The following is a 72,089-nucleotide window of genomic DNA, read 5'->3' on the forward strand; positions in this document are numbered from 1 at the left end:
TGTGACAAGTGTATCATCAATAAAAAAGCATAAACTAGTGAAATACACCTATTGATACACACAAAAGCTTAGCAGTGAATTAAAGAAGCCACACAGTGCATCATATTTACTAGAAAATTTCCTTCATATTTGTTTCTGTAGGTCTAACTAATTAATTAATTTTCATGTTATTTGAAAGAGAAACAGAGAAAGAAAGGAGAGACATCTTTCATCAGTTGATTCTCCCTAAATGCCTGCAACAGTCAGAGACGTGTCCCATGGAATCTGGGAGCCTGGAACTCAGTCCGGGTCTCCGACATGGGTAGCAGGGCCCCATCATCATTTGCTCCCTCGCAGGGTGTGCATGAGCAGGAAGCTGGCTTCAATCTGCTCTTCCTTCCTGCAGGTTGACAAGAACGAAGCACACGACATTGCCTTTCAACTTTCCCTTCTTACAACTCTCAATTTCATTCTAAGAACTATGTTGACCATGTTCTCAAAGTTTCATTCTGCTGTGTCATTCACTTCAAAAGGAAAATGGTACTAGATTGATAGAAGATAGTAACTGAGGTCTACATGAAAGAATACAATGGAAAAATAGAAAATGCAAGTATATATGTTAAAGAATTTTTCCTCATCTCAAGGATTTTAAAAGATAATTGGCTGTTTAAAAAGAAGCATGAAGAATGTATTATGGGTTTCTTAGCACATGAGTAAAGAAAATGTATGATAATAGCGCAAAAGATGGGGTTGAAATGGAGGTTTAGTGCTGCAAGGTTTTATTTGATGTGAAATGATATATATATTACTTGAAGGTTGACAGTGATTAAAGATGTTGTTCAGACCCTAGTTGAATATAATTGATGATAAACAACAGAAACAGTAACCAATGCAGTAAACATCACTCTTGGATCAGCTTACACACTCTTGCCTTAAAAACTAAAATTGAAACACTTCCTGTTAAATGGGTGCAAAAACTGTGGCACCCAGATCAGTTGCAGAGAAGAAAAAAGCTTTAATGGAAAGTTCTACTGTTGTTATTTCAGAGGCAGAGAAAGAGAGAGAAACAAACAGAGAAATTTTCTAGTTCCTTCCTCAAATGCATGCAACATCCGGGGAGCCAGGAACTCAGTTGAGGCCTCCCACATGTCCTGAACTTGAGGCATCTCCCCTGCCTCCCAGGGTGTACAATACCTGGAAGCCAGACTTGGGAGATGGAGCTAGGGCTTGAACCCAGGCACTTTAATATGGGGCACAGGCATCTTTTGGAATATCATGACTAAGCAAGGGACACTTTGGGCTAATACTTTAGATTCTCTGGCTTTGCTCTGTAGTGCATTTGGTGCAATCATTGAGAAAACATGAGGGGCGGAAGAAGGGCTTGACACAGTAGCAGTTGCAACCATGGTGGGCGTGATGTATAAATGTGCAGGTGGTGTTTGAGGGATGGCACAGGTGGTCTGGCAGGACTAGCATGTCCCATCCTCTAAGTACTGCATAACTGGGAGCACATGAAAGACTTCTTGTCCCAGCAGTCACTCTGAAGATTTACCAACTCATGGGGGGAGGGCCCTTGAGAAGTCATCAGGTTAGTTTATAAGTCAGTCTGGAATTATTCTCTCTCTCCTATCTACAATTAGCTAGAAAACTTCTGGTTTGCTGTGGTGATGACCATGGATGGTTGACCAGGGCTGGCAAACCTTCCTGCCCTCAGTGAGTTGAAACCATAATCCTTTGGAGGGGCTTGCTGAATAAAGTGGGTCTCTTCTCCTTTCGAGTTCTTCCACCTATCCTCTCTTCTATCCCTGGAACTGAAAAATCACTTACTCCCAGAATTCAGGTCCTGCTTGCTGTCAATATTCATCAAATTGGTTCATTTACTGATCTGAAACTAACAATGCCCTGTATTCCAAATAAAGAGTGAAAACAAAACCAAAGGCATAACTCCAACATAACCATATTAGGTGTTTTAAAATTTGAAAGCATATACCTGAGTGCAAAGTATAAGTTACTCTTAGCCTTTTTTTCTGTCTCCCCAAGTGGGCAAAACAAAACCTGTGTTCCTGTTCGTGTTGAAATGAAGGGCTATTGTTTGTATTAACAATTAGAGTAAGATTTTTCTCCAATGCAGGTGATACTAAACCTCAGAGTATTTCAGGTTAACAATTACACCATTAGAGTTGTAGACCAGAACAATCTGCCCAACAGCCATCATTCAACCTTTATATATTTACTCACTGCATATTGAGCATGATGATAAATTAGACATTTTTCAAGGAAGCTTTGGGAAATTAAAGGAAATAAGAGTGAGTTTTAAAATTTAAGGTTCATAAAATACACTGAAATTAGTAAACAATTTATATGTTCAAGTTGTTAGCCATACTCCTAATCAGATTATTTGCATGTATATAATGTCATAGCATTTTGCAAAAAACAGTTTTACAAATACTCACAACAAGGATGAAGACAAACATCAAATCTTTACTGCTAAGTTGAATGCCCACCTCTCAATAAAAATTTTAAACTAATTGGGTCAAGGTTTTGAAGGATTTCTTGGAAGAATTATAACAGGAGCTGAGACAAGGCTTTTTCAGTGTGACCCTGAAGTCGAAGCACAACCAAACAGCAGCTACTAATAGGTCAAAGAGGACAAATCAAGAGCAAAGATCATGGTGTCAGTTCTTCGGGGTGCTTACTGAATTTTGAGAGGGCCAGAGAATGATAATGATAATGATAATATGAGAGCATTTTGAGAAAGTTAGCCACAGCTTCAGCCAAAAAAACACCTGGGAAAATGTTCCTGCCCAGTCTTCTTATAACACAAGGGCTGTTTGTAAGCATTTTGATGAGAACTCATTGTACATCTACCTTACAGTCCCTATTTTGCTCCTTATGATTTTTTTTCATTTCTTGGCCTTAAAAAAGAAATCTTTAAAAGGTACTCATCTTTATTCAGTGAATAAATTTTAAAAAGATTGGATTGACGTAGCTAAATTTCCACAAACTTCAATTCTTTAGGGAAGGACAAAATGGCTTGTATCAATACTTACAAATGTGTCTTGATGGAATTTATGTTGAGAAATAAAACTTATCTTTCTGTTTTTATAATTTAATTTTCCACAAACATCTTAAAGTATCCTGATACAATCTCTATTACTTTCTTTCCAAATTCTTTCATCTTTCTTACACATTATCTAATCTGCTGTTAAATTCATTCCATGATTTTTCTCATTATAAATGTTGCACTTTTCAATTCTAAAATTTTCATTTTATTCTGCTACATTTTCCTTTCTTAATTAAGATTTCCTATTAGTTCACCCATTATGCTGATGATATCAATGTTCCTTTAAGTTCTTGAATATAATTATAACAATTGTTTACTAACTTCATCTTTTTTCTCATTTCTTTGTTCTATTTTTTATGATTTTTCTTTTGGCTATGGACCACATATTTATGTCCATTTATAGAATTAGTACACTTTGTTGTGTAACTGACATTACAAAACTACATTATTGAAGGATTTTTGCTTTATTTCATAATAGTTTAGCCTCCTATTCTATCAGACATTGATTTGCTCATGCATCAATCTTTTCGAAGTCTGTCGATAAATTTTTAAAGGATAGTCTGGCACTACCGTTACCTTAGTGTTAAGCTCATTTTATTCCTAAAGTGTTGCTTTGCTGTAAGTTTTATAAATGTCTGGGATGTTCAGCAAAGGCTCTCCCCTCTGGCTACTGATAATGCAGACATCTCCCAGTCCTGTGCAAATTCTGATTATTGTTTAGCTCACGTCTTCCCAGGAGCTATTTTCCTCTGATCTTTTTAGCTTCACTGAATGCAATTTTTCTCTGCACATGTGCAGGTTGGTATTTAGCCAAAGAATCAAAGGGTTCCCTTAACAGATTTCTGGAGCTCCTCCTCTTCACAGCTTCCTTCTCTCTCTTAGCCTGCTGCGGAAATTTCAGCTGCCTGAAAAGCTCTGAATGTTGAGCTACTTCTTTTTAGCTCAGTGAAGCAGTCGTACTCTATTTTGGCTCCCTTTTTTCACACAGTCTGCAAAATGCCTCCACACCCAAAGCCATGATTATTATGGGGATTATCCTGTTTGTTTCTCCTATCTCAGAGATCAAAGTCCTCCACTACCTTTGGTTAAAACTCAGAAAACAGCTGTTTTATAAAATTTTCCTTATTTGCATTTATATGCTAAAAGAAGGCTAGTGTGGTGTTGGTTGTTCTGTGATGGCAAGAAGCTGAAATCCCAAAGGATTTAGCATTTAACTATGTGATACCTAGTGCTGTGTTGGTGTTTGAGCCTTTACTGATAAATAGTGCATCTCAGTCCTCAGGGAACACATGACCTGGTGGAAAAGAGTCACAAAAATAAGGCCAGGGGTGCCAGAAAATCTTTGGTAGGATAATGTATTGAAGATCATAGAAATGAAGGAGACGTTGAACTTTCTGAGGAAGTCAGCAATGTTTCCTAGAGGACGTAGCCTTTAGCAGGGAATCTCTATGTTGGCAGTTGGGGAACCTAAAGACACCTTAGGCATATGTACAAAAGAATGAGAGTGGATGCATGTCTCTGGAGGGAGGGGGTAGAGTAAGAAGCACTGGAGGCCAGCGCCGCGGCTCAATAGGCTAATCCTCTGCCTGCGGCGCCGATATCCGGGGTTCTAGTCCCGGTGGGGCGCCGGATTCTGTCCCCGTTGCTCCTCTTCCAGTCCAGCTCTCTGCTATGGTCCAGGAGTGCAGTGGAGGATGCCCAAGTGCTTGGGCCCTGCACATGCATAGGAGACCAGAAGAAGCACCTGGCTCCTGGCTTTGGACCAGTGCGGTGCACCGGCCACAGCGGCCATTGGAGAGTGAACCAACGGAAGGAAGACCTTTCTCCCTGTCTCTTTCTCTCTCTCACTGTCCACTCTGCCGGTCCAAAAAAATAAAAAGAAGCACTGGATGACTATTGTCTGGTTGCATGAGAGTAGAGCAAAAGCGTTACCATGTGAAACCTGTAAAATAATGTTCAAGTCAAACAAGGACATTAAGTAGATGCCCTTATCTTCGAGAGGAGAGTAGCTTCAGAACGATCAAAAAGCAAAGTCTCTGTGAATTCTAGTCCATGACTTGCTGATAGAGGTTTTGGGTAAATTTATTATAAACTTCAAGGGTTTTTTTTTCCCTCTTGTTTATACTAGGGTAAGGCTAGGTTCTATCTGAGAATCCTAGTGATAACTAATTTCATTAATGCATATGTAGTGCTCAGCCCAGTGTTTGGCACTGAAGTGCTGAAAATGCTAGCTACTGATATTGTTATGCAGGTAGGCAAATATACCCAGAGGATGTTTGTTCTGTGCCTAGGAATGTGTATTTAGAAATAAAATGCTACTGTCTAAATGGGGGATAAACTGCAGGTAGGAGAAGGATTGGAAGAAGACCAGTAGAAGTAGAATACGGAGTGTGCTAGAAGGTAGACTCAGTGGAGGCCAAGAAGGGCCACTTTCAATGAGTGGAAATGTGGCATGATCAGGGTCTCAGACAGTGCCTGATTGCTTTGATCCTGTTGCAGTGTATTTTACCTGCATCTTTCCAGAGCAGAGGTGCCCAGTGTGACAAGTACTGGAGTGTTTACGGTCAGGTGTTATAGGGTCATACATCCATTTGAAAGCATTACACAAACCAGGACAGAATCTGTATCAATGTAGAGGATTGCATTTTTCACAAATGGCTGCAGTAATATCTCTGGTCCCACAGGGATTGTTGACCTGCACCCCAAAGGTCTGGGTGGGAGTGTTACTGAGCAGATACAAGTTACATGACCTGAGTTTAGGCAACCTAATACAGAGGACACATGACCTTCTTGGGACATTACCTCTTAGAACTCAACCACTGTGAGCACCTGAGACTTCAAACAATTCCAAACCGTAGTCTTCAAGTTGCCCAGCTCTCCTGTGCTAACCAGAGATGAACTGTCCCTGACAACTCCTTCCCAAATGTGATTTTATCAAACGAACAAGCCAAAGTCCCTGCAAACCTCTGAAGAGATTGGGTTGTAGAGCAGCAATAAGTAACTAGGACACATCTTTGTATTTTCTTCCTGTACTTTTTACTAACAGCACACTTAGTAGCATTTCTTTCTTTTTATTTTATTTTATTTTTTATTTTTTTATTTTTGACAGGCAGAGTGGACAGTGAGAGAGAGAGAGACAGAGAAAGGTCTTCCTTTCTGTTGGTTCACCCCCAAAATGGCTGCTGTGGCCAGTGCACCACGCTGATCCAAAGCCAGGAACCAGGTGCTTCTCCTGGTCTCCCATGCAGGTGCAGGGCCCAAGCACTTGGGTCATCCTCCATTGCACTCCTGGGCCACAGCAGAGAGCTGGACTGGAAGAGGAGCAACCGGGACAGAATCCAATGCCCCGACCGGGACCCACCCGGTGTGCAGGCACCAGCCTAGTAGCATTTCTAAACTTTCTCAATTTTAAAAAATGCATTATAAAGGTTTCACATATACATAAAAATGTGAAGACCTTCTGAGCTAGGAATTTGTACTGATAAAGAAGCATAGGAGAGGCGATTCTACCCATGATATCGGTTAGCTTGCTCCAGAAAAGACTGTTCCCTGCCATTAAGAAACAGAAAAAGACTTTGCTGAAACCAGATTCTATCTCCCATGGCAATTATTTTGACAATATATTTTCCTTTCACCCATGATAATGTGTTTATTTTCTAGTGAGACATAATTTCTTTTGTAAAAACAAGAAAATTATGCCTCTCTTGATGTAGACAAAACCAGGTGAGTTCAGGTAATTGGAAAAATAAGCATTAAAAAAAATTCTGCCAATTTGTCTCCTTTCTCTCCTGCCTCCCCATACTTTCTCCACACAGCTACTTGCACACACTTTAAATGTGGCCACAACAGTTGTCAATGACGACCAAAGATTAAGCTTTGTGGAGAAAGAGTGAAAACATTGGAGCCAGAAACACCTCCAGTGATTTGTCCCATTCTCCTTGAATAGGACTCATGTGGAGAGAGTGCCCCTGCTCCTGGTTTGAATAACAGCAGCCCTCCCAACAGCCTGGAAAAAGACAGAAAATCCTTACAAATGGAAAGGACTATGCAAACCATTGACGTTCCTGAGACAGACACACAGGGAAGCTCATGTCCAAATGGGTTGACAGTGGGGCAAAGAATTTGGTCTGTTGTTGCAAAAGAGAAGGGTTTAGAGCACACCCCCACCCCATTCTACCACATAGCATAGTCCCATCAAACTGGCCAAATGGTAAAATTTTATTTTTAGGGGCCAGGGCTGTGGTGTAGCTGGGCAAGCCACCGGCTCAGCCGGTGTGGTCTTTTAGGAAGTGAACCAGTGGATAGAAGGTCTCTCTCTCTCTCTCTCTCTCTCTCTCTAATTCTGCCTTTCAAATAAATAAATAGACATTTAAAAATTTTTATTTTTATTTCTACCCCAATGCCAATAACTTTTCCTGTGAAACCTAGGGGTTTTGGAATCTACTAATTTTTTCTTATATCGACTGAATTCCTGCTATTGCATGTCAATTTGCATTTTGCATTCCCATTCCAGAAATTTAATAAATTCCACCAACAGTTCCCTGCAAGGAAAAAAACAACAACAACAACAACAACAATGAAAACTGGGGCTGCATTGTAGTGCAGCAAGTTGTGATGCCAGCATCCCATATGAGCACTGGTTTGAGTCCTGGTTACTCCAATTCCTATCCAGTTCCCTGCTAACTGCAGCTGGAAAAGCAGTAGAAGATGGCCCAAGTGCTTGGCCCCTGCCACCCAAATGGGAGACCCAGATGAAGTTCCACCTGGCTTTGGCCTGGCCCAGCCCAGGCCATCGAGGCCATTTGGAAAGTGAATCAGCAGATGGAAAATCTCTCTCTCTCTCTCTCTCTCTCTCTCTGTCTTTCTCTCTCTCTCTCTCTTTCTCTGTAACTGCCTACCAAATAAATAAATACATGTGTTCTAAAAAGCTAGAGAGTGTTCCCTCAAAGTAAGATAAGATATTTAAGAAGTGTTTGTTGATAGATATTTGAAACTTGGAAGCAATCTTTGCCTTTATGTCTTAAAACAACTAGTAGGAACAAAAATCTTCAGATGTGGTTCATGTTTTAGGAAGTCTAGGAACCTAATTAGACCTAAGGGAGCTACCCCCCAAAAAAGGCACAGAGTACGCAATTTTTATTACACCTCCAGGGAGTTCATGAGTGTGATTATGAGCCGCAGTCCAGCAATGACTCTTCCATGAACAGAGGGAGCTAACTGGCTTGGGTTCAGAATCCACAACCATTGTCTGTGAGCCTGCTGCATGTCACACACTGAGCTCAGTACCCCCGCTTCTACCTCATCAGAGACCTGAGGAATTTAGAGACCATTCTGTTTATGTCTAGGAATATTCTGTCTTCTCGTCCCTCTTCCCATGGTAATAAATATGGTAATAAAATGGTAATAAATAACATACAAAATTTGAGTGTTCTAATGATGTATTTTTATAAATGCTAATCCAATTCTTTTGTGTTAAAGGACAGAAAACTAAATCAGAGAGAGAGAGAGAATGAAGTAGTCTGCCTAAAGTCAGATGTCAGACTGTTGCCAGGCCTGCCTTTCAAACCTGTGCTGTTCAACTTCACACCTTTTTAGGGAGAAGACACCATCCAGCCCAAGGGACTCAATGAACCCCAGAATCTGACCTTGAGATGAGGATAACATACCAAAGTAGTTCATTAGCGAGTGGAAAGAAGCACTGGTGGAAGAATGAGGAAACGAGACAGGGAATACAATTAATATAGGATTTGTTATCAAATGAGCTATTATAGGGGTAGCTAGAGTTTAATCCTATTGGAAAAACTCAGGGGAACAGTGTGGACACACGCCTTAAGAGTTATCCCAGGGGCTGGCTCTGGCGTAGCAGGTAAAGCAGCCACCTGCAGTGCCAGCATCTCATATGGGCGCCAGTTCTAGTCCTGGCTGCTCCACTTCCCATCCAGCTCTCTGCTATGGCCTGGGAAAGCAATGGAAGATGGCCCAAATCCTTGGGCTCCTGCACCTGCATGGGAGACTCAGAAGAAGCTCCTGGCTCCTGGCTCAGATCAGCACAGCTATGGCCATTGGGGCCATTTGGGGAGTGAACCAGCAGACGGAAGAGTCTCTCCTTCTCTCTCTCTCTCTCTCCCTCTGCCTCTCTTTAACTCTGCCTTTCAAATAAATAAATAAATCTTTAAAAAAAAAGAGACATCCGATGAGTGGGCATTTGGTGCAGCGGTTAAGATACTGCTTTGACGACTGCATCCCATATTGGAGTGCTTGGGTTTGAGTCCCAGCTCTGCTTCCAACTCCAGCTTCCTGCTACTGCTCTGGGAGGCAGCAGTGATAGCTCAGGCGCTTGGGTTCCTGCCACCCATGTGGCAGATACGAATTGAGTTTCAAGCTCTTAGCTTCAGCCTGGCCCAGCCTTGGCTATTGTATTTGGGAAGTGAACCAGTGAATGGAAGCTCTCTTTGTCTGTCTCTCTGACTTTCAAATAAATAAAAATAAACAAAAATGTTTTTTAAAAAGGGTTATTCCACACAAGGGATGTAGAAACTGGGGCATTTATATATCAACTCCAGTCAGTTATTATTGGTAGAGGGGTATTTGAGGAGATATATTGATTTCATCACTTCCAGACTTTTCATCATAGACTTCAGTGGCCAAAGACGATTCATAAAGAAATGCAGGTGCTAGCAATTGCAAATCCCTTGACACATACAGCAGATGAGGAGATAGGCTCAGGCCACTAACGGTGTCTCTTGTGTATGTATACCCATGTACACAGCCAGATCTGTTGGCCAGCGAATGGTGCATTTGTGTGGAAACTGGGTGAATTGGCTCTTCATTTAGCATGCTTCAAGTCCGTTGGGAAATCCACAACTGAATACTGCTTGGAAGCCCAGGGAAGCACTTCCGGAGGCAGCAGCCAAGATAATGAAAGTTTGTGAAACAAACTAAGTAGGATGATGCCTCTGGGCTTATTTAGGCTGCAGAAGGGAAAGTCGAAATGGAGCTTAATTATAACTCTCTGGATCTAAACACTTCCAAACTCTGTTACTTCTATATACACAATGACTTTCTTCTCCACTCTTCAAGACTCTGTCTAGGCTCTCAATATTTATCACCTAATCCGTTCATTTTCAACAGTATTGGCTCTAATGCTCCTTTCTCTAAAAGAAAGAGAAAAGCCAGGCAAAAACTCATATATTGTAATGCTTCATTTAATATCTGGAATTGAAAATCATAGATAATATAACTTATCCATGTACAACAGTTCACAAAGAGCAATATAATGCCTTGAATTTAATGCATGAAGAAAGAAAAGAAAATGATTCACAACAAAGTAATTACATATTTCAGCAATGTAATTGCTAGAGCACATTTACACTAGAGTTCTTGAGCAGGTAGTCAAGTGCTTACCCTTCTTCATAGAATCACTCCGAGTGCCATAGTTACAAATGCAGAGTGCACAGTTGTATTGGGATTCAACACCAACAGCAGTGTGTGTGTGTGTGTGTGTGTGTGTGTGTATACACATATGTAAAAGACGCAGCTACTGGGCCAAGACTACCACACAAAGAAATATTAAGCTTTAATGTGGAATGTAGGACAATTGTTGGTGGTTTGGAGCTGTCTTGTGCCATAGAAAATGTCTATCCTCCTTGACTTCTATTGATACCAATAGCAAATGAAACAATCGCACAAGAAGTAAAAGCATGCCCTATGAGCAGTATTATCAGCAGTGAGGAACACTGACTCATCAGAACAAATTCCAGCCTCTGGTGATATACCACTTTTATCTGCTCTCCTCATGGCCAACAGGGTCAAGCTTCTAGAATACAGGGGGGACCCTTCTCCCAAACTTCCCATGATTCTGGACAAATTCCTTTCATCTGCTAGGGAACCTGTGGGTTGGTGCAGCTGGCAACAGTTTCAAAAAGCTGATGCCAGGGCTACTACACGTAGTTGTGCAGATTTTGCATTGCTCGCTTCCAGGGGACATTACTTACCTCTTCTGATGGAAATAACCTGTGATATTGAAAACAAAGAACTGTCCATACACTCTGAAGACTATGTGTAAAGGCTACAGCATAAAGTCCAGGATGACGTCCCACTAACTTCTCTGAGAACTCCTGAATTGCTCTGGGTTGCACAGAATGATGGGATGACTACTGAGACCTGTCCCGTATCCACTGCTTTCCAGCTGACTAAGTCACTGAAGCTGGTACTGATGTCAGAAAGAACTTGGAAGTTCCTCATCCACATGCTTGTATGCCTTCTCTGTGGTCTCTCAGTCTTTATTCTTCACTATACAGTGGCCCACGGGCTGTCTGTGGCCTGCTACAGTCCGAGCTGGTAGAATAGGGATGCATATGAAGGATGATAAATGGAATTGTCACACCACAGAGTTGACAACTTCAACCTCTAAGAAGGGTCCTAAGCAACATTCTTCTAGGTTCCTCAGGAGTGGGGTGGTATCAAGAAAAGACAAAGAGGATCTGGCATCTGACATCACTTCCTGTTTATTGACACCCATCAGCACATGCCTTCCATCAGTCTTTGTCAAACATATCCCATACCAGCCACCGGGTAGCCAAGCAGAACAAGAACAGATACCCCACACAAGCATGGGAAAATTCTGGAGTGCAGGGAAAGAGGTGAGGGAGGTCTAGAAGCTCACATTAAACTAGCATGCCGTAAACATAACAATTCTTTGAAATCTCATTCTTTATCTTTTAGATTTTATCCTTTTTATATTCCACAGTATATCAATTTTTAAAATATATTTGGGATTTTATACATGTGTTTCTGAGTGTGTGTGTACTCATGTGTATGTAGATGTAAACCAGGATTTCAGAGAGCAATGTCCTATGGTTTTGAGACACCACCAGTGGTGTTCAATTTGAAAGGTGTTGAGTTCAGTTTGAAAAGTGTTGAAATGTGTTGAGGCTAAAATTATTTAGAGAGCTGTAGGGTAACCTAGGTTCTTTCCAGGTACCTGGAGCTTCATAAGGCAATGTGGTAACGATGGTGCTTAGGGAGTACCGATTTAGCAGAAGGATCCACACTTGATGGTGATGGGGACAGAGGATGTTCAAAGTAGAGGAGCATAACGTGGTTCAGCAGGGCTAATCTGCAGTGGCACTTGGAGAATAGCTCTTCACTTTTAGGTTCTAGTTGATTCTGTCCATGTGGAAGAATATATGGAATTGGAAGGTGACTAATGCATCCAATAACTGTTTACTAAATCCCCATTTATAAATTTTAGGGGATGATGAGAACTAAAGTGGATCAGAACATGGAAAAATTTGAAACAAAACTCTGAAAAAGAGCTGCATGAACTCCTGGATTAGCCTGGCTCAGCCCTGACCCTTAGGGGGTGAACCAGAAGATGGAAGATCTCTCTCTCTCCCCTCTCTGTAACTCTGACCTTCAAATAAATAAATAAATCTTTTTTATTTTAAAATGGTATTTCAAAGTATGGTGTTTCAGATGTCTTTCTGCTTCTAATTTCTAATTTAATTGTTAGAGTATATACTCTTTATTTCAATCTTTTGAAAATCATTGATTTTAATAAATTGGAGGATTTACCTTGTTTATTTTCCTACTCAGTGCTTATGATCTTGTGATGCTGAATGTCCCATGTCTGGAAGTTATTTTCTTTCTCATATGTTTTACTCAATTTTCCATTTCTTTACACTGGGAGTGCAAATGTTGTACCCATAACTTCATCAAGATCCAAAGTCTCTCTGATTTATTAAATGTGGCTCACAGAGATGAGTATCTTTTATCTCCAGCGTCTCTCATTGCTGAGAGGTGAAGAAGGTTTGATCTCCTACACAATCACTAAACCTTTTAGTGTTGTTTTGCTTTGTTTTATTAACTCTGCAGTGATATTCAGCTTTCTTAGCCAAAGTTTCTAGACTGAGCTCTGGATGTGAGTGTCCTAGAAAAGTTGTGTTGCTGATAGGCAGAGCCACTATCCCAGGGATCTGGTGTTTCTCCACCGGCAGAAACATGTCTGAAGCTCCCACAGCCTGAACTTGGACATGCTATCACCGCTCTGTGCCAACCCCCGGTTTCACCGCTGTGGAGAAGGCGCTGATCTGAATCTTGAAAATCTCTGTCTTGCATAACCGCTTGCTCAGCAGCTTGACCAAGTCCCATTTCCCCTTTAGTCCCCATTTGCTCCTCTCCCTGAGGTTCTTCTAGTTCTCAGGTTCTATGACATGTTTGGCTTCTTTTGAAAGAGATTTCAAGGACTGCTGTACACAGGAATACTTTATTCCTTCACTACTTTTCTCCCCCACCACCTAAGCGAGTAATTTATCAGCTGAAACATTTTATCCCTTTTGTGGAAGCCTCATTTCTCCTATCTGGGAAGGAGCCTTGTGCCCTCAAAGACAGGGAATGAACCTGGATTCCAGATGAGCCCACCTTCGTAGTTTCCCTCAGTCATGTCAGCTTCCATGGTGAGGACACTGCTTTTCAATCCTAACATCAGGGTTAAGGTTTCTTGGCCACCTACCTGCTTTAGAGTGTTGTCACTCTACAATACTTAAAAGGCACTCTAAAATAGTGCTTCTCCTGGGAGACCTAACTGAGCAGAAAATGGCAGTAATCACAGGTGTATATACCTCTGCGGGCTCCATTAGCCATGGTCCTGTAGAGGCAGTGGGGGCTGCTGAGTTGATAGGGAAATTGTAGGCATGTGGGCTCGGATTCTTTGAGGAGCAATTACAGTGCAGAATACAGAGCAATTGTGGGAGGAGGTTGACAGGTGTAACTGAAGAGTGTAATACGTTAAGTCAGCGGAGTGAAAAGGAGAAGAAGGAGTGAAACCCACAAAAGCAGAATGGCAATGAAACACCTTGTGTTTGATCATTTCTGTGTCCTGTTTCTCTGTCAGGAGAAAAGGACTCCATAGAAATCAGGCCCCAGATTGAATCCTGACCTTGTCTTTTCCTAATGGTACCGTTTTGGGCAAATCACTTTTCCTCACTTAGCTTTGTTCCTTCCTCTGTAGAAACTAGGATAGTAACACTTTGCAAAATCGTTGCAAGGAGTAAATGAATTGGCATATGTAAGAGCAGCTGGTGATGACACTTCAAATCAGCAAAAATATTTTCTGAGTTATTGTGTGCCAGGCACTCTATGAAAGTACATCAAAAGGTCCATGGAAAAATGGAATTAAAGGATAGGTTTATTTTGGTGGAAAAAGATTTTGAAATCCATGCATATTTTTTTCAGGATATGCATTTCATGAATTTTCAAAGATCCTTCATATATACATATATATAGGTTTCAAAATTTTTTCCATCAAAATAAACTTATATTTAATTTCATTTTCCATGAAATTTTGAATTACAATCACGCTAGTCAGAGACAGGATGCAGATAAAAATGAGACAATCCCATCTTTCAGAATAGAGGTTGCTGGATAAGATAGATACAACTATTAAAAATATAAAGATAAGCCATTTGTTTACTGTAAGGAAATACAAATCCTTCCAACACATTTTAATTTTTTTAAGATTTATTTATTTTAAAAGGCAGACTTACAGAGGGGGGGGGGGGAGTCTTCCCATCCACTGCTTCATTCCTCAAATGGCCACAACAGCCAGAGCTGGCCCAATCTGAAGCCAGGAGCCAGTAGCTTCTTCCAGCACCCTTAAATGGGTGCAGAAGCCCAAGGATTTGGGCTACCCTCTACTGGTTTCCCAGGCCATAGCAGAGAGCTGGATTGGAAACGGAACAAGCCAGAATTGAACCGGTGCCCACATGGGACGCCATTGCTGCAGGCAGTGGCTTCACCCGCTATGCCACAGCGCCAGCCCCTCCAACACATTTTAAAGATTTGTCTGGTCTTATTTTATTGTGCTTTTAAAAAGGATCATTTCAATAATCAAGTAGATTTATTTGTCTACTTTGTTCAAGAGCATTATCATGAGTTATGACAATCTGTAAGGCCACCACCAAACACACCAAACACCCAAGTTAGAGGAAAGGTTTCTTGTTGGGTGGGGGAAGCCTGATGGGCCAGGGGGAGAGGAAGAGAGAGTAAGAAAGAGGAGGAGAGAGTGAGAGAGAGAGATCCAGAGAGAGAGCAAGTGTTCAAGAACAGGTCCTGTTAAACCTTTGCCAGGGGCAGGGAAGTAGGAGCTGCGGATCCCATTACGGTGGGAGTGGAGCTGACACCTGTGGTAGGGCCATGGGGTCACCTGGCCTCCAGCAATGGCGGGGGGGGGGGGGGTTGGGGGGACTAGAGCCTAGGATGGTGTCCAGGGCGTAGATCACTCCACAGATAAGACTGCACCATTTTACTAACACAATCAGGAACATCTATATTTGTAACGTCTTTCATGATTCTAAGGGCTTCAGGAAGTCTCTTTTTTAAACATTCAGTAATTAAAGTAAGTTGTCAAGGAAAGCCAACATTCTAAATTGTATCATTCACAGCTACTAGCCATCTGAAATGAGAACTGAGTCCAAGAAAATCCAAGATCTGATTTGAGAGCCTAAGAGACATGAGGACGACGGAAATTCTCTGGTCCCAAAATAATGACTGTAGATCCACCCAACTCTTCTCAAAGTGTGGGCAACATTTTTTAACATTAAGGAAAATGGTAGAAAGTGCTTGAGGTTCTTTAATAACATTGCTATACTCTATCTTTTTCTGCAATAAGCTACAGATTTATAAGGATTGTCACTTGGGGTCCGGTTAGTCTTAGGCAATCAAACACTGACTAAATGGAGTTTTAGTGAAGCTCAAAATTGGAGCCAACCCATACATCTACCAACTGGGGAACCTGTAAACAAATGTGGGGTACCCAGTCAGAGGAATAATCTGGGCAACTTGAAAGGAGCCAAGTATTGAAAACTTCTCAATGAAGGCAGACTCAACAAACACATAGTAGATGCTTCATTTGGGCAACATTTTTGGAAAAGATGAACCTAAAAGACAAGAAGTAGATCAGCGATTGCTGATTTGGGGCTGGGATTGGCCACACTGAGGCACAAGGCCACTTTCTGGAGCAGGGGAATGGTCGGAAATAGGTTGCAGTAGTGGCTGCACAGCGGTGAGCTTACAGGAAATCACAGGACGGTGCACACAGAGTGGGTGAATGTTCGGGTATATGCTTCACACCTCGATAAAGCTGCTTCTGAAAGAAAGCATTTTAAGAGCAATTGTGCCTTGGAAGAAAACAAAGACTCAGTATGAATGACAAAGAAATGTTGTATTAACTGCCCAGGGACTGATGTTTGGTATATTGTTACCTGGCCTGCTCAGCATTCCCTCTGTGGACCCAAGGTGTCCTCAAGTAGGAATACGACCTTCTCGGAGCTTCCGGCCAAGCTGTTCTTTAGCTTTACCAGCCTTCAGCACGCGGAGTCAGCACTGGAAGCCACCTAGGCACCTGAGCGTTGCAGACTAAATGCCCTGAGTTTGAAATCTGGCTCTCTCATTGACCAGTTATGCGACATGGAACATGTAAAGTCTTCTCCAGCCTTTGGCTCTGTCACATGTAAAATGAGACTAGTAATTCGTATCTCACAGGGCACTTATGAACATCGTGTAAGATTATTCTGGTGAGCTACTGCTGTTTTAAATTAACTCCAACTCAGTGAGTAAAAATAACCATTTCACTACCTCTAAACATTCTGCGGCGAGGAATTCCAGACCTGGTTGGGCTATCCGTGTGCCATCTTGTGGTCAGCCCGGGGAAGCTGCAGCTGCAGGGTCTGTATCCAAGATGGTTGCTTTGCTTGTTTGCGTCTTGTGCCCCTCTGATCCTTGTCCTCTCTCTCCACAATGGCATGTCATTTACCAGGGCCTTACTGTGAGCTTTGAGCTTCTCACAGCATGGTGGTCTCAGACAGTTGTACTTCTCCCCTGGTGGCTGAAGCCCCACAGATAGGAAGAAATGGCAGCTGAGTTATGGAAAGGCTAAACCTGGAGCGGCACAGCTTCACTTAACATATGTTGTTGGTCAGAGCGATAACAGGGCCTACCCCCACATAAGTAGACTCTACTTCTTGATGGGACAAGGCCACATTTTCCCACGAGCATGTGGGTCTGTAGATAACATGTGGGCATATCTATGAAATACAATCTGCCACAGAGGTAATGGACATGAAGCACAGGGACCAGCACACTTTCCTAGAAGGGCCAAGCACAATTGTTAGGCTTTACAAAACACATGGTCTCTGCACTGATGACTCATTGCTGCCAGTATAGGACACACCTAAATGAATAGTTACAGATGTGTCCCAAGAAAACCTCATTTGCAACCACGGGAGCGGGACAGATTTGGTCTTTGGACTATAGTTTGCTGACCCCTGGCATAGTGCGTGACACGCAGCAAGGGCTCAGTAATGGTAGAAATTCTTATTGTTACTAAGGGTGCTGGGAAACCACTCCACCTACTCTTCATCCTCCCCTTCTCTTTACATACGTAACTGAGCTAACCCAGAAATCAGTTTGGTGCCGTTGGCCACCAACATGCTCCCACTTTCCACTTCACCCTACAACTTGGTTCTAGACTTTGGGCCCCAGTTACCACCACACCTTCGCACTCCAACTTCACACCAGTCTTTTGCTCATCTCCTCTCTGTTGGAGGGTAGCAGGTTTGGTGGGCGACTGGGCCTGTAGTGATTGGGCCCTCCTTAAGAATGCAAGAATAGGCCGGCGCCGCGGCTCACTAGGCTAATCCTCTGCCTAGCGGCGCCGGCACACCGGGTTCTAGTCCCGGTCGGGGCACCGGATTCTGTCCCGGTTGCCCCTCTTCCAGGCCAGCCCTCTGCTGTGGCCAGGGAGTGCAGTGGAGGATGGCCCAGGTGCTTGGGCCCTGCACCCCATGGGAGACCAGGAAAAGCACCTGGCTCCTGGCTCCTGCCATCGGATCAGCGCGGTGTGCCGGCCGCAGCGCGCCAGCCGCGGCGGCCATTGGAGGGTGAACCAACGGCAAAGGAAGACCTTTCTCTCTGTCTCTCTCTCTCACTGTCCACTCTGCCTGTCAAAAAAAAAAAAAAAATGCAAGAATAGCCGGCGCCGCGGCTCATTAGGCTAATCCTCCGCCTTGCGGTGCCGGCACACCGGGTTCTAGTCCCGGTCAGGGTGCTGGATTCTGTCCCGGTTGCCCCTCTTCCAGGCCAGCTCTCTGCTGTGGCCAGGGAGTGCAGTGGAGGATGGCCCAAGGCCTTGGGCCCTGCACCCCATGGAGACCAGGATAAGTACCTGGCTCCTGCCATCGGATCAGCGCAGTGCGCCGGCCGCAGCGCGCCAGCCGCGGCGGCCATTGGAGGGTGAACCAACGGCAAAGGAAGACCTTTCTCTCTGTCTCTCTCTCTCACTGTCCACTCTGCCTGTCAAAAAAGAAAAAAAGAAAAAGAAAAAAAAAAGAATGCAAGAATAGAAGCTCAGAAGTGAAAGTGAATGTGTTTAGAATGAGGGAGAAATCTAACAATAAATTGCAAATTTTAAAACGCTGACAGATACCACAATTGTCACAAAATCCAAAAATACGACATGGCCTGACATCTGGTGCCTCCATAACACACTGCCCCATAATTGCATCATTTTAGAAGTTTCTGTTATGTTATTTTTGCGGAGAGCATAGAAAGATCATATTGTTTCCTTCTAGAAGAATCAGTGTTATTGAAAAAGTATTGATAATTTAGATAAACTCCTTTCTGCCTTACAGCTCCTTATTAACAATCTCATGCAAAATTTTAGGATTATTTTGCTAATAGAGAAAATCTTCACCAAGCCATTCAGGACATGTGAGATTTCCTTGTATAATGATTCACTTTAAATGCTCATTGATTCAATGAGAAACGATGTATCATTTTTTGCCAACAAGTTTGCTGTTGCTATCCTTCTTGTAGAGGTAGAGTATCAATTTTATGTTATCTTCAGCAATATCAACATTCCATGTCAAAGCTTCAGAAAACCTCCAAATTTTCCAATTTGTTTATATGATTCACTTCACTCACTAACTCGGCTATCAAACATTCCAAGGGGCAATTCATTATTTTTATGAGAAATTATAACTTCCTCTTAATGGATTGCTTCCTTTGATAATTTCTGTTTTTGTTGTAATTTGCATCCCAGTCTCAGAATTGTGTCAATTTCTTTACTTGTCTTGAAAATTCAAACATTACAGAGTAAGTATCTATTAGTATTTATCTGAATTTTCCTTCAATCTTTAATAAATAATTTTTAAATTTATTCCTATCATTAATTTAATTTTTTGAAGATTTATTTATTTTACTTAAAAAGTTACACAATGAGAGAAGCAGAGGCAGGGGGAGAGAGAGAAAGATCTTCCATCCGCTGGTTCACTCCCCAATTGGCTTCAACTGCCGGGGCTGCACCCATCCAAAGCCAGGAGCCAGGAGCTTCTTCTGGGTCTCCCACAAGGGTTCAGGGGTCCAAGGAATTGGGCCATCTTCTACTGCTTTCCCAGGCCATAGCAGAGAGCTGGATCAGAAGAGGAGTAGCCGGGTCTTGAACCAGCGCCCATATGGAATGTTGGCATTGCAAGCAGTGGCTTTACCCACTACACCACAGCGCTGGCCCCTCCTATCATTAATTTTAAAGACAGAGACACAGACAGGCAGATAGAAATCTCCTATCCACTGATCCAAGCCTCAAATGCCTATAACAGCCAGGGCTGGACCAGGCCAAACCCAGGAGCCACGAACTCAATATGGGTCTCCGAAAAGGGAGGCAGGGCCCTAAGTACTTGAACCATCCCTTGCTGCTTCCTAGGGTGTGCATTAGCAGGAAGCTAGAATCAGGACCAGAGCCAAGACTTAGAAGGCACTCACTCTATCTTGTATCAGATGGGGAATCTCAAGTGGCATCTTAACTGCTGTGTGAAATGCTCATTCCAATACTTTTTTTTTAGGCAGCATTAGACAGTGAGAGAGAGAGACAGAGAGAAAGGTCTTCCTTTCCGTTGGTTCACCCCCCAAATGGCCACTACAGCTGGCGCACTGTGGCTGGCCGATCCGAAGTCAAGAGCCAGGAGCTTCTCCTGGTCTCCCATGCGGGTGCAGGGCCTAAGGACCTGGGCCATCCTCCACTGCACTCCTGGGCCACAGCAGAGAGCTGGACTGGAAGAGGAGCAGCCAGGACAGAATCCGGTGCCCCAACCGGGACTAGAACCCAGGGTGCCGGCGCCGCAGGTGGAGGATTAGCCAAGTGAGCTGAGGCGCCGGCCTCCAACACTTGTTTTAAAGACACAAGAAGGTGTTATGGCATAGCAGGTAAAATCACCTCCTGTGACACCAGCATTCCAAGTGGGTACCAGTTTGTGTCCCAGCTGTTCCACTTTCAATCAGCTCCCTGGTGATGGCCTGGACAAAGCAACAAAATATGGTCCCAGTGTTTGGGCCTCTACCACCCACATGGGATACCCAGAAGAAGCTCCTGGCTCCTGGCTCCTGGCTCCAGCTTTATTCAGCTCTGGTCCTTGCAGACATCTGGGGAGTGAACCAGTGGGTAGAAGATCTCTCTCTTTCTCTCTCTCTCTCTCTAACTCTTTCAAACAAACAAATCTTTTTTAAAAAGTGGGGAAAAATCAGTATATTCTCATGTAACTTACTGAGATGTTCCAATGTCTTTTCAGTTAATACGGTGTATTGAAATATTAAGTTTCTGCATAAAATAGGGAATCTTACTCATGTTCATGTATGTGATATATATAAATGCATCCCACCAAATACACACTAACTGTATCCCCAAGTAAATTACCTCAGAACTGGACCCAAGAAATGCCTTTAGTCTACCTTATACCATCTGACTGTACTGTATGTGAGATCAAGGCAGATTCAGAGGGGGAAAAGATTTCAGTCCTAATGGAATTAAAACACTTTAATTTTGAAAACTTAGAAGAAAAAATGAATGCACTGCTAACATCTATCTCCAAGTCCAAGTTTGATGTTTTTGGATTTTTTTTTAAGATGGTAGAAAAGTCAAGCATTAATAACAGTGAGAATCAGGAACCGGGAATTGGCAACCCGTTCCAGTAACTGGACTGTGAGATCCACAGTAACTCTCTTCCCTCTCCCGAGTGTGGCTCTGTGTTGCCAGTTCAGGAAGAATCCACCGTCGCCTAGCTACAAGGAAGCTACAAGGGCTGAAGAGGAATCTAGACACTCAGGAAAAAGTCATGAGAAACATTTGATTGACATGATTCCTTTGAGTTTTTTTTCTTTGGGATTATTTTTCTCCAAATTTCGTTCTTCAACAAATCACAGAGCCAGAAGATTTTTACCAAGTCCCCATTTTTTTTTGTTTCATAAGTATAATCAAAACATGCCCTTTAGCTAGAAATATATTATCCCAGATGCAAAAAAAAGTCCACCTAATTTCCTACACGATGACTCCAGAGACCCTTCTGCATTAGACAATTGATTTCCACCAGCACACTCATTAATTTTCATGACACCCTCCCGAAGTTTTGGAAACAAATGGAGTTATTAATATTTGAAGACACTGGGCGGTATTTGCAGGGCCGCCTCATTTAAGAGGCTCCACTGTCAAGTAAAGACAAAGAGGGGGTGTCTAAACCCAAAGTCTAGACTCGGAGCTGGGCTGATGACAAACCAGGGTCCCTGGTCATGGGAAGGGGAGCTGGGGCTTGGAAACACTGAAACGGCCCCCTGGGCTTCAGAGCCTGGTGATTCCACCCCGACCAGAGAGGGAGCAGGAGCTAGGAACCCCACGCCGGAACTTCCAGTGCTTCCTAGGCAGCAGCTGAGGCTGGCTTCCAGCTTTCTAAAGTAGAACAAGAATCCCTACCTTCAGAAAGCAACTGACAGAAGACCAGGCTAGTAAAACATTTTTTTTTTCAACTACAGAACTATGTAGAAATATGCTGGGCCGCCACCATGGCTCACTAGGCTAATCCTCCCCCTGCAGCGCCGGCACACCAGGTTCTAGTCCCGGTCGGGGCGCCGGATTCTGTCCCGGTTGCCCCTCTTCCAGGCCAGCTCTCTGCTGTGGCCCGGGAAGGCAGTGGAGGATGGCCCAAGTGCTTGGGACCTGCATCTCATGGGAGACCAGGAGAAGCACCTGGCTCCTGCCTTCGGATCAGCGCGGTGAGCCGGGCGCAGCGCGCCAGCCGTGGCGGCCATTGGAGGGTGAACCAATGGCAAAGGAGGACCTTTCTCTCTCTCTCACTGTCCACTCTGCCTGTTAAAAAAAAAAAAGAAAGAAAGGAAAAGAAATATGTGTAGCTGTTACTTTTTAATGGCCACTTATGTAGAAATCATTTTGGTCACCATCAAATCACCCTGTTTTTTTTAAGCGATAAAAGAATCCTAAAAAGTAACTCCAGAGTTGTGTTTAAGGAAACAATGGGCCAGTTTGCCCAGGCTTTTCCATCCGTCCGTTCAGTGGTGATTTGTAAAGGTCACTTCACTGTTCTGAAAGGGTAAAGCCTCAGACAAGTTCCTTCATTTCTCTTTCGCAGATGAAAAGCACGTGACTCTATAACTTTTAAAATCCCTTTCAAATCAGAGATTTCCTGACTCCAAGTACCTAACACAGCCACAGTGGTTTCTGTGGCCCTTCACCCCTTCCACCACTTCTGGAAATTTCTCTGTGAGCCAGGACTACAGATGTTCCTCCTAAAACTCTAAAAACTGTCCCCACCCCTACCAGGCACCCAAAGAGGGACAGCACTGATGGACCCTGCTTACAGGGGATTTCCTTGTGGACACTAGAATGCCCACACAAATGAACTTTCGCAATCACGTACAAACACACCACTTTCCCTTGATTTCAGTGAATAACTTTGAGTACTTATTTAGAAGAAGAAATGAATTTACTTCTGTGGCCTTAAAATATGAGCTTCTCACCCAAAGACCCATGAAGATTCTGCATAACAGACGTTTTGTAGAGAAGAGTGATCCCAAGGAGGTCTCCCCAGAAGGAAGCAGACAAGGCCCAGTGCAGATGGAAGGGACTCCCTAGAGAGGTAAACTTTGTGCTTGGACTTGAAGAGGGCTGGGATTTGGACAGAGACAAGAATAAAGCCAATTCCAGGAGCCACAGAAGTCCATGGCCTCAACTGCTCAAGAAATAGCCTGAGACACAATGCCAGACGTAATTCCCAGATCTCAGGGATCGCCTTAGGTTTTCCACCACCATCCGTGCTCAGCATCCTCTCTTGAGCCGGCATCTCCAGTTCCTCTCATTATTTCACAGCTTGCTTTTTTCCCTAGCCAGCTCTTTCAAATTAATGTCTCCATTGGATTCTGTGGGGCTTAAACAGGAAACTTACCAGAGCTGGTAACAAAGTCCCGCATCAGGACAAAGCTCAGGGACCACATAGAGCTGTGGCCCTGCTTCTGACATAAATAAATGGGAGCAGGACAATAAGATGTATTTAAAGACAAAGGGAAAGGACACATTCAGACAGGAGTGTCGGCAGCCTCTGGAGAAAAAGAATATTGTAATTTATAGGATTCAGAGTTGTCCTTTTATGATGAGGTGGTTCCCCAGGGCGGGCCTAATTGACTATTCAAAGGAGGCAGAGTTTGGACAGAGCCGCAGAGCATGTGTTGGAACTTTGGAAGTGTCGTAACGTCTGGTACATGATGGGTAGGCCAAGCCGGCTGCCATGTTGGATCAGCATGGAGGGGAGTGGGGTTTGGGCTGTACAGTCCTCAGATCCTCATCACTGCTCCCTGCCTGCATCACACTGGGTCTGATTTTTATAGGCTCTGAAATTAACTGCTCCATCCACGTGCCTATCCAAGATTTCCTGAACCCACCAAGGGCCCAAATCAAAGTGGTCCCCAGTCATCTAGAGGTAGAATTTGGTGGGTAGATAAGGACAGGCATGCAGATGGCATTGAGTGTGGGAAACCAAAAGGCACAGAATTTAACAGTAGGGTTTGGAAATCAGATTCCAAGTTCTGTAGCCACCAGCTTAGAGTTCTTCTTGGGTAAGATAATCGGTCTCAGCCTCAATTTCCCCAATTATCAGACAAGGAAAACTTTCCAGGCCTTAGTATTGCTATGAATGTTAACTGAGATGCTAGAAGCAGAGTGTACAGAACTTCGGCACTTCCAATAGATGTTCAATAAGGGTTGCTTATTTTATTATTTTGGAAGTAGAAGAGAACAGACAATCCCTGGGGAGAATGCTAGAGAGTGGTGGCAACAGGAGACAACAGCAGGTCCTGGATGTCAATAAAATGGCGCAGTCCTGACACCATCCTAGGCTCTAGCCCCTGCTGCCATTGCTAGAAGCCAGGTAGCCACATGGCCCAACCACTGGTGTCAGCCCTACCCCCATACTAACAGGATTTGCTGCTTCTCCTTTCTGCCCCCCCCCCACAAAGTTTTAAAAGGACCTGTTCCTACTTAATACTTTATCTCTTTTAGTATTTTTTTTGTTCTACTTAATACTATTGGTTGAACTCTTTAATTAACACACAATTATTCTTAGGTGTTTAAATTTAACTGAAAAGTGATCCCTGTTAAATATAAGAGTGGGAATAAGAGAGGGAGGAGATGTACAGTTTGGCACATGCTCAATCAGAGTTGCCCCAAACAGTAGAGTTAGAAATGTGCCAGGGGATTCCAGTTTAATCCTATCAAGGTGGCATGTACCAATGCCATCTCACTAGTCAAAGTCATCGGTTTCAGTTCATAATTGATCATAATGAAAGGATTAAGAGTCAAAGGGATCACACAAACAAGACTAGTGTCTGCTAATACTAACTGATAGAATGAAAAAGGAGAGAATGATCCAACATGGGAAGTGGGATACACAGCAGTCTGATAGAATGGCAGATGTCCTAAACAGCACTCTGGCCTCAGAATCAGCCCTTAAGGCATTCGGATCTGGCTAAAAAGCCCATGAGAGTATTTCAGGCATGGAAAGCCAAGACACTCTGGGGAAAAAAAAAAACTAAATGAAAGATCTCTGTGAGTGAGATCCCAATGGAAAGAATGGGGCCATCAAAGAAGGAGGTACCTTTCTCTGAAGGGAGGAGAGAACTTCCCCTTTGACTATGACATTGTCTAAATAAGATCAGAGTCGGTGAACTCAAAAGGCTTCCATAGCCTTGGCAACTCATGACAAGAGCCTAGGGTGATTACTGACGTCATAAATAAGAGTGTCAATTGTTAAGTCAACAACAGGAGTCACTGTGCACTTACTCCCCATGTAGGATCTCTGTCCTTATTGTGTTGTACTATGTGAATTAATGCTATAACAAGTACTCAAACAGTACTTTATACTTTGTATTTCTGTGTGGGTGCAAACCTTTGAAATCTTTATTTGGTATATACTAAATTGATCTTCTGAATATAAAGATAATTGAAAATGAATCTTGCTGTGAATGGAATGGGAGATGGGATGGTTGCAGGTGGGAGGGAGGTTATGGAGGGAAAGCTGCTATAATCCAAAAGTTGTACTTTGGAAATTTATATTTATTAAATAAAAGTTAAAAAATAAATTAAAAAAATTTAAAAAAGGACCTGTTCCTGAACACTTGGCTCTCTTTCTCTCCATCTCCTGATCTCTCTGTTTCTTTCTTTCTTCTTTTTTTTTGGACAGGCAGAGTTAGTGAGAAAGAGAGACAGAGAGAAAGGTCTTCCTTCTGTTGGTTCACCCCCCAAATGGCCTCTACGGCCGGAGCGCTGCGCCGATCTGAAGCCAGGAGCCAGGTGCTTCCTCCTGGTCTCCCATGCGGGTGCAGGGCCCAAGCACTTGGGCCATCCTCCACTGCACTCCCGGGCCACAGTAGAGAGCTGGACAGGAAGAGGAGTAACCAGGACAGAATCCGGAGCCCCAACTGTGACTAGAACCCTGGGATGCCGGCGCCACAGGTGGAGGATTAGCCTAGTGAGTCTTCGCGCCGGCCCTCTCTGTTTCTTGATTTCTCTCTTGCTCTCTCTCTCTTACACTCTCCTTCTCTCTCTCTTTCCTTCTTTGCCCCTTTCCTCCAGTCTGTCGGATTTCCCCAATAAACCCTTTCCCTTACCCGGTGTTTGGTGTGTTTTGTGGCAGCCTGCTGCTGGAAGCCTGGAGACAGAAACTCAGGACAAAGAAGGAAAGGTGTGATTTGTGGTGCATGAAAATGACCCGAAGTCACTCCCTGTTTTACAGCTCGAACTAGAGAAATTTTCCTGACTCCTTGGACAGTTTAGTAAGCAGTACCTTCTCCATTTTAGAGCTCTGTTTTTCTTGCCTTACTCCCCTATAAATCACAAAATGTGTGCCTCAGGATGGCTGTGTGAATTCAGCAGCTTCAGCCCCATTCATTTCCCAATCTGCAAAACCCTCATCTCTCAAGCATGCTCTACCACTCTGTGAGTCAAAGAACAAAGTTGAAATCTTGGCCTAGCACCTTCCAAAGGTCCGCATTTCCATCTCAAACTTCCAGTCCAAACTTCATACTAGGACTGTTCTCAACACTCCTAGTCATCAGAAACATGCTTCTTTGAACGTCTCTCTTCTTATTTAGGGAATAAAAAAGATGCAAAATCAAACCTCAGCAGCGGGAGGTGGGGGCAGATGATTCATCCCCATCTTGTTATCTTCAGAACGGTTAATAGCTCCCCCATGCTACTCTATTCCTTATCTACCTGAATTCCATTTCAGACTAACAAACAAACAACATGATCATGAAAAAGGCAATCTTAGAGAGATGAGATGCTGTCAAGGCTGATGGACTCTGGTAATGAAATTATTCCAGCCTCTGCCACCCACACAGATCTGGCAAGAACAAAAGGATCGGTGTTTGTGCAGATGCCTTGTCAGGGTTGGTAAGCAGCTCACTGTGGCTTGCCTTGGGCTCCCAAATCTCTTGGCAAATAGTAACTCACTCATCCTCAGAGCCCTCCCAAAAGGAAGGACATTAGTATTCACTGATGAAGAGCCAAGAAATTAAAGTCTTCCTGAAGCCAAAACCCACTGCCAGCTTTGCAAGCCCACCTGAGGCTTTCTAGGTTCTGTGTACAAGTTGTCACTCCTATTTTAGGGATTAAACTATTACAGAAGCCTTGAATTTTGCTCACTGGAAGGACTTTAAAGGACACCTATGCCAACCCAACACATTCTGTACTTAAATCCTGTTAGCTAATATCTCAGCCAGCTTGTCATCTGGCTTCAACCGAGCACTTCCAATGAGGGTTCCAACTGCGAATATGGAAAAGAGCTCAGAGATGCAGAGAGGGAGCTGAGCAGGAGAACTGAGTGAGTATGTGTGTGTGGTCGGGGTGGCAGGGGTCCTGGAGCAGGCGAGAAAGCAGGAGGAAGGAATTGAGACCCTGCCCCGTGTGAACAAGGGCCCAGTCTGAGCTTCCTCACATGTCAGTGTCTGCATAAGGAGCGCTTTCAGGAGGACTGAATAATAGTGCGAGGAGTCAGATGGGTTCATAGATAGTCAGGGGACCCCAGTGGGCTTGGGGGTGTAAAATATTTGCTTCCTTCCCAGGCCACCCTCCTTCCTTCAGAATCTCCACATTTACCCTGAGACTAGCCAGGGAGCTCTTCCTGAGCTCACAGCTTACTGCGAAAACCAGTTACCTGTCCCACCCTTCTGGATGGTTTTTGTTTTATCTTGAGCAGGCCAGACAGGATGCAGAACTGTAAATCAGGCCTTTCGATGGGTTTTTTTCCTGCCTGGTAACTAAATGTCAATCTGATTGCCAAGTTTGTTTGTTTTTTTTTTTTTTCCCTTCCAAATTGTACTTAAAAACCTGAATGCTGGAGGTCCTTGATTCTAATAAATACTTGCAAATCTCTGTGGTCTGCTTGGCAATTCTTCTTCCATGTGAGACAAAGAACCAAGGTAACAATAACAATAGTAGGGATATTAAGGAAATAATAATAGTAATAAGTCAGGGTAGGGAATAATAGTAGAGATTGTTGAGAACAGGGCGTTCACCCCTTCTAAGCAGCCATCCTATCACTGACAATCCGGCTCTTGGATAAAAATATTGAGCCTAATGAGAATTCAACTATCGTTTTCTACCAACCAGCAATCACTTCTTGGAGAAGTTAAAAAAAAGTATCTGAAACCTGGAAATAGACCAGAGATATGACTGGGTGTTCCTTCTCAGGGTGGGACTTGGCTTTCTCTTTACTGGACTAGTTCACTTCCTCCTAAGGCAAATCCTCACTTAAAACCTTTGTTCAGTGGAGATGCAAATAATTTTTCCCAGTGAAACTATAGCTCGAAAGTTTATAGTATATGATTCTGTTTATCGTAAACCAGATTTTGTAAATCTTGGTACTCAGCAAGCCATCTGATTGCCGTTATATACCTAACTTCTCAAATCCTCTTTGGGCCAGTTTTAAATCTTACTAGTTCCTCATTAATTAGTGAGTTCAATAAAATCTTTGAAACATGTTTGTGGTGGAATTAGCCCCCTGGCTAGGCTTGGATCAGGGTGCTGGGATAGGGTTCTTGTCTCCAAGTGAGAAAGAATTCAGGGAAGAGACAGATAAAGGTGAGGAGGGAAGCAAGATTCATTTAAAGCAAAAGTGCACGCTCAGTGAAGAGTGTGGGGAAGCAGAAGAGAATGAGCTGCAATCAACAAGGTTCATGCTGTTGTTTCATACTACATGAGGGGATAAGGGCGGAGGAGGGGGCTTGGAGAGGAACTTAAAGGTGGGGTTTGGGGTGTAGCTTGAGTGTCACCCATTTCTGTGCCCCTTTTGGTAAATCTTGCAAGTGCCTCGGCATCAGGTATCATGATGGAAGTGGAGGTGTGTCCCATGGTTAATTTTACGACAATGACATTGTAATGTTGTAAAGGTCACTGTGGGACGAAGCTTGCAGCCACTTTGGAGACGTCTAGCTGGTGTTGGTCCCAAGTTGCAACATCCCAGAATTTGGAGTTTTCGCTACACTGAAGGGCCTGGGGTTTGGGCAGTGCACAGAGAGGGAGGTTTAGATGGTGCAAACTGGGAGTTCTGCTCTGGCTGACCAGAGCTGTCTTGTGAGTTGGCTGGGCTGTCACACACCAGGGCCTTGTAGGGCAGCAGCAAGCCAGGCCGGGCAGCAGCATGATGCTGTCAAACCTCGGCTCTTCTCGCTCTGGTTTGTAGGAACTGTTAGGCCAATTGCTGCACGAATAATTAATCCCAAACTCGATAAAACTGAGCAGACAGATAATACAAAAAGTTAGTGAAATTTTTATTGCCTGGCATTTGGGCAGCCGGGTACAGGCTTTTACGAACTCCTCACCTGGGCCGTTGCAAACTGCTAAGGCAATACATTGTAAATAAGTGACTTTACCAATAGACCTTTGTGTATATTCAAACCCGCCTTACTGTGGGGGACGGGTGGACACCGCTCTGTGCACCTGTACACATCCGCAGACCAGCTCCCCCAACAAGCAACTGTCAGGGCAGGAGGCAGGCGGCCTACAGACCCCCACCCACTGTCGGTGGGGGGCTGAAGCCACACTCCTTTTACCCACTATTCTATTCTGTCCCTCTTGAAATAAAGTCTTTTCAGCTTTGTTCAGACTCTAAAATACTAAACCTGACACCGGCTACTTCCCTGCCGCCATCATCTGCATTTGCTATTTGTAGGACAGGTGTGGCTTTACTTTCTTGAATTACACTTTAACAGACAAATCAGGAGGGTTTGATTTCTATAGCCATGAAAAGATGCATTAGAACCAGAAGGTGTCTGAGAGCCCACTTGAAGGTGTCTCAGCCCTTAAACCCCCTCTCTCCCAGCACAAGAGCAGAGGTCAGGTGAACTCTCTGGCACTGACCATCAGGTCCCTGCCAGTCCTGCTTCCTCTCACTGCCAGCCCCGCAGACAGGGGATCCAATCACACTGCCACACTGCAGGTCTCCAGCAACTCAGGGAGTGTCTGCACGTGCCCAGGAGCCACAACCCACTGCTTGTCCCGTTTCCCTACAATTCCTCTAAGCCCCACTTTTCCTAATCACCCTGTACTTCCTATTGCAAACTTGAAAAATTCCCGATTCCGTATCCACAGCTTTCAGTTTAATGCCGAGGCTAAGGCATCACTCCGGAGTGTTCACCTCTTGACATCGTTAAGTGGAATTCTGTGCCTTTTAGCCCCAGCCGAGACAGGAAGGGTCAAGGGTCGCTCTTCCCACTTCCCCCAGAGGGGTGGGTCAGCCTGCCTGGCCACAGCCATTTCCGGCTGTGACCTCTGACACACAGGACAAATCTGTCCTTCCAAACCTCCAGTGGCTCGTGCCTCCACACTTTTGGCCTCCGGGGGCTCCACGCATCCTGCTCTGCGCTGATCGCAGTGCCCCGCATTCACGGAGAAGTGGAGATGGGGCCCGGCAACCGGATGGGCCAAGGGGCTGCATGTACAGAAGCAGGGACCTACCCCCGGGGTGGGGGGTGAGCTCCTCGCTTCCGGCACGCCCCACTGCGTCCACAGCAGTTTTGTTGAGCCGCCTCATGTCAGATCTCCCTCTGAGAACCGGCTCAGGGTTCGGTGCTGACAACATAAGTACCTCTGACTCCTGCTCCAGCTCGGCTGCCTGGCCTCACGGACAACACTCGCTCACGGTTCTGCGCCACACCTCTCCCGGCTCCAGCGCGTCCCACTCCACTATTTGAAGAGCCGAATGAAGGCCTCAGGTGCATGTGGAGTGGCCCACCAGGCTGCTGCCTTTCCCAGCTTATGCAACTGAAGGTAGCAGGCCCAGGCCTGCGCCCAACAAACACCCAATACGCCAAATCATATTTGTTGGGCACTGAAACGGTTACATATGATGCCACGGCACGAAATCACCAACTGCTTTCAGACAGATATGCGGCAACTCTATAACAAACCCAGCCAGCCAGACCCACAAGCTGAGTGATCTTTTTTTTTAATACCTCCTCTATGTCACAGAGAGCTTGGGGATCCTGTGCTGCATTTTAAAGACGTAATCTCCCAAGCGTGCTGGAGGTATTTGTGTCTGAGAGGGAAAGGGCCTGAGGACAACTCCAGATGGATCGTACAGCACAGAACGAAACCCCTGAGCCTCAAGGCCATGGTCGGCTCCAGGTTCAGACTTCAGGCCTGAGAAAAGGGGTCCCGGAGGATCAAGGGCGAAAAGCCGGGCAGGACGGGAGAGGAGCAGTGCAGAGGGCCCAGGCCCTGACCTCTGACCTCTCTTTTCCGCTTAGTCCTTCCCTGACCCTAATCCCACCTCGGGACTGACGATCCGCGCAGGTCCAGCCCAGGCACTTCCCAGTGCCCCCAGTGCCCTAGGTTGAAACAAGTGTCCTGGGACCTTGGCTTCCCTCTCAAGCCGCCCCTAGAACAGGCAGGATTGTTTGGATTTGTGTCTTCTTCCACTTTGTGACTGCTCAAGGGAGAGCCTGAAGCTCTAGGCGCGCTGTTTCCTGGGCATCTCCCCGGCTTCTGGCAGCGCATCCTGGGTCACTCTAGAAAGACACCTGCCACGGAGCCAGGCCCTACTTGGAATTTTCTTGGAGTTGTGGAATTTCAGGCTGCAGCTGGGAGAGGAGGGTCTGTCTGCAATGTGATTTATGGATGAGCACAGAGCTTACATATATATATATATATATACACACACACACACACACACACACATCATTAAAACTCAGTAGTAACTGCAGCTATTTGATTTGAATTTAGACTCTCAAAATACCATTTGGCGGAAGTGTTCTATCATTGATATTGCTCAGATTTGGCGGCATATGCAGGAAATAAAACACAGACAACTTTTCCTTGGTTTTATTATGGATTTAAAATTCTCTACTCAGTGCACCCCACTCATTGGCTATGCCTTAGCTCCCTCACCTGGGGGAGGGGGGGACATGGACATTCCCCTGAAGCTACTGGACTTGCCTCTTTTTTTTTTTTTCTTAAGATTTTTATTTATTTATTTGACAGGTAGAGTTATAGACAGTGAGAGAGAGAGACAGAGAGAGAAAGGTCTTCCTTCCATTGGTTCACTCCCCAAGTGGCCGCCACGGCCGGTGCTGCGCTGATCTGAAGCCAGGAGCCAGGTGCTTCTCCTGGTATCCCATGCGGGTGCAGGGCCCAAGCACCTGGGCCATCCTTCACTGCACTCCCGGGCCACAGCAGAGAGCTGGACTGGAAGAGGAGCAACCAGGACTAGAACCCGGCGCCCATATGGGATGCTGGCACCGCAGGCAGAAGATTAACCAAGTGAGCCAAGGCACTGGCCCTTGGACTTGCCTCTTAATAGGTAGTGTTTGTCCAAAGCTAACTCGTCCTTTGTCAAGTAAGTACACAACAAGTAAGTATACAAGTAAGTATACAACATCTGCATTTCTGCAACTATGATTATGTCTCAGTTATGGTTGGAGGAGGATTCGGAGAGCTTCTCTCCATATTAGAGAAAGGAAATAGGGAGACTATGACAGTGGCATTTTATTTTAGTTTTTGTCAAAGATGTGGACAACAGTTTAAGGAGTAGTTTTTTTTTTAATTTTTTATTTATTTATTTGAAGGAGAGAGGAAGAGAGATTTTCCACCTGCTGGTTCACTCCCTAAATGGCCACAAGGGCCAGAGTTGGGCTGGTCTGAAGCCAGGAGCCAGGAGCTTCTTCCCACACCCAAGGAGTTGTGCCATCTTCCCCTTCATTCCCAGGCACATTAGCAGGGATTTGGATCAGAAGTGGAGCAGCCGGGACTCAAACCGGCTCCCCCAGGAGATGCAGATGTCACAGGTGGACCCAACGGTGGCCCCAAGGTAGTTTTATAATGCTGTTTACAAAGATTGACCCTTCCTGGCCTCCTCAATGTCACTCCCCAAAGCAATCACTTTCATCCCCTTTAGCTTTTTCCTTCTAGTATTTAGCTCTTTATTTGTGTCTTACTTTTTCAGTTCTTGATATTAACCACTGATTTCCTACCCCAAGATAGGCTCCAAATCTCTTGCAGCCTCAGCCCCTATTCAGGCACACTTATCTTCCCCAATTTTGATTTTGATTCAAATCATACTGTTTTTCTTAAGCCAATGTTAGATTGTAATCCTTCAGAAGTGACTACTTTAATATTATCCAGAACTATTATAAATTTGAATATTATTCAAATGCATGTAATCACACGTATTTTCTAGTACAATCTTTTTTTAATGCCTCAAGTTAATAATTGCTTTGGTTTTCATTTTTTGTTTCTCTGCTTGCTTTCCTATGATCCTATTTAACTCATCCCCAAATTCTCAGAAATGTAAACTCTCCAGACATTCGAATGCAGCAGATAACCCTTCAGTTCTCATTGTTTTTCCTTTGGGAACATCCCCTTCTGGAGCCTTCTATCAACTGTTCCAATACTGGATGGACTGCACTCTGTGCTGCCTACGTGGCCACAGTACTCTGGGAGCAGGCTTCTCCCACGGTCTAATAACTCCCTTGGTTTTCCTCTACTTCCAGGGTCCTGCATCTTCAGTATACATAGTTTACACCCACATGTGTTGAAGGATATCATCTAATAGCATCCTGAAAATGGGTTCTTGGGAGAGCAGAGCAAAATTTGGACTCTGTCTGACATGTATCTCAAATGAAGATTATTCCACACCTATATTTGGTTAACTTTTGACTGTGTATAAAATTCTATGTAGGAATTAATTTCCTCTAAAATCTTTGGTCCATTGTCTTCCAGTTTCCAGTGTTCCAACCAGTTTCTTAATGTCCCACACTTGGACAGACTGGAAGACCCTTTTCCAGGTGTAGTGAACAGAGAATCAAGCAGATTTGACTAGTGCAAGGTGTGAGTTGTGGTGGAGGTTGTGGGGTAGCACCCAGACCAGGTTTCCAGGGCACAAGGCACTCACCTCCCACAGGCTTTTAGAAACATAGTCTGTTACAGGCTTGTAGCTTATGTCCTCCCAAGAATTTATCTTCAGCCAAAGGTTATCTCAGGGGACCATGTCCAATGCTTGATTAATTAATATTATATTTTCTCCCATCTCTCTGAGAAAGTTTTACTTTTGAGTATTTTTATTTGCTTGCCAATATCTGAATGATGTCTGTTTCTTCTCATTTTTTTTAATCGTTTCTCTTTTGCTTTCACATTAGGTACTGATCAAATATTTGACTGTCCCTTGGCAATGTGTTCACGTAGGACCATGAGACACTAAGAAGCTGACTGGAAGCTCTGGGAGGTTTAGTATCTGGAGGATTTACTCTGGGATAATCTGCGTTGACTGTCACCCTCCTTTCAGGATCTGTGGTTTTCTTCTCTTGAACTGAAGAATTTTCCCAGGGAGGAGCCTTCCATTCTCCTGTGTATTTGATAGGTGAGTGGGCTAGTGAGAAATGGGAGTGTCAGTACTCAGGAAGTGCTCTTTTCGTGTGCTGGGTCACACCCCGTCCCCAGGGCATTTGGGTCTTTCCTGAGAAGGCCCACCTGCAAGGTGTGTTCTCGTCACTCAACTTTGCTGCCTTGCTTCCAGTGGCTCTGTCTCACACTGGAATCCTTTCTTGCGTGAAGACAATCACCTCTGATCAGCCATTGCCAGTTCATAACCATTCTCCTGTCCCCGTGTTTGTGCCCTTTTTCCCCTTCTTCTGTCACTGGGTGTGTTTTCAAGAAGTATCAGGGGATAATGCATGCATTCAATCATTTATGTTTTGCCCAAACCCATTTTATAGATGGAACAATTGAGGTCCAGGGAGGGATAATGACTTGTCCAAGGTCATGGAACACAGCAAGGCCAGTCCCCAGGCTAGTGGTCCTATTGCAGACATCAGAAATTCAATACAGTGATTTGGGAGAAGGTTGTGTTTAAAGTGAGAGCATGTGGGGATGGCCTGAGTGTTATTTTTTCATTAATTATTTTTAAAATTTATTTATTTATTTATTTTATTTGAAAGGCAAGAGAGACAGAGAGAGAGCTTCCATCCACTGGTTCCCTCCTTGAATGCCCACGGTGGACAGGGTGTGGCCAGGCAGAAGCCAGGAACCAGGGACTTAACCCAGGTCTCCCATATGGGTGGCGGGCACCTAAATGCTTGGGTGATCAGCAGGCCTCCCAGGGTCTGCTGATGTGGACCTGGGACTTAAATCAAGGCAGTCATTCTAAGTGGATGCAGACATTCTAAGCAGCAATTTAACTGCTGTACCAAACGCCCATCCCAGAAAGAGATGTCATTATCCTTGTTTTTTGTTTTGTTTTGGTTTGGTTTTGTTTGGTTTTTTTGTTTGTTTGTTTTGGCCTTTTCTATTTCACTGTCTTCAGACTCCTTCAAAATATTCATAACCTACAGCAGCCCCTTTCTTGTTTACCACTATCCTAATAGCAGCCAAGCCCCTTACTATTCCTATACTCTACTCCATTCTTGCCTAGAAAAACAGTCTGTGTTTTTAAAATGTAGTGATTCTCAAACTTCTCACACCCTCAAATGCTTGCAATGACTCCCCATTTTCTATGGGATCAAATGCAAATTTCCTAGTTACTCAATAATTCTGAACTAGCTGGGGAGAGGGGAATGGCAGGGAAAGGTGCAGGGAACTGATGGCAGCAACTTAACTACAGAAGGAGCAGCACATGTTGGTGACAGGGAAGGTTACAGATGACTGCCAGCTTGGCTGACTGGGGAGAGCTCCGTCCTGGGAGCCCACAATGCCGGGGAGCCTGGGTTCGTGCACAGCGATATAGAGCAGGCATGGTGGCAGCCACACGGGCAGTAGACCAATGGGAACACAGAGTGAGCGAAGGATCTCAGAATCGCAAAGTGTTGACCCACTTCCCAGTGCAATGCCGAAAGAAGTGGCAGCTCCAGAAATGGCAAAATCCAAGGGCATCTCCTTGGGATAGGGCTATTTGAGTGGGTTTTAGCAGGAGAGAAAGAAGACCACAAGGGGAGGGAGGGAAGGATGTTGTTAATGCACCAGTGCCCTGTTCTCAGAACGGAAGGCTGCCTGATCCCCACTCCTGTTGCTGTGCTAACAAGCTACTTTGACATCCGTGCCTTATAATAACACAGTCGCTCTGAGGTCAAAGTCTCAATTGCAGTCTTCCTGGGCGGGAGTCCTCTGGAGGCAGCTGTGGACTCTTCGGCCGACTCCAGCAAATAATCGGATTCCTTGCTTCCTGAGTGGCTACTGGCTGCCCACAGCCCTGCCTCGTGACCCGGTTTCTCCAGCTCACACTTCTGGTCCTCTCACCAGTTCCTTTATCTGAGCCTGACCCCCTCGCTTCACTCTTGTAAGGACACTTGCTCTTACTCACCTGGGGAATGCAAATAATCCGTCCATCTCAAGAGCCTGGAATGAATCCGTCTGCAAAGCCTGTTCTGCCCTGTAACCTAACACAGTCACAGGTTCTGGGGGGTTAAACACGAACACTCAGGTAGGGACAACCATTATCTGTCTACCACCTAAATGTCAGATAACACTTGTCACCCTCAGTTCTTGTCAAGATATGATCTCTCTCCATATATATTGATACCACTGAATGAAAAAGTAAATAAATGAGCGAAGAACTTCGAGAGATTCAACACATTTATTATCGGGTCCATTATGTGGTGGGATATGTCTTAGATTATTTTTAGAAGGTATTCAGGAAATCATTATTTATTCCATAAACTTGGCCATGCTTGGTTTCCAGGGGGCGATTCTCTGTCATATTAAAGTGCTAGTTCATCAATTCACATGGAATGAAACAAAAGCCAAGAAAATATCACTTAAAAAAACCCATTAATCTCAAAGCACCCACAACCAGAGCAAAACCAATACCAACACAATCAAAAAACGAAAGCCCGTTTCTTCCTCTCCCTGTCCCTGTCACACCACTAAAGACAAGATCGTTGTCCTGGGACCAAGATCCAGAACTGCCACTCCCCGCATAGGAACCACCTGTGCCGCGGAACCCTTCCGAAGGTACCGTGATGAGCGGCAGCCCCACTGAAACCCTGCTGCTGCTTCCTCCATGGTTTCTCTCCAGATGGTCTGGCCCTGACCACTTCGCCTTGGTTGGGAGTGGGGATTTGGAAGGTGCTATCACGTGGCTCTGAAAGCCCTGTACACAGATGCCCAGGGCACACGCCTCACAGTTGTCCTTGTCATGGGGCCCATCCAAAGGCACCTCCACCTTCACCGGCATCCTTGGAAACTTCTGGAGGCCATCTCTGTAGTAGCACTCCAGAATCCTCTGCACCAGGTTGTTCAGAATCTGAGTGACGCTCTCTGGAGAGAACTCGGGCTTCTCGAATCGCGAGCCGTAGCACCTCTGGCACCGCTGAGCAAAGAGCCGCATGCGCACATGGCCCCAGGAGCTGCAGGGGTCCCAGTGCATGTGGCACAGGATCTGCACCTGGGCAGAAGCCCAGCTTCGCCAGCAGGAGGAGCACTGGAACCTGCAGGCACAAGGAAGAGGCGCACGGTCATCTCAGCTCATGACTGGCCTCGGGGAAAGTGGGTCTAACCTTGTCTTTACAGCCGTTCTGTTTGGAAGAGTTCTGGTGATTCGGATGGTCCTGGTCGCTAACCAGTGCCAAGGAGGGGGCTTGGGGTTCAGATAAAGCTTTTTCTGGTGACCTGATGAGTTTCTGCCCATATACTGTCCCCAGCTCTGTCACCTTGCAAGTAAAAACGTCTCTCGTTGCCTCAGGGGGGATGGGGAATTCTTGCCCCTCCATATGGGCACAGAAAACTTGTAGTAGGTACCTCTCTGCAGGCCAGGGCAGACATGGGCGCTTCACAGCCAGATCTCATTGCATCCATAAAGCACTTCCATTGTGCCATGTGTCCAGATAAAGAAGCTGAGCAGTAGAAACCAAACACAAGCGGCTGGAGACACAGGTCAGTGACTGAGGGCCATTTCCAACCCCAGGCCAGTGCAAGGCAGCCTTGCTTCTCACCCACTACTCCAGTCACCCTAGTGGACAGCATAGTCCACCTTGCACCTGCCAATCACCAGACCAGGACCTGGCGCCACACGCACTCGAGCTGAAGACCCAAGGATCTATAGTTTACCTAAGGACCCCATTCCCTCCTCTAAGCCTCAATTTTTAAATCCAAAAAATGAAAATATTCAAGAGTGATGTTGTCCTCATCCAAAGAGACAATGGATATGAAAACACTTTACAAAGTGTAAAATGCTTCTTTTCTTCAAAGGCTAATTGATGTTTTCCGAATCTATTGTAGGTAGGTTGCTTTCCCCAGCTCAAAATGACTGTCAAATCAATTCATCTGCAGAGCCCTTAAGAGGCTTCACTAAAACAATAGATTCTGTGGTGAAAACAGACAATAATTTATAGAATATGCAGCACAGAAGCAGGTATCATTTATGAATGTATTAGTTTGAAATATAGCATAATGTTTGCGTGTTACATATATAAAGTCATTATTATATATATTATATATCTAAAAAGAGTCATTATCATATACATAGGTAGGAGGTGGGATCACTCGCTCTGCCTGGGAGGTCGGGGGATTCTTTAAGGGGGGAGGCGGCACTTAAGTGGTCCTGGAAGGCTGAGGAGGAAGGGGATGGAGGAAGGGGCTGCCCACCGGGCACAGCATGCTGCCCATGGGCACAGACATGCCAGGATCTGCCTGGTATGCCGAAAGATCCCTCAGCCATGGCAGAGCCTTGGAGGCAGGAGAGGGCAGGCGAGCAGGACGAGAGGTGAGATGTCACACACAGGAAGAGAGGGCCTGGTTGTCCCAGCCAGCAATTCTCATGCCCCTGACATGGGAGAGGAAGTGGGCTCAGAAGGGTGGGGGCATTCCCGCCGGCCTCCAGGAGGTGGGTGTTAGAGGCCGGTTTGGCTGCATCATTTTCTCCCATCATCCCCAGGCTCCAGTTCCTGTTCAAAGTGAGCACCTGCTCTTCTACAATTCCTAGAGCAGAAGAGCAAGGACCCAGCCCCAGGTCTGTCTGGCCCGCACCAGGCCACGGCCAGGAGGGCCGATGCAGCCTGGAGAAGCTGCTCAAGGCTGCCAGGGGAGCCTGCAGAGGACCCGAGAGGGGGAGCTTAGTTGCTGCTCACTCTTCAGCAAGGGCTCAGAGGAATAGATCAATGCTCAGCCAAAGACTCTTCTCCAGGGCAGGCCTAAAGCTGAGGGCACCCACACCCACCTGCCGAATGCTCTCTGCCGGTACTGCCTCCACCCTCGGTCCAGGCAGTCCGGATTCACGGTCTCATCCAAGCTCAGCGTCCAGTTGTCCCAGGGTTTCTCCTGCTGCATCAGTTCTTGAAATCTTTGCTCCCATGCCTCTATCTCCACAACCATTGTCTTCCTCTGAGGCTGCGAGTCAGTGTGCAGTGATTCACATTCAGTTCCGCTCTGGACCTAGCATGAGGAAGAAAAAAAAAAAAACCTACAGTTTCGTTTCTGTGTTAAGTTTCAGTTTCTGGGTTTGGACGTCAGCGACTTTTAACTTTCGTTTTGCACGGGGCGGGCGCGCTTCCTTCCGACAGAGGGCAGCAGAGTTCCTTCAGCAAAAACAGGCTCCGCAGAGGGAGCCAGCGGCTGGCTGCCCGCGCCGTGCTGCGGTAGCTGCTGGGGGAGCAAGCAAGTCAGCTTTTCTTATTTTCTCTGATTTTCACATTGGCAAAGCAGTGTGCGTGGCAGCGTGGCACGAGTGCCTTCAGCGTCTGTTTCCTGAGTTCCCTCTGACCGACACCAGCCACCGCTCCAGGTCAGCTCGGTCTGAAGGCTTGAGGCGGTGATGGGAGATTTGCGGGCTGGAGGAAGCGCACCACCTTCTCCACCGCTAAGAAGGAAGAGAAGGAAATCGCCACCCCTTTGTAAAGCCCCACAAAGCACCTAAGCCCCTCATTACTCTTTTCTCTTTCTCTTTCTTTTTTTTTTTTTTTTTTTTTTTTTTTTTTTTTTTGCATCAAAGCATTAGAACTCTGGGAAGACGAGGTTGTGCAATGTGGTAGTTGCCAGAGACTTTAGATAGCATCTTGTGACTGCATCCTTCCACCTCACTGATACCCAGTGAAGGAAACTGACTTATGCAAGCACACAGTGATGATGGTAGCCTGCATCAGGTTTCCATCAACTGTTGGTGCATTAGGATAGATGGGCTAAACGACTACTGAAAGCTCAAAAAGAGAGAGATTCCCCAAAGGAAACGAACCACAAACCAACTCTGGAAGAAGAAGTCATGGAAAAACTTAGATTTTTGCTATTTCATGGTTGGAAGGAATCTACAGGATCATCTACCATGGCGATTGCAAGTGATGTCCTCTGTTGTCTTACCCAAGACAGATGTCAATCAACGCTTTCACCTTTTTCTCTGGGTCCACAGTGACTACAGAAGCCCTCTCATCACAGTGTTCCATACAGCCACAACTGACTGATCAGTAAATGGAACATTCTTGACATTCCCATAATAGTTCAACTCCCTTATTTTACAAGTTACAGAAACTGAAGCTGAGAGAAATTTGGTTTAACAAAGGTTTACACTTGGTTTTTGTAACCTTGGGCATATACCCATTTTCGAAATAGCACATGACCCATCACAAATAAGACTAATGCAAAGTCTAACACACACATGACATGTATTTTTCTTGGAGACATTTTAGGCTTGGGAATAAAGAAGGCTGGACTTGCGTGATAAAGACAGATGGGGGTCAGAGGGGAAGAGGAGGTAGCACTCGTATGCAGTTGCTCACTTATTTCTATAGTTACTCCAGCTCTGAAGTGGAAAGGGATGCAGGGTTTTAGTCTGGTAAAAGGAGAAAAACAAGAAAGCGACAATTTATTTACATTTTAGAAATCTGACTTCTTTGACGTAAACTCTGTTAAATATATGTGGATCAGATACAGAAAAAGGTTTCAGGTAATTGAATGGAGAACGTGCTTCAGCTCTTCAGAGTAGGGAAGGATCGGTTCCGGACTTGACTCTTCTGTGTTGGAGATGGCAAACACACCCATTTATTCTCACCTCCTTGATTCAGAGGTGAATTGTCAAACAAGTGACACAGCCGGGAGTCAAACTTCTTTGTTAGGAACTAGTGCTGTGGTATAGCGGCTAAAGTCGCTGGCTGCTCCACTTCCGATCCAGCTCTCTGCTGTGGCCTGGTAAAGCAGTCAAAGATGACCCAAGTCCTTGGGCCCCTGCACCTGCGTGGGAGACCCAGAGGAGACTCTTGGCTCCTAGCTTCAGATCAGCTCAGCTCTGGCCATTACAGTCATTTAGGGAGTGAACCAGTGTATAGAAGACCTCTCTCTCTCTTTAATTCTCTCTCTCTCTCTCTCTCTCTCTCTCTCTTTACCTTTCAAGTAAATAAGTAAGTCCTTTAAAAATAATTTCTCTGTTGCCACACTAAATCCCAGGAAAGTCTGTATATTCCGAAAGAACGAATGAGTAGAAGAGCAGACAAGAGGCGCAGGGAGCCATTCGGGGGATCAGAGTGGGTGTCTTCATCTGCTCCTCTAAGAATTTCACTCTCAGAGGCCACGCCGCAGCTCACTAGGCTAATCCTCTGCCTAGCGGCGCCGGCACACCAGGTTCTAGTTCTGGTCGGGGTGCCGGATTCTGTCCCGGTTGCCCCTCTTCCAGGCCAGCTCTCTGCTGTGGCCAGGGAGCGCAGTGGAGGATGGCCCAAGTCCTCGGGCCCTGCACCCCATGGGAGACCAGGATAAGTACCTGGCTCCTGCCATCAGATCAGCAGGGTGCACCGGCACGGCAGCCATTGGAGAGTGAACCAACGGCAAAAGAAAGACCTTTGTCTCTCTCTCTCTCACTGTCCACTCTGCCTGTCAAAAAAAAAAAAAAAAAAAAAAGAATTTCACTCTCAGGACAGAAGCCCTTGGAAACATCTTAGAATGGGCCACTGCTCAGTTAGGACTTCCCCTAGAGGGGAAGAAAGGTGAAGATGTGACATCATCTTGGAATTTAAGGACGGAACTGGTTCTCCTCTCACCACTGCCCCTCCACTACCTGTTATGGGTCATGTTATGACTGATGACACCAGGGGATTAGCGGAAATAAGAGAAAGCAGAGGCCAGGCTGCGGCTCACTAGGCTAATCCTCCGCCTTGCGGCGCCGGCACACCGGGTTCTAGTCCCGGTCGGGGTGCTGGATTCTGCCTCGGTTGCCCCTCTTCCAGGTCAGCTCTCTGCTGTGGCCAGGGAGTGCAGTGGAGGATGGCCCAAGTGCTTGGGCCCTGCACCCCATGGGAGACCAGGATAAGTACCTGGCTCCTGCCATCGGATCAGCGCGGTGTGCCGGCCGCAGCGGCCATTGGAGGGTGAACCAACAGCAAAGGAAGACCTTTCTCTCTGTCTCTCTCTCTCTCACTGTCCACTCTGCCTGTCAAAAAAAAAAAAAAAAAAAAAAAAAAAGAGAGAGAGAGAGAAAGGAGAAAGCAGAAGATTCCAAGGTGGCAGAATAGGGGAAAAGTGTACTGCTCAGAGGACAGTTAGAAAGAAAACTGCAGTGGAGATTCTATGGAAGGAAGAAGGACACCATGGATCTGTGTGGAAGGTGCAAATGTGTAGCAGAAGTGTGAACACAACACAGGACCCCAGCAGCCCCAAGCCAGAGAAAGTGCCAGCTTTGGAGAGCAGGGGAGATTAGATTGCAGCAGCCCATGCCATTGGTGATACAGCTGGAGGGAGAGCCTGGCAGACCATGCTGTCTTTGAGTCTGGCCTGGAATCCTGAGGGTGACAGGGTGCACACTAACCCAGTAGGAAAAAGTGGCACCTTTCTCTCTTCCATCACCCCCAACAACAGTGTCCAGCAACTGGCTGAGAAAGGGTAGATGCCAGTTTGGACATAAGTAGCTTTTGCGGCAGGTCTTGTGCATGCACCCAGCAACTGGTGGGGAGAAGATGCTGTCTTGACAGCAGGATCAGTGGCAGCAGCTCAGGTGCATGCACCCTGCAATGGATGGGGTGAAGGAGCCATTCCAACATCAATGCCAGCTACAGAGGCCCTTGTACGTGCCCTGCAATCAGCAGGGAGAAGGCACCATGGTGAAATGAGTAGGGGCTGTGACTGATGGCTCTTGTGCATGCGTGTGATCCAGGGATTATACCAGAGGGGAAAATCCACTTTACCCATGGACTTTATGGGAGTATTGACAGGGGACTAGACACCCATGCAGGACTGTGAGGTACCCTGAGATACCTTCAGCCTCTCAACATATCATAGGTTGTGGGGTACATACTGCCTTGATGGAGCACCCGTAGACACCTGGCTCTGGGAATGTCTCAACCTCTCCATGGAAGGGAAAGTTTAGTTGATCAAAATGGATCCTCTGCACCCATGACTGGGATACCTGTGTGCTGAGACTTAGAAAACAAAACAAAGCAAAACTGAAAACAAACAAACAAAAAGCCTGTGCAATCGCTTGTGTAGGTTCACACACTCAGAGCTCCCTGATTGCCTGGGGTGGGTCATTGCAGTGGGATTCATGCTCACACTGAGGACTGCACAGATCTTTTATGAGGTTCATGTACCAGTGTGGATGACTATTGTTCCCACAGTATGCTAACACCCAATATTGATCACTTCGAAAAAGAGACGGCGAGGGTATGATTATGTCAACATATGTGATCATATCCTCCTTTCTTTTAACAAGAGGACATCTATGATGCTCAACTTGGGTATCACCCTGCTCCTGTGTGGAGCATGGACCAGAGCCTCCTGGCCACACTCAACACATGCCCTGGGTATTCACTGAAAGAGCAGATAGTCCACTAAGCCACAGAGGTATAGCTCAAACATGCAAGCCATCAGAGGATTAAAACTAAGTATCTCCACAAATGCCTAAAATAAACACAGAATTTCAAGAAACAAGAATAAGGAAGACAACATGGCCCCCTCCAAAAGAACACAACAACACTTCAATATTGTAATGTGAAGAAAAAGAGGTTAATGAAATGTCTGAAAAGAAATTAGAAAAATTAAAAACATTGTTGGAGATTTCTGTGATACTATAAAACAACCTAGCATACAGATGTTAGGAGTTTCTGAAGGTGTGGAAATACAGAATGGATTAGAAGGTGATTTCAATGAAATCATTACAGAAAACTCTAATTTTTGAGAAAGAAATGGAGGTCCAAGTACATGAGGCACATGGAGCTTCTTATGGACATGACCAGAAAAATTCTTCACTGCCACACGTTGTTGTCAAACTTTCACCAGGAAAACACAGAGAAAAGTCTCTAAAATGTGCTCAAGAGAAGCACCAGATTACTTTCAGAGGACCTCCAATGAGACTCCAAGGTGACTTCTCATCAGAAACCCTACAGGCTAGGAGAGAATGGAGAGATGTAGTCTAAAAGAAAAAGAAAACTGTCAACCCAAAATACTGTACCCTACAAAGTTCTCATTTATGAATTAAGGTGAAATAAAAACCTTTGATAAAAAACAAAAATTGAAAGAATTTATCACCACCCATCCAGTTTTACAAAAGACGCCTAAAGACCCATAGCCTCATCTTACTAAATGGGAGAAAAGTTGGAAGCATTCCCACTAAGATCCAGAACCAAACAAGAATGCCCACACTCACCAATATGGTCCTGAGCCATTAGGCAAGCAAAAGAAATTACAAAATTGGAAAGAAAGAAGTTAGATTATCCTTGTTTGCAGATAACATGATTCTATATAGAGAGAGAAACTGAAAGATTCCACTAAAAGACTATTGGGACTCATAAAAGAGTTTGGTAAATTGGCAGGATATAAAATTAACACAAAAATATCAATAGCTTTTGTATACACAGACAATGCCATAGCTGAGAAGAAATTCTAAGATCAATCCCATTCACAATAGCTACAAAAAGAAAATTAAATACCCTGGAATAAATTTAACCAGAGAGGTCAAAGGTGTCTACAATGAAAATTAGAAAACATCAAACAAAGAAATAGAAGAAGACACAAAAAATGGAAAAATATTCCATGTTCATGGATTGGAAGAATTCATATTATCAAAGTGTCCATACTACTGAAAACAATTTACAGATTCAATGGGATCCCAATCAAAATACCTATGACATACTTGTCAGATCTAGAAAAAACAAAGCTAGGGGCCAGTGCTGTGATGTTGTAGACTAAGTATTTACCTGTGGTGCTGGCATCCCCTATGGCACTGATTTGTGTCCCAGCAGCTCCTCTTCCAATCCAGCTCTCTGCTAATACACCTGGGAAAGCAATGCAAGATGGCCCAAGTCCTTGGGCCCCTGCAACCACATGGGAGACCCAGAAGAAACTCATGGCTCCTGGCTTCAGATGAGCCCTGCTCCGGCTGTTGTGGCCATTTGGAGAGTGAATCAGCAGAAGGAAGACCTTTATGTCTCTCCCCCTCTCTCTGTAATTCTAACTCTCAAATAAATAAAATCTTTTTTAAAATTTTTAGTAGAAAGAACTTCTGTGAGTTTGATTGAAAGCTGAGTTCCAATTAGTGAACTGTTGAAAGCTCCATGAGGATAATCTTGAGAGTTAAAAATCTGGGGAGCAGAGAAGGCAAGCCCAGGACCTGAGCTGTTGTGGGTTAAGCTACTGCCTGCAATGCTAGCATCCCCTCTGTGCACCTGTTTAAATCTTGGCTGTTCCACTTCTGATCCAGCTTCCTGCTAAGGCACCTGGGAAAGCAGTGGAAGATGGCTCAAGTGCTTGGGTCTCTTCTGCAATATGGGAGACCTGAATGAAGCTCTTGGTTCCTGCCTACAGCTTGGGCAGCTCTGGTCATTGTAGCTATCTGGGGAGTGAACCAGTAGATGGAAGATTCTCTCTCTCTCTCTCTCTCTCTCTCTCTCTCTCTGTGTGTGTGTGTGTGTGTGTGTGTGTGTGTAACTTCCTCTCCCTCTGTAACTCTGCCTTTCAAATAAATGAATACATCTTCTAAAAAACAATCTGGTTGGTGCAGTCTAAGGGAAGTCCTAACACTTTCATGAGTTTTACCTCCAAGTACTCCAAGTTCTCACCATGAAGATGGAGAAAAATTGTGTGCATTCAGCAGAGAGGGAGAAAAATAACCATTTTAGAAATCATCCAGAACTGTCTTCTCTTCTCAACATGGACTGCCCTCAAGGGAAACCATCTCACCAGAGTGTGACAGACTTGAGCTTCACCAAATTCCAAATAGGAGGGAGTGAAATACCCAATGCCAGCTCCCATTAGCCCTCAGCCAGGGGAGGGGGAGAATCCCCTCCCTCTACTGTGTGACTTCCTTCCTGCATGGTATTCAGGACCAAGCTTGGAGAAAGCCTGGCATAAGCGAAAAGAAGCAAGGCCACCTGCATGCATTTCTCTGCAGGAGGGGCCAGTCCCACACAGCTCAGACTTTCTCCACTCAGTTCATGATATCAGGGGGAGGAGTAAACAATTCAATCATCCATTCAAAGCTCTAGATGTACAAGCAGAATCATGAACCCACCAAACCAGGGAGGAGACTGTAAAGGTCCTCGAAGGCCCACTGTTTACTTGCTGCCTTTGTGAAAAGCTAAATCTGAACTCAGGATCCAAGACGGCTGAATAAGGGTAGCCTACGCTTGCCTCTGCCCCGTAGAAGAACCAAGACAATGAAGGAAGGACGGCGTCTGAGGGAGAACTTTAGAAACTGGCAAAGATGTGATGGCCACCACCGATACCAGGCAGCCCCTTTGTGGGATTTCCCCTTGATTTCCCAAACTCAAAACCCTCTTACTCTATTTTCCCATTCCTTTCCTGAAAGTTCCTCATTTTATGCGTTAAAATGGGCTTTATCATATTTTTTTAGTTTCTGTTTTCTTAAGAAATCTGAGTCCATTTTGCTCTGTTGGCCTGGTTCCAGGCACCACCACCACCCCATCAAAGCTTGCCTCACTAGCTTGCTGCATACCAGCTTTCTCCCACCTACTGGATCAGGCTTTCCAGACTCCTGATCAAGGAGCCAAACATATTTGAGTCATAATCTCCTGTCTCCTTGCTGGCCATTAATAAAAGCTTTCCCGAGTGGGAATAAGAGAGGGAAGAGATGTGCAATTCAGGACATGCTCAAGCTGACTTACCTCAAACGGTAGAGTTAGAAACATACCAGGGGATTCCAATTCAATCCAGGTGGCATGTACCAATGCCATCTCACTAGTCCCAGTGATCAATTTCTGTTCACAATTGATCATAATGATAGGGCTAAGAACCAAAGGGATCACATAAACAAGACTAGTGTCTGCAAATACTAGCTGATAGAATCAAAAAGGGAGAGAATGATCCAACATGGGAAGTGGGATACACAGCAGACCCATAGAATGGCAGATGTCCTAAACAGCACTCTGGCCTCAGAATCAGCCCTTAAGGCATGCGGATCCGGCTGAAAAGCCCATGAGAGTATTTCAGGCATGGAAAGCCAAGACACTCTGGAAAAAAAAAAAAAAAACCTAAATGAAAGATCTCCGCGAGTGAGATCCCAGTGGAAAGAACGGGTCAGCAAAGAAGGAGGCACCTTTCTCTGAAGGGAGGAAAGAACTTCCACTTTGACCATGGCCTTGTCTAAAAATTATCAGAGTCAGTGAACTCAGGGGGCTTCCATAGCCTTGGCAGCTCATGACAAGAGCCTAGGGTGATTACTGATGCCATAAACAAGAGTGTCAATTTGTTAAGTCAACAACAGGAGTCATTGTGCACTTACTCCTCATGTAGGATCTTTGTCCTTAGTGTGCTGTACATTGAGATTTAATGCTATAACTAGTACTCAAACAGTATTTTTCACTTTATGTTTCTGTGGGGAGCAAACTGTTGAAATCTTTACTTAATGTATGCTAAACTGATCTTCTGTATATAAAGAGAAACGAAAATGAATCTTGATGTGAATGGAAGGGGAAAGGGAGTAGGAAAGGGGAGGGTTGCGGGTGGGAGGGACGTTATGGGGGGGAAGCCATTGTAATCCATATTCTGTACTTTGGAAATTTATATTCATTAAAAAAAGTTTAAAAAAAATAAAAAATAAAAGCTTTCCCTTCCCAAAGCAGCATGTACACATGGCAATGGACCTACCTCATTCAGTAGCACCCAAAGCAACATAGAAGCTCAGAAAGCCAGCATAAAAATAAATAATAAATAAATAAATAAAACACAGTGTAACTGCTACCCCAGCTCCCCAGCTTGGTTGAGGGGAGGGATGGGGACACTCAACTTTGTCTGGAAAAAGGTAAATGGGAAAACATAGCAACCTCTATCATTGCTGCAGACAAGTAACCCTAACTACAAGAGAATTCTGCACTCCTTACAGACTTTAAATCCAATTTTTGAAGCTGACTGGAGTCTCAGGGATTGTCCTGTTCCAAAAACAAGAACCCACATTGCCCATCCCTACATCCTCCAGAACCCAAACACGGCCACTACTGAACTGTATTCTGTCTCTGGGTCAGTAGGCATCCATGGATGCTGCCCCAAGGCCCTAGAAGTGTGTGCCTTATAGGGCAGACGAAAGACCGCTGAGCATCTATAGCTGTCAGACTGCAGTGGCCAAGCCCCAAAGCCAAATTTGGAAAGGGAAGCTCCTCTTGGCTCTTGACACTCAGCACCAGCAGCTGCGGGTACACAAACCCCAACAGGACTCAGGGAAGTCCCCTTCTGTGGCTTGTGGCTCAGGTCTCTTGGTGGCCAGTGCATGAAGCCCCTGCATCACTCTTTTTCACCCCATGGGACCTCCATGTCTTGCAGCTCAGGGCCTCAGACTGACATTGCACAAGCCCTAGCAGCAACTGCACTCACCCCAAGGGGCATGGGGAGGCTTATCTGCCTTCAACAGCTTCTGGCTCACTAGTGCCAGTGCGCAATCCCCAGCATATCCTATGCTCACCCGTGGATCCTGAGTGAAGTCCACTCTGCATCCAGCATCCCTGGAACTGTATCTGTTGGTCCTATAAGCCCCGGAGTCAACCATGTGCACCCTATAGGAGCCAGGGAAGGTCCTATATGCATCCAAATCTTCCAGACCCATGGTTGTCAATGCACAATCCCTAGCATAACCTGTGCTCACCTGGCCACCTCTCTGTCCACTCCAGACTCAGGCCAGGCCCCATCATGGTTTCCTTGCTGAGCCTGTCCTGCACTTAGTGGACACAGGCAGCCATCAAGCCCACCCTGAACATGAGCCAGGCACTTCCACCAGGATCCACACACCCCTGCTGGGACCAAGAAGATTCTCCCCTTGTTCTTGTCACTACTGGCATTGTTTATAGTAGAAGAAAACATACGGAGACTACACTTCAGCATCCAATCAAACTAAAGCCAAAATAAGTCTACCAAATCGAGACACATCAGTAAAAATCCCTCAATGCATGAAAGCCACCTTGTAAACATAATCTGGCTGATTTGCCAGATACACAAATATGGACATAGGCCCACAAGAAGCATGAGAATGCAAGGCAATGTGATGCCCTAAAGGGATATGGAAAGTATCAGACTGTAAAGAAAGGGAGACTGAAGAAATGCCTGACAAAGAACTTGAAAGAATGATCATAAGGATACTCCAAGAGATGCAAGAAAATACAGATAGACAATTTAATTAAATTAGGAGATCAGTGATGACAAGAATGAAAAGTTTAGCAGAAAGATAGAAATATGGGGGCTGGTGTTGTGACATAGCAGATTAAGTGGCTGCCTAAAACACCTGCTCCATGTGGGCCCTGCCATGAGTCCTGGCTGCTCCACTTCCAATCCAGTTCCCTGCCAATGTGCCTGTGAAAGCAGTGGAAGGTGGCTCAAGTGCTTATGCCCCTGCACCCACGTGGGAGAACCCGAATGGAGTCCCTGGCTCCTGGCTTTGGCCTGTTGCAGTCCTGGCTGTTGTAGCCATTTGGAGAGTGAAACAGCAGATGGAAGAGCTCTGTCTCTCTGTCTCCTCTCTCCGTATTTCTGTCTTTCAAATAAATAAAACATTTTTTTAAAAAAAGATGGAAATGTGGAAAAGGATCCAAACAAATCTGCAAAATGAAGAGCTTAATAAGTCAAATAATAATAAAACCTAGGTGCTGTTTTTGTCATGGTTAACATTTGAATTATAAATAAAAACTCAGAGATTATTCCTAGACAAACACAGGGGGACAAGCAGCAGACTTAAAATTCAAAGACAAGGGTATAAATTCTTGGGCCAGGGCTGGCACTGTGGTGTAGCAGGTAAAGCCACCTCCTGCAGTGCCAGCATCTCATGTGGGTGCCAGTTCAAGTCCCAGCTGCTCCACTTCTGATCCAGCTCTCTGCTATGGCCTGGGAAAGCAGTAGAAGATGGCCCAAGTGCTTGGGCCCCTGCACCTGCATGGGAGACCTGGAAGAAGCCCTTGGCTCCTGGCTTTGGATTGGCCCAGCTCCAGCCATTGGGGCCATCGGGGGAGAGAACCAGCAGATGGAAGACCTCTCTCTCTGTCTTTCCTTTGCTCTCTCTGTGACTCTGCCTCTCAAAAAAATGAATAAATCTTAAAAACAAAACAAAAACTCTTTATGCTACATGGACCAGGAAATATAATTCTAACAGGTCAGGCACGAACCTGTTTCCTACAGCCTGTGATATTGTCCAGCATGGGATGGCTTTGCATTTTCTGTCTTCCCAAAGGAGACACAGTTCCTGAGTGCATCTCTGCCCACCACAGGCCCCAGCAGGAGAGGAAGTGGACGGCAGTGCAGAGCTCTGTTGACTAAGGGGCAGCAGATGTCACAGACTGGCCCAGAACCATTCTGACACTTGTATGCCCAGGGCTGGGATGGAGTCACTTCACTCGTCCTTGCTCCACCACACAGCAGGCACACAGGTTGGAAGCGTTCAATGGGTGCTGCGGAGTGAGGGGTCGACCAGAACCCTGGGGTTCCTCATACCTCTCTTCGTGTGTTCTCAGAGGCAGCTTCCAAAGCAGCATGAACTCTTCCGGGATAGATTTATTCAGCTTTGTGATTCATTTATCATTATCACTCAGTTTATTACAAGAGTGCCATCCAATTTTGAGAGTTAATTTGTGAACTCTATTGGGAATGCTGTTTTGTTTTTTTTTTTCATTTCACTTTGACATGCTGTCAGTCCCCAATCAGTGATGCAGGGGCAAGGAGGCTCACAGGAGCTCATTCAGAAATCTAGATGGGGGTGCCAGCACTGTGGCTCACTTGGTTAATTCTTCGCCTGTAGCGCTGGCATCCCATATAGGTGCCGGGTTCTAGTCCCGGCTGCTCCTCTTCCAGTCCAGCTTTCTGCTGTGGCCCGGGAGTGCAGTGGAGGATGGCCCAAGTCCTTGGGCCCTGCACCCACATGGGAGGCCAGGAGAGGCACCTGCTCCTGGCTTCGGATCAGTGCAGCTCTGGATATAGCAGCCATTTGGTGAACCAACAGAAGGAAGACCTTTCTCTCTGTCTCTCTCTCTCTCTCTCTCTCACTGTCTATAACTCTACCTGTCAAATAAAAAAGAAAGAAGTCTAGATGGGGAGGGGTCTTAATGACCTTTACAGCTGGCATTGGGTGCCTGAATTATTCAATGTCCTTTCCATGTGCCCTCCCCACCCAGCCACTGCAGCCCCTTCCAGGAAGAGCGTGGATTTGAAGCTGGGTCTTTAATTCTTAACCTGCCCTTCTTTCTGCTACATTAAAATTCCTGGGATTCTGTAAGGGACAGGCAACTATTGGGTAGGGTAATGCACACCATCTCTGTTTAGCTTGGGGTGACAGTTTTGTTCAAACATCCCTTATGTTGACTGAAATGCACTTGTGGCTTCTCTCACAATGGTGCGTAGTCCAGCTCCTCTTACCAAGGGGCCAATTGCTTCCTTGGAATGTCCGTCTTTGTTGTTTTATAATAACTGTCTTTCTAGGGAGTCTTTCCTTCCTCAAGGTGAGATGTCTCATTTTCTTCACCACTTCTATCTTGTTATTTGTTTAAAGATTTATTATGAAAGCCAGAGTTGAGAGACTGAGAGAGAGAGAAATCTTCCATCCAACTGGTCACACTCCAAATGGCTGAAATGGCCGGGGCTGGGCCTGGCTGAAACCAGGAGCCAAGAGCTTCATCTGGGTCTCCCACATGGATGCAGGGGCTCAAGCACTTGGGCCATCTTCCATTGCTTTCTTGGGCACATTGTCAGGCAGCTGGGTTGGAAGTGGAGTAGCCGAGACTCAAACCTGTGGAATACTGGCATTGTAGGCAGTATAGTGAGCTGCTATGCCGCAGTGCCAGCCTCAGTCTGGTCCTCAGGTTCCCTGGGATAATATCACATTTTCTTCCCCCCTGTGTTTCTGTGCCAGAATAATTTTCAGCTCAGCTATATGCATTCATACTCTGCATATTCATTTTTCAAATCTCAGGAGCTTAACAAGAGCAAGAAGTGGATCCAAAAATTAATCCATTATTGGGAGACATGGATTATAACAAATACAAAGTAAGTGAAAATATACACAAAGAGGAAAATCTCAGTATGTTTACAGCCTTAAGACATTCATAAGACTGTGACCAAAATTGGACAAGACAAGCATGAAAACTCCTGGGGCTGTAGGGGAGAGAAAGGAGAGAAAAGAGTGCCGTAGCGCTGCTGCCCGAAGCAGCATCCATCACCTGTGAGCATGCAGCCTTGCTGTCTCGGGAGCATGCTGTGGACACAGCAGGTTTTTCTCTGAACCAGTAGCCCTCACTGATCTCTCTCCCTACATTCCTGACACATGCAACTAGTACCAAATACTTGAAGCAAGCCTGGCCCCTGATAAAATAGGGTTATAATATATCTGGATTTTTAAAAACAATAAAAGCAGAAACTATTTCTCTGTTTCAAGAGTTGGCAAGAAGAAAGAGCGCTGACTTCTTTGTCCCTGACATTGGAAAACCTGACGCATGATCCTGTGGCTGAGCGGGGGAAGAGCACCCCCTGCTGAAAGGTGCACCAAACAGGTGGTTAAAATGACCTGTCAGAAGGAACTCACGAGAAATCAATAACTTCGGTAAAAGACTCTAGGTCAAATTCTGAAACTGCTCAGCCTGAGCCTTGTGCACTGTTCTGGGAGGCCCAAGTCTGAGCCTTTTCAAACCATGTGCATTGAGATCAAGATCAGAAGCCTTTTATATAAACACCAGGCCACTTCTGCATGGGCCTGGTTGTTTCCTGGGGTGTTGGCTGCTCTTTGCACAGGTTTAAAATTCTCAGTGATCTCAGGAGGGACCCCAGGAGTCTCACTGAGTGTGCAGAAGTTAGAAGACAATCACGCTTCTCAGGTCTGTGGCTGGCAGCCTGTGCACATCCCTCATCTTTGTGACGCCGTGGCCACGAGTGGTCTGCCTTCATTTCTTGTAGCTCTACTCCCTGGCCTCTCACGTGCTTTCATGTTTGCACGTGATGCCGTGGCTGTCTCCTGGTCTGCATCCCTCAGAGGGCAAGCCACCTTCTGGAGCCAGGTCAGCTCCACTGTGACAGCTTGATTAAGAAAGGCGGACTGTATCTGTTGGAATTTTCACTGTGCAATCAACGCGCCTTGCTCTGAGGCTCTAACTGCGGGTCTTGGCAAGTCACTTGAGCTTCCTGAGCATCACGTTTTCTGTTTAGAGGAATTTTATGCAGGAGTGTTTTTTAGTTCCATTCTTGGAGCTCTTAAAAAAGACCTGCCCCGCCCCCCCCCCCCACACACATACTGTGGAATCAGAATTTTCAGAGGTGGCCTGGGCTCTTGGGTTTCACAAAGTTCCATTAGATGCATCTGTTCTGGAACATTCCTTGATGCGTGTCATTCGTTATCAGGCTGTTCTAGAGACCACATAAGAATGGAGATAAATGTGCTTTCTAACAGATAAAGTGCTTTGGCTTTGCTTTGTAGTTATTTTTTCTTTTGGCTTTTTTCACCCCAACACATTGACACTGACACTTTCTGGGTTTTGAGTCTAAATATCTCTCTCATTTTCATATGTGGGCCCTTTGATCTCCCTTATTCTTTAAATATTTGGTTCAAATATTCTATTCCATCCAAATGTTGTTATTTCATGCCATTTCATGTTGCTTCATTGTTAAATAATACTGTGTGGTATGTTGTTAGGATCCACATCTATATCATATCAGTACTCTGTCATTAAACCTATCAGGGGTGTTATTATTATTATTTCCATTGTCCAGACAAGGACACAAAAGCTGAGAGAGGTTGCATAAGTCTGTAAGTGTTGGCCAAAGAATATTTTAAAGATTTATTTATTTATTTATTTGAAAGGCAGAGTTAGAGAGAGGCAGAGGCATAGGCAGAAAGAGAGAGACAGAGAGAGAGAAAGAGAGGTTTTCCATCCTCTGGTTCACTCACAAATGGCCACAATGGCTGGAACTGGGTTGATCCGAAGCCAGGAGCCAGAAGCTTCCTCTGGGTCTCCCATGTGGGTACAGGGGCCCAAGTTCTTGGGCCATTTTCTACTCTTTTCCCAGGCCATAATAGAGATGGATTGGAAGTAGAGCCACTGGGACTCGAACCGGTTCCCATATGGGATGTTGACATCACAGACAGAGGTTTCACCTGCTACACCACAGTGCTGGTCATAAGGGAACCTATATATATCTGGGTATGGATGGAGAATGGCTTACCTACAAGGCTTAACCTACCATGCCACAGTGCCGGCCTCCAGCATGAAGGTTTTACCAGTACACCAATATGCTGCATGTTCAAGGACATGGAACCCTGATAACAGTCAAAGGGTGCCAAGGCCACAGCTATCTCCTAGATAACACAGATCACAGGGAAGGAAAGAAGCCTTGACAAAGAATAGAGGACCTCACACAAAGAATTTGTTGCCTCATACCTGCTGCCTACCTTTCCCAGCCCTCAGAAATCCAAACTGGCAAAGAAACATTGGTGTTAATCTGAATCTTGTCCAACTCCCCTTGTCTAGACCTAAGTACCTGAAAGGGCTACGTATAATTTTAAGATTTATTTATTTATTTGAATGGCAGAGTGACAAAGAAGGAGGGAGAGAGGGAGAGAAAGAAATCTTTCATGTTCATGTTCACTCTCCAACTGTCTGAAACAACTGGAGCTAGACCAGGCTGAAGCCAGGAGCTAAGAACTCCATCCAGGTTTCCCATATGGATGGAAGGAACCAATATACTTAGACTATCATTCATTGCCTCCCAGGCTCATTAGCAAAAAGTGTATCAGAGTGCAAAGTAGGGGCCAGCGTGTGGTACAGGGGTTTAAACCACCATCTACAAAGCTGAACTCCCTGTGGACACTGATTCATGTCCTGGCTGTTCCATTTCTTAACCAGCTCCCTGCTAATGTGCCAGGGAAAGCAGTGGAATATTGGTGAAGTGCTTGGGTGCCTGCATCCTTGTGAGAAACCTCAAAGAAGCTCCTGGCTCCTGGCTTTGGCCCAGCCCAGACAGGGTCATTGAGGCCATTTAGGGAGTGACCCCGCAGATAGAATCTCTCTCTCTCTCTCTCTCTCCTTCCCTCACTCTCTCTCTCTTTCTCTCTCTTTCTCCATAACTCTTCCTTTCAAATAAATACTTTTTAAAAAGAGAAGAAGCACAGAGTAGCCAGACTCAAACTACTCTAATATGGTATGTGGGTATCCCAAGTGATGGCTTAACCCATTGCACTGCAATACTGCTTCCTTCCCCATAAAATTCTTGAGACAATAGAGCTCAGCATCTGATATTGGCAAAACATAAACTTCTAGAATCAGAGCAATGTCTTTCTATTAAATAAAATTGCAAAGGAAGGGATATTTAATTTGTATTCTGAGAATGTTTAATTCAATAAGTATTTCTTCGAACAACATTTTGTAGTTTTATAAAAGAGTAACTGTCTGAAAACAAATAATGCCATAAACAACATTCAAAGAACCAGGGGCACTGGATCCCAAGGGAAGCCATAGCAGAAAAGCCAAAGTCAACAGCATCTCCCAAAGCCACAAGAGGGAGAACAGTCAGGAAACAGAAGAAGACATAGGGAACAAATGCAAAAGATCTTATTTAGATGAAAAATAAAATGTGGTAGGAGAAAAGCACAAATTAAGGGAAAACAATAAAGGAAGCAAGAGAAGCAATCAAGTTTCTTGATGATTTCAAGGAAAAACATATGTTTCAGCTTTAAAGGATTTCCTAGAGAGCATTTAAAATTAATGAAAAGTCCCATCATACATTCCAATTTTTTAAAGATTTATTTTTTATTTATTTGAAAGGCAGAGTTACAGAGAGAAGAGAAGACACACACACACAGAGGGGGAGAGAGACAGAGACAGACAGAGACAGAGAGATCTTCCATTCACTGATTCATTACCCAAATGGCAGCAACACCTGGGGCTGGGCCAGGCTAAATCCAGGAATGAGGAGCTTCTTCCAGTTCTCCCATGAGGGTGCCAGGGCCCAAGGACTTGGATCTTCTTCTGCTGCAATGCCAGGCACATCAGCAGAGAGCTGGATCAGAAATGGAGCATCCAGGTCGTGAACCAGCACCCATATGGGATGCCTGCCTTGCAGGCGGAGGCTTCATCTGCCGCGCCACAACACCGGCCCCTCTAATTTTTTTAATATGGGTGGGCAGCAGTGAACCTACATGTACTGGGTAGGAATGGGGAATGGCTTACCTACAAGGAAAGAAAAATTAGGTTAGTTTCAGATCATTTCTTATTAATATTAAAAGCCAGAAGAAAATGAGGAAACGTGTGCAGTTTGAAAGAAAAATATCCATACTAGAGACCATTGGGGAAACTCTGCAAGACATTGTTATAGGCAAAGACTTCTTGGAAAAGGCCCCAGAAGCACAGGTAATCAAAGCCAAAATTGACAAATGTGGTTACATCAAGTTGAGAAGCTTCTGCACTACAAAAGAAACATTCAGCAAAGCGAAGAGACAACAAACAGAATGGGAGAGAATTTTTACAAACTATTCAACTAATAAAGAGTTAACATCCAGAATCTATAAGGAGCTCAAGAAATTCAACAAGAACAAAACAAACAACCCAGTCAAGAAATGGGCAAAGGACTTGAACAGACAGTTTTCAAGAGAGGAGATTCAAATGGCCAACAGACACTTTAGGAAATGCTCAGGGTCGTTAGCTATCAGGGAAATGCAAATCAAAACCGTAATGATGTTTCACCTCATTCCAGTTAGAATGGCTCTCATACAGAAATCAACAAGTGTCAAATGCTGGCAGGATGTGGGGAAGATGGTACCCTGGCCCACTGTTGGTGGGAATGTAAACTAGCACAGCCACTGTGGAAGACAGTATGGAGATACCTCAGAAATCTGAATACAGACCTACTGTATGATCCAGCCATCCCACTCCTGGGAATTTACCCAGACCAAAAGAAATCAGTATATGAAAGAGTTATCTATACCCCTGTGTTCATTGCAGCACAATTCACAATAGTGAAGATATGGGATCAACCCAGATGTCCATTACCTGTTAACTGAATAAAGAAAGTGTGGTATTTATACACTGTGGAGTACTACTCATTTGTAAAGAAAAAAATGAAATCCTGTCTTTTGCAACAAGATGGATGCAACTGGAAACCATTATACTTAGTGAGATAAGCCAGTCCCAAAACGACAGATATCATATGTTTTCCCTGACCTGAGGTAACTAATAGAGTACCTGAAATGAAATGTTTTGGAGTAAAATAGACATTTTGAGGTTCAATGATTGTTTACAGTCCTTGTCTCTTCCATTGAGGAACATGGTTTTTTTTTTTCTTCATACTATTTGTTGAATTCTTTTATTTAGTGTAGTTGACTATATGATCATTAGAAAAACTGAAAATAGATCTTTGTAAAAATTAAAAGTGTAAATGTGAGAAGGAGGAGGAGGAAAGGTTGGAGTGTGGGTGGGAGGGAGAGTAGGGAGGAAGTGTCACTATGTTCCTAAATCTGTGTATTTGAAATGCATGAAACTTGTAAAGCTTCAATAAATTTTTAAAAAATTAATTAAAAAAATTGCAATTCCTTAATGGAAAAAAGAAAACTACCCAAAGCTAAAAAAAAATCTATCAAGTTATTATTTTCACTTACAAGAGTGAGAAAAATATTCTTCCCAAGTAAGAGCTGAAACCCTACATAATATCTATTGTGGGGAGCAACTCGGACTAGACTAAGTTACTGGAATTAAGACTTATTCTATGCATCTGCTCTCCCACAATATGGCGCTGGGAGAGGAGTAAACAGCTTCTACACAGCTGCCTCTCGCCAATTTGATTGACTGAGCTGCAGGAGCTGATCTTGCTCCTGATTGGAGGAGAGCAGCGTACTCCGTGTGTGGGTAGCAGAGTTGGGATTGACGGAAGAGGACTATAAAGGAGGAGAGAGACAACATGCACCAGGAACATCTAAAGGGAACATCTATCTGAAGGAACATCTGAGCAGCCCCCGAGAGAGCCGGCCAGCGGTGTGCCACTCCCCCGCGGAAGTGGGGAAAGTGGCAGGGGGAACCGCCCTTCCACAGAGGTGGAAGGATTGGTAGCCACCCCGGGAAGGACCAGCAGCAAACCTGGGGAGGGCCGAGCAGACAAAAGAACAGCGCAGGGTCCTGTGTCGTTCCTCCGTGAAGAGGGGGAGCGACAATCTATCCTTCACAGAAACGTTATTAAAAGTGTGCTCAAAAATAATATAAATGAAACTCTGGAATGGCAATATCCTAGTACTTCAATATTTAATATAAACCTTGCTATGCCTTACCTTTTTTAAAATGGTTCATAGGCGAGGACATTGTTGTACAGCAGGTTATGTGACCGCTTATGGCACCAGCAACCCCTATCAGAGTGCTGGTTTGAGACCCAGCTAGTCTGTTTCAGATTCAGCTTGCTGCTAGTGTGCCTGAGAAGGCAGGGGAAGAGTCCCAGGTACTTGAGTTCCTGGCACCCACGTGGAGACCAGGAGGGAGTTCCTGGTCTCGTTTTTTTCCCCTTAAGCTTATTTGACATGATTGAGATAACACTCACTAATTAGAATAGTCTATATTTGTATTTTTGTGGTCATCTTAGCAAGTGCTGGTGTCAGGTCTTCACTAATGCCATACAAAGACTGGGGGAGGTTTTCATTTTGTTAACATTCTAGTCTAGGTTGGACAGTTAATAACTCATTCCTGCTGCTGCTCATATCAATAACACATTGAAAAATAGACACTGGAGCTAGGCGGCAGCTGAAATATAGAGTGCACTGATCATTACTGGCAAAACTGCATTGAAGAACAGTCAAAGTGGGATCCTCCTAATTGAACTGAACTGAACAGGAAAATTCTGGGGGGCCATAGCCACTCTCACTGCCACCCCTACACCCACACATACAAGACAGGGAGGACTGCAGAGCCTTGTTTCAAGTAACACTTATTGTGGAATTAGCATATCAAGCTACTTAATATATCATCATCTCACATGCTTATTGTTTTGGTGGTCAGGGCATTTAAAATCTAGTACCTTAGCAAAGTTTAAGTATTCGGTACATCTTTATTAGTTATAGTCACCATAGGGACAGTCAAGCTCCAGAATCTTTCAGTCTATTTAAGTGAAACTTTATACCCTTGGACCAACTTCACCACATAACTCCCCCAATCCTGATTCCCGCTCTCTAGAGATCATCACTCTATTTCTTCTCTTTCATGAGTTCAAATCTTTTAGGTCCCACCATACAATGGGGAAAAGGACAGTCTCCTTAATAAACTGTGCTGAGAAAACTGGATATTCTCATGCAGAAGAATGAAATTGGATCCTTACCTGATCCTATACACAAAAATCAACTGATAATGTGTCAAAGACTTAAATGTAACTATAAAACTACTGTAAGAAAACATATGAGGAAAGTTACTCATCACTGACGTTGACAAATATTTTGAAGACATGACCCTAAAATATAAGCAACAAAAGCAAAAATAAGCAAATGAGATTATATTAAGGTGAAAAGCATATGCACAGCAAACTAATCAGCAAAAGAAAGCCTACAGAATGGGGGAAAATATCCACAAATGATAGATCCAATAAGGGGTTAATATCTGAAATATTTAGGGCACTCAGCTCAATAACAGGAAAACAAATGATCCAGTTTATTTTTTTTTTTAAGATTTTATTTGTTTACATGAAAGCCAGTTACAGAGAGGCAGAGGCAGAGAAAGAAAGGTTTCCCATTTGCTGGTTCACTCCCCCAGATGGCTGCAACAGCCAGAGCTGCACCGTTCCGAAGCCAGGAGCCTGGAACTTTTTCAAGGTCTCCCACACAGATTCAGGGGCCCAAAGGCTTGGGCCATCCTCCACTGCTTTCCCAGGCCACAGCAGAGAGCTGGATCGGAAGTGGAGCAGCCAGGACTCGAACCGGTGCCCATATGGGATGCTGACGCTGCAGGTGGTAGCCCCACCCACTATGCCACAGTGCCGGCCCCATGATCCAGTTTAAAATGGGCAAAGGCTGGTGGACACTTGGGTTGTTTCCATCTCTTGGCTATTCTGAATAGTGCTACAGAGTCTTCCACAGACTGATTCAATTGCCTTTGGATATAAAAACCCAGTAGCAGGATTTGAGATTATATAAAGACTTTTTAATTTTTTGAGGAGCTTCCCTACCATTTTCCACAATGTTTGTACTACTTCACATCCCCATTAACAGTCCACAAGGGTTTTGTTTCCTCCACATGTTCTTCTTGCCTTTTTTTATAGCAGCCCCTCTAATTGCAATGAGATTATATCTTATAGTTTTGATTCGCATTTCCCTGGTGATTAGTGATGTTGAGCATCTTTTCACATATCTCTTGGCTATTTGTATATCTTCTTTTGAGAAATATCTGTTTAAACCTACTGCTCAATTTAAAAATAGATTTTTTTCTAGTGAGTTGAGTTCATTTATATTCTTGCTATTAATCCTTTGTCAGCTGTTAACCTGCAAATATCTCCCATTCTGTTCATGGATAAAGGAAATGTGGTACACATACATAATGGAATACTATTCAGCCATAAAAAGGATGAAATGTTGTCATTTGCAGTAACATGGATGGAATTTGAGGTCAGTTAGTTAATTCAAATAAACCAAACATAGAAAGACAAGAACCACATGATCTCACTTGTATGTGGAATCTAAAAAAGTTGATTGCATAAAAATTACATATATAATGGTAGTTACAAGAGACTGTGACATTAGGGAGAGAGAGGGCTGGAGAATCATTTATTAAAAGGTACTAAGCTGGGGCCGGCGCTGTGGTGTAGCGGGTAAAGCTGCCACCTGCAGTGCCAGCATCCCATATGGGTGCTGGTTCAAGTCCTGGCTGCTCCACTTCCAATCCCGCTCTCTGCTGTGGCTTGGGAAAGCAGCGGAGGATGGTCCAAGTCCTTGGGCCCCTGTACCCACATGGGAGACCCAGAAGAAGCTCCTGGCTCCTGGCTTTAGCTCAGTGCAGCTCCAGCCATTGCAGCCAACTGGGGAGAGAACCAGTGGATGGAAGACCTCTCTCTCTCTCTCTCTCTCTCTCGGCCTCTCTTTCTCTCTCTGTGTAACTTGGACTTTCAAATAAACAAATAAATCTTTAAAAAAAAGTACTAAGCTGTAATTCAATAGGAGTGATAAGCTCTGGTGTTCTATTGTAAAATAGAGTGACTATAGATAATGGCAAAATACTGTATATTTCTCTTAAAAATTCTAGGAGAAAGAATTTGCATGTTTTCACCACAAGGAAGTGTTAAATATTTGTTTATTCTAATTAGATGTTATACATTGTATACATGTATAGAAACATCATATGCCAACCATAAATATGTCCAACTGTTATATGTCAGTTAAAATAAAAAATGTAGTGCTTACACACAGTGGGATATTGCTGGGCCTTATTTTTTTTCATTTGTAATAGATACTTTTATTGTGAACTATGTAGACAAAGACATCTAGAATACAATGTATGACTAAGGAACACTCATCTGCCCATGACTCAGGTCCAATAACTCACTGGTACATGATTAGCCTTTTCATTATTTATTTATCTGTTTGAGAGGTAGAGACAAAGAGAGGGAGAGAGACAGACGGACAGAAAGTGCTCCCTTCACAGCTAAAGGCTGCCCCGGCTAGAGCTGGGCCAGGCTGCAGCCAGAAGCCTTTAACTCAATGAATCCAGGGCTCCCATGTGGATAGAAGGGTCCAATCACCTGAGCCATTCTTGCTGCCTCCCAGGACCCACATTAGCAGGAAGCATGGGTCAGAAGCCAGATGTGGGGCTTGAACTTAAGTGCTCTGACATGGGTGCAGACAACCTACATGCCAGGCTAACCACCCGCCCCTGGTAAATCTGCAAATTATGTGGTGATACCTTCTAGGGATTTTAATTGTCAATATCTCAGCTTACTCTTAAATGTGAGGAGGAGGCCATGCGCCTAGCAGTTAGGATACCTGTATCCCATATCAGAGTGCTACGTTTGATTCCTAGCTCTGGCTCCAGATTCCAGCTTCCTGCCAGTGCAGACCCTGGGAGGCAATGGTGATGGCTCACGTAGTTTCTTTTCTGCCACCTATGTGGGAGAACTGGCTTCAGTTTCCAGTTCCGGCTTCGGACCTAGCCCAGCTCTAACTGTTGTGGGCATTTAAGGAGTGAATGGATGGATGGAAGCTCTCTCACACGTGTGCTTCTTACTCTCTGCTTCTCAAATTAATTAACTGGTTCATCAGGTTTTGAAAAAAATTGGTGCTTTTTCACATATTACTTTCTTTTAGATTTTCTCTCTGTTTTTGCAATACTTGTTGAAAACTCTGATTATTGAGTTGTCTGCCATTTTCTTATTAATCTGTGCTTTTTTAAGTAGTATCTTCTGGATATCAGTCTAGTGTTGTAAAACATCTTCTCTGGCATGTCTTGTCACACTCTCATTAACACCTTTTGATGGACAGACTTTCTTCAATTTAATATGTTCAAGCTTCTCCTTTTCTTGTACTTAGTACTTTTTGTGTTCTTTTAAGCCTTGCTCACCCTGAAGTATAAAGAAATTCTCCTATTTAACTTATAAAATATGTGTCTCTCTTTTACATTTATGTTCCAAAGCCTCTTGGCACTAGTTTTTGTAAGTATTGTGAGATAGGGATCAAGTTCAAAACCATCTACTAAGAATTCTGTCTTTCTCTACAACTCTGCATTGTCACCCACATCACATACCAAGGATCCATACCCACTGGACTCTGTCTCTTTGCTTCTCTATTCTAGTTCATTGGTTTATATCCCTGTGCTAACATTACACTTTTAAGAATTGTAATTTTATATTAAGTCTTCCCACTTTGGCATCTTCTCCAAAAATATCATGGCTATGCTTGCCTCTTGATATTGCTACATAAATTTTACAGAAAATAATCAACTTACCAAATTCCTTTGGGGACTTTGGGGGAAAATAATTCTTATGACTTTTGATTGAGATTGCAGTTAATTTTTAGATGAATTTATAAGAAATGTCAATATGAGGATTTACAACACTGAATGTCCCCACCCGTTAGCATATTTTACTTCTCTGTTCAGTTTAGTCTTCCTTCATGTCTCAATAGTATTCTATGGTTGCCAGCAGACCTTGCATTTCTATTGTTAGGTTTGATCCTATGGATATGTAACTTATTATTTTCTTTTTTTAACTTTTATTTAACAAATATAAATTTCCAAAGTACAGCTTATGGATTACAATGGCTTTTTCCCCCCCATAACTTCCCTCCCACCCACAACCCTCCCATTTTCTGTTCCCTCTCCCATTCCATTCACAGCAAGATTCATTTTCAATTCTCTTTATATACAGAAGATCAGTTTAGTATATATTAAGTAAAGATTTCATCAGTTTGCACCCACACAGAAACACAAAGTGAAAAATACTGTTTGAGTACTAGTTATAGCATTAAATCACAATGTACAGCACATTAAGGACAGAGATCCTACATGGGGAGTAAGTGCACAGTGACTCCTGTTGTTGACTTTACAAATTGACACTCCTGTGTATGGCATCAGTAATCTCCCTATGCTCCAGTCATGAGTTTCCAAGGCTATGGAAGCCTTTTGAGTTCTCCGACTCTTATCTTGTTTAGACAAGGTCATAGTCAAAGTGGAAGTTCTCTCCTCCCTTCAGAGAAAGGCGCCTCCTTTTCTGATGGCCCATTCTTTGTATTGGGATCTCACTCACAGAGATCTTTCATTTAGGTTTTGTTTCTTTGTTTGCCAGAGTGTCTCAGCTTTCCATGCCTAAAATACTCTCATGGGCTCTTCAGCCTGATCCAAATGCCCTAAGGGCTGATTCTGAGGCCAGAGTTCTGTTTAGGACATGTGCCATTCTATGAGCCTGCTGTGTATCCCGCTTCCCATGTTGGACCGTTCTCTCCTTTTTTATTCTATCAGTTAGTATTAGCAGATACTAGTCTTATTTATGTGATCCCTTTGACTCTTAGTCCTATCATTATGATCAATTATGAACTGAAACTGATCACTTTGACTAGTGAGATGGCATTGGTACATGCCAACTTAATGGCATTGAATTGGAATCCCCTGGTAGGTTTTTAACTCTACAATTTGGGACAAGTCAGATTGAACATGTGCCAAACTGTACATCTCTTCCCTCTCTTATTCCCACTCTTATATTTAACAGGGATCACTTTTCAGTTAAATTTAAACACCTAAGAATAATTGTTAATTAAAGAGTTCAACCAATAGTATTAAGTAGAACAAAAAAAATACTAAAGTATTAAGTTGTTCATCAACATTCAGGGCAAGGGCTGATCAAGTTCAAGTCATTGTTTCTCATAGTGTCTGTTTCACTTCAACAGGTTTCCTTTTTGGTGCTCGGTTAGTTGTCACCGATCAGGGAGACCATATGATATTTGTTCCTTTGGGATTGGCTTATTTCATTCAGCATGATGTTTTCCAGATTCCTCCATTTTGTTGCAAATGACAGGATTTAATTATTTTTACTGCTGTATAGTATTCTATATAGTACATGTCCCATAATTTCTTTATCCAGTCTACTGTAGATGGGTATTTGGGTTGATTCCTGGTCTTAGCTATTGTGAATTGAGCTGCAATAAATATTAAGGTTCAGACAGCTTTTTTGTTTGCCAATTTAATTTCCTTTTGGTAAATTCCAAGGAGTGGTATGGCTGGGTTGAATGGCAGGGTTATATTCAGGTTTCTGAGGAATCTCCAGACTGACTTCCATAGTGGCTTAACCAGTTTGCATTCCCACCTACAGTGGGTTAGTGTCCCTTTTTCCTCACATCCTCGCCAGCATCTGTTGTTGGTAGATTTCTGTATGTGAGCCATTCTAACTGGGGTGAGGTGAAACCTCATTGTGGTTTTGATTTGCATTTCCCTGATTGTTAGTGATCCTGAACATTTTTGTGTCTGTTGGCCATTTGGATATCCTCTTTTGAGAAGAATGTCTTTGGTATTTTGATTGGTATCACACTGAATCTATAAATTGCTTTTGGGAGAATGGACCTTTTGATGATATTGATTCTTACAATCCATGTGCATGGAAGATTTTTCCATTTGTTGGTATTTCTTTCTTTAAGATTTTGTAATTCTCATCAAAGAGATCTTTAACGTCCTTGGTTAAGTTTATTCCAAGGTATTTGATTGTTTTTGTAGCTATTGTGAATGGGATTGATCTTAGAAGTTCTTTCTCAGCCGTGGCATTGCCTGTGTATACAAAGGCTGTTGATTTTTGTGCATTGATTTTATATCCTGCTACTTTGCCAAACTCTTCTATGAGCTCCAATAGTCTCTTAGTAGAGTTCTTTGGATCCCCTAAATAAAGAATCATATCATTTGCAAAGAGGGATAGTTTGACGTCTTCCTTCCCAATTTGTACCCCTTTAATTTCTTTTTCTTGCCTGATGGCTCTGGCTAAGACTTCCAGAACTATATTGAATAGCAGTGGTGAGAGTGGGCATCCCTGTCTGGAACCAGATCTCAGTGGAAATGCTTCCAATTCTTCCCCATTCAATAGGATGCTCTCTGTGGGTTTTTCATAAATTGCTTTGATTGCATTGAGGAATGTTCCTTCTATACCCAATTTGCTTAGAGTTTCATTATGAGAAGGTGTTGAATTTCATCAAATGCTTTCTCTGCATCTATTGAGATAATCATATGATTTTTCTTCTGCAGTCTGTTAATGTGGTGTATCACATTGATTGACCTGCGAACATTGAACCATCCCTGCATACCAGGGATAAATCCCACCTGGTCTGGGTGGATGATTTTTCTGATGTGTTGTTGTGTTCTATTGGCCAGAATTTTACTGAGAATTTTTGCATCTATGTTCATCAGGGATATTGGTCTGTAATTTTCTTTCAATGTTGCATCTTTGTTTCAGGCTTAGATACTAAGGTGATGCTGGCTCTATAGAAAGAATTTGGGAGGATTCGATCTTTTTCGATTGTTCTGAATAGTTTGAAGAGAATTGGAGTTAATTCTTCTTAGTCTGCTAGAATTCAGCAGTGAATCCATCCGGTCCTGGACTTTTCTTTGTTGGGAGGGCCTTTATTACTGTTTCAATTTCTGTCTCAGTTATGTGTCTGTTTAGGTTTTCTATGTCTTCATGGTTCAACTTAGGTAGGTTGCATGTGTCCAGGAATCTATCCATTTCTGATAGATTTCCCTGTTTGCTGGCATACAACTCTTTGTAGTAATTTTTGATGATTCTTTTTATTTCTGTGGTGTCTGTTGTTACATTTCCTTTTTCATCTCTGATTTTATTAATTTGGGTCTTTTCTCTTCTTTTTTTAGTTAGTTGAGCCAATGTTGTGTCAATTTTGTTTATTTTTCCAGAAAACCAGCTCCTCATTTGGCTGATTTTTTGTAATGTTTATTCGGATTCAATCCCCTTGATTTCTTCTCTGATTTTAATTATTTCTCTTATCCTACTAGATTTGGGTCTGATTTGCTGCAGTTTTTCTAGATCCTTGAGATGCATTTGGTGCTCATTTATTTGGTGCCTTTCCAAATTCTTGATGTAGGCACCTATTGCTATAAACTTCCATCTTAACACTGCTTTTGCTGTATTCCATAAGTTTTGGTATGTTGTGTTGTTATCCTCATTTACTTCTAGAAAGTTTTTGATTTCTCTTTTGATTTCTTCTATGACCCAGTGTTCATTCAGGAGCATGTTGGTCAGTCTCCATGTGTTTGCATATGCTCTAGGGAATCCTAAGTTGCTAATTGCCAGCTTCATTCCACTGTGGTCTGAGAAGCTGCATGGTATGATTCTAATTTTTTTGAATTTGCTGAGACTTTCTTTATGGCCTACTATGTGGTCAGTCATAGAGAGGGTTCCATGTACTGCTGAGAAGAATGTTAAATCTTTAGATATAGCATTTAAAGTTCTGTAGATATCTGTTAGATCCTTTTGAGCTATAGTGTCGATTAAATCTGCTGTATCCTTGTTGATCTTCTGTCCTGTTGATCTGTCTATTTCTGAGAGTGGAGTATTGAAGTCCCCCAGTACTATTGTATTGGAGTCTAAGTCTCCCTTTAAGTCTCTTAACATAACTTTTAAATAAACCGGTGCCCTGTAATTAGGTGCATATGCATTGATAATAGTTACATCTCCCTGTTGAATTGATCCCTTAATCATTATATAGTGCCCCTCATTGTCTCTCTTAACAATTTTTGTATTAAAGTTTATTTTGTCTGATATTAATATGGCTACACCTGCTTTTTTTCTTTTTTTTTTTTTTTTTTTTTGGTTTTTGTTGGCATGGAATATCTTTTTCCAACCTTTCACTTTCAGTATGCATGCATCTTTGTTGGAAAGATGTGTTTCTTGTAAACAGCAAATAGATGTGTTTTGTTCCTTAATCCATTCAGCCAGTCTGTGCCTTTTAACTGGAGAGCTGAGGCCATTAACATTCAATGTGACTATTGATAAGTAGTAACTTTGCCCTGCCATTTTCCCAAAGATATTTCTAATATATGCTTTGAGCTTCCTGTGATCTTTTGATGTGAGGTTTCCTTCCTTTACCTTCTTTCATATTGATGGCCGTGTTCCTGTGTTTCTGTGTGTAACACATCTTTGAGCATCTTTTGCAGAGCCGAATGAGTGATGACAAATTCTTTCAATTTCTGTTTGCTATGAAAGGTCTTTATTTCACCTTCATTCACAAATGAGAGCTTTGCAGGATATAATATTCTGGGCTGACAGTTTTTCTCTCTTCGGACCTGGGCTATATCTCACCATTGCCTCCTAGCCTGTAGGGTTTCTGATGAGAAGTCTGCTGTGAGTCTAATTGGAGATCCTCTGAGAGTAATCTGATGTTTCTCTCTTGCACATTTTAGACTCTTTTCTTTATGTTTCACTGTGGTGAGTTTGATTACAACGTGTCGTGGTGAGGATCTCTTTTGGTCATGTTTATTGGGGTTTCTATGAGCTTCCTGTACTTGGATGTCTCTGTTCTCCAAACCTGGGAAGTTTTCTGCTAGTATCTCACTAAAAAGGCCTTCTAATCCTTTCTTCCTCTCCATGCCTTCAGGAACTCCTAGAACCCGAATGTTGTTTTTTTTAATAGTATCTTGTAGATTCCCAACAATAATTTTTAGATTCCTAATTTCCTCTTCTTGTCTTTGGTTTGACAGTATACTTTCCTGTGCTCTGTCTTCTAAGTCCGATATTCTCTCTTCTGCTTCACTGATTGTGTTTTTAAGGCTCTCTAATGCATTTGTCCTTTTGATGTATTGGGCTCTTCATTTCATTTTGATTTCTCTTCACTATCACAATTTCATATTCTACTAGTTTCTTCATTTCATTTTGATTCCTCCTTAAGATTTCATTTTCAAGAGAGAGATTTTCTATCCTGTCCAGTAATGATTTCTGTAGTTCAAGAATTTGTTTTTGAGAACTTCTAAATGTTCTTATCATAAATTTTTTGAAATCCGTATCTTGCATTTCTTCTATCTCATCATCTTCATAATCTTGAATTGGGGAGTCTTGTTCATTTGGGGGTGTCATAATGTCTTCCTCGTTGTTGTTTCCTCAGTTTCCACATTTGTTGCTTGGCATTGTGGAGATATTCTTTGGTTTCTTCTTTTTTTTTCCTTGCTGTGTTTGTTTTTCTCTTTATACTACGACTCTAGATTAAGTGGACTGTCTGCTTTTGATGGATCCTTAGAGGCTTGTGATGGGTGTGGCTAGAGAGCTCTGTTCGGTTCTTCAGGGTTAAGGGTGTGCCAAAGGTGACACATCCAGGCAGGTTAGGTGTGGTAAATCTTCTCTCTCTGTCTCTCTGTCTCTCTGTCTCTCTGTCTCTCTCTCTCTCTCTTCTTTCTCTCTTTTTTATTCAGAAGGGAAGTAATTCCACACAGCTGAGTGGAATTGAAGGCAGTCAGTGTCTGCACTCTGGCCCCTGTGGGTATAATATTGGTCTGCTCTGTCCCAAGGGCCACACAAAGGATCTGTGCAGTACTCAGTGTAAGCTCAAATTCCCCTGTAATCTCCCACCAGGTTGCCAAGGTTGCCGAGTTTGTGGCATCTCAGGCACTCCATGTGTTCTCTCACACACCCTGTTTTTTTTTTTTTTCACAGTCTCAGTTCATTAGCTCCAAACATTTACTAGGTCTTAACCTGCTGTTATTTCTCCCCACCAGAGTCAGGTTTTTCTGCTTGGCTGAGGGTGAGCGCAGCCCAGAGGTGGCACAGCTTTTACTTATGTCCAAAATGGCACCTGTTCTTTGTCTTTCTTGCCTTTGTAAGGTGAGTGGAGAGAGAGAATCATGTCCGTACCAGTCCCTTTTATTTTACTCTTTCTCTTCTAGGTAGCCTGGTGAACTTTCCCCCACAGGGCTTCAAGCCTCGTTCCCTCTAGGCTCTTCCTTCCACTTCCCCGCCAGTGTCTCAGGCTACTGAGGTTTCGCCTCACCTCCCTTTCCAGTGCTGGTACGTAGACTTGGCAGATGGTTTCCCAAGCTGTGGGCACCAGTGCCCTCCTCGTAGGTCCACCGTGTCCCACTAGTTCCGGAAGAGTTTCCTCTGCAGTTTTTTCCCTAACTCTTCCCTGAAACTACAGGATCTCCACTCTTATTAAACTATCTTTTCCCGGACTATCAGTGTGCTCCCTCTCTATTCCACCATCTTGGAGGAAGCCCTATTATTTTCTTATACAGGTTATGTTTTTAGAATTGCATAGTTTAACTGTTTGCTGTAGGCATATATAAATACATTTGACTTTTGTACATTGATTTTGTATCTTAAAAACTTTCCAAATTTTAAAAGTAATTCTATTATTTCATGATTCTTTTGTTTTGCTACATATATGCCCAACTACCTATTAATAATAACAGTTTTATTCCTTCTTCTTAGACTTTTTATATTCAGGTTTTCCTTGTCTTGTCTTACCACTCCATCTCCTCAACTTATAAAAAAAATTGAAAAAGATTAGATTCCTTCCAGAATATACTGAGTGCTCTTCCCTTCCCTAGCTTCCTTTTGCCTGTTAAAGAGATCAGAACTTTGACTTTGAGTTAAAATATTTCTTTTACTAATTGTTCTATTTTAAGAAACTTGATCTATATTGGGAAATGGCATGTGGTGGAGTCATTGAGAATCAGTATTTCCTTGTACAATCCTTCTTCCCCCAACTTGATCTCTTCTTCCTGATTATTATTTTTATTTAGAAAGTGTGCTTCTTCAAGTCTTTGGCAAGAGGTCCCTGAGTTCACACTTTTTTGAGTTCTTCCAGTGCTTGTTTGTATAAGATCATGGAATCACAATCCTTTCCGGGTGGTATTTCTTAACTATTTCCCCCTATCTTCTAGTCCCAATTGTTACTAATAAGAACTCTTATGCCAACATCATTTTCTTTCCTTTGTAAGTAACCCATTTAAAAATGTAAATGAGCTTTTTAATTCCTTTAAATTAAAAGTTTCAAAAAATATTTGTTTTTTTAATTAATTGCCTGTATAATTATTTGATTTTTAAACTCAAAACTGTTGATCTCTTTTATAGTTCCAGGAATTTTTAAATGCTTTTTAAAATTCTTTATTTCTTCCATTGTCTTCTCTGGGGTGGCCTTTTTCTCTAATTATATAACCTGTGTCTCACCTCTATAATTTTTTCTAATATTTTCATTAATTTATCTTTTATCATTTTATATTCTGTAGTATATTTTAAGTCCACCTCTGAGATCAATAATTTAGTTTTCAATCCCTCCAACTATTTTTACTCTTTCTAGAGATTGTTTTAATTTCAGAAATAATTCTTATTTTTCCCAATTTCTGAGAAGTTATCTCTTAGTATCATCTTGAGTCTCATTTAGAATTTATCAGATTTTTCTTCTTTGTTCTCCTTTGTTACTCATTCTAATTGAACCAGCCCCACTTTATTTTGATTTATCAGTATTTATTTCCTAGTATTTTACCCTTTTTTATTTTGGTATTTTTGTTCTTCCAAACATAAGCCTCCACTTAACAAAGCAGCTGGAATCCCCTTCACACTGCTAAGGTTGGACCATTGGGGATTTCAGCCTGTCGGTCTCCTTCTAGGTCGGTCTAACAGCTACTGGGATAGGCAGGCTTGGATTCTAAGGCATTTGGGTCCCTGAACTTCTCCTGGTACAGTGAGAGAGGAAAGTAGCACTGGAAAAGAACTGGGAACCCCAGGAAGACTGGTGCCACCCAGGAGAGCTGGCATCAGCAGGGTGAGTTTTCTGGTCTGGGAACTATACACTAACTTCAAGGCCAAGTCCCTGAAGGCTTTGCCCCTTGATTTTTGAGATGCAAACCATCACCCAAAGCTGCCAGATCCTAGGCCGTAGCTGAGTCATCTCCATGGAAACTGAGGCTGCAGTTGTGCAGGTGGGACCTCTTCCAGGTTTTCTTTCTTCACTGGACTCTGGCCATATAGTTAAGTCACATGCCAGGTAAGTACTGTGCCAGGAAGTGAGTTCAGAGTGTTTCATTGTACTTTATACTCTTAGAAAATATACTTCATAATTTAGAATTAAAAGGCAAAAATAATTGTGATCTTTAAGAGAGGGCTGCTGCATACTTGCAATGACCTCTCATGTGTGTGGCAGAAGACACTGATTCATTACTAGGAGCCAGAAGTGCTCTGGCCCTCATCAGTGATGAAATGAGCGCAGGCCTCTTCCCAGCCACTTTGATGAAATCAGTCAACAGGAATGTGAAAATACTTGGTAGGAGGTCAAATCACCAGGAGAGTGAAGACTGATGTTCCAATGAATAGCTTGAAGAATTAGAGTTGTAACAAATGAGAAGTGCACCTGCCAGCGGAGCA

The 72,089-nt window shown here is 43.8% G+C and overlaps 1 protein-coding gene across 1 annotated transcript; it reads right to left on the reverse strand.

Annotated features, from left to right (window-relative positions):
- Window positions 1-36,476: 36,476 nt before the first annotated feature.
- On the reverse strand, window positions 36,477-39,264 carry RTP4 (receptor transporter protein 4). Its single transcript, XM_008266640.5, has 2 exons — window positions 39,076-39,264; window positions 36,477-37,348 (listed from the first exon to the last, which is right to left on the reverse strand). The coding sequence occupies exons 1-2, from the start codon at window positions 39,228-39,230 to the stop codon at window positions 36,673-36,675; spliced, it is 831 nt and encodes a 276-aa protein (XP_008264862.4). The 5' UTR covers window positions 39,231-39,264; the 3' UTR covers window positions 36,477-36,672.
- Window positions 39,265-72,089: the final 32,825 nt, after the last annotated feature.

The sequence above is a fragment of the Oryctolagus cuniculus genome, chromosome 4 (genome assembly GCF_051225735.1).
Source record: "Oryctolagus cuniculus isolate XC-2025 breed Fujian yellow rabbit chromosome 4, ASM5122573v1, whole genome shotgun sequence".
Classification (NCBI taxonomy): Eukaryota; Metazoa; Chordata; class Mammalia; order Lagomorpha; family Leporidae; genus Oryctolagus; species Oryctolagus cuniculus.

Bases quoted from the DNA above. Each gene is read 5' to 3' on its own strand.
- RTP4 (XM_008266640.5), bottom strand. From the start codon at position 39,230: ATGGTTGTGGAGATAGAGGCATGGGAGCAAAGATTTCAAGAACTGATG. The intron at 37,349-39,075 runs GTGGGTGTGGGT...TTGTGCCTGCAG, and splicing joins CGGCAGAGAGCATTCGGCAG to GTTCCAGTGCTCCTCCTGCT.